This window comes from Rutidosis leptorrhynchoides, chromosome 11, assembly GCF_046630445.1.
Source record: "Rutidosis leptorrhynchoides isolate AG116_Rl617_1_P2 chromosome 11, CSIRO_AGI_Rlap_v1, whole genome shotgun sequence".
Lineage (NCBI taxonomy): Eukaryota > Viridiplantae > Streptophyta > Magnoliopsida > Asterales > Asteraceae > Rutidosis > Rutidosis leptorrhynchoides.
This window is the reverse complement of record NC_092343.1, coordinates 292,096,995-292,169,083: the sequence shown is the minus strand read 5'-3', so window position 1 is coordinate 292,169,083 and position 72,089 is coordinate 292,096,995.

Sequence of the window (72,089 nt, the reverse complement as noted above, 5' to 3'; positions counted from 1 at the left end):
CTTAATGGAGTTAGGAAGTCCCCACAAATATCTCTCCATACGCTTGAATTCCGGGGTGACCATGGTAGGACACATCATGGCTAGTTCCAAATATCTACGATTGTAACCATCGAGGTCATTTCCCACAACCTTCAACTGTATAAACTCAATCTCCATCTTCTGGATCTCGGTCCTAGGGCAATATTCCTCAATCAGGGCCCCTTTGAATTCCTCCCATGGGGTAGCAAACACCTCATCAATACCTTTTGCTTGAGCCAACGTGTTCAACCACGTTAGTGCGCCGTCAGACAGAGTGCATGAAGCAAACTTGGTTTTATTCGCTTCTGAGCAGTTACTAACTCGAAACACAGATTCTAATTTCTCAAACCATCTAGTGAGACCAACCGGCCCCTCCGTTCCACTGAAGTTGTGGGGTTTGCAGCTTTGGAACTCTTTGTACGTGCACCCATTACGAATGGGTTGAATAACCGGTGGTGGTGGAGGTGGAGCTTGGAGGTTCCTTTCTACTAAAGCTGCGGTGACTCGTTCATTGATCATATCCTTGATTTGGGCTGCGGTAGGTGTGGATCGTCCGTTGGCCATGGTGTTCTAAACAAAAATTTTGACTCAAGTCAAAATTCAGTATTCAAATAGTAATAATACAGTATATGGTAACCAACATGGAATCAACACATCACATGTTTATTAAGTAACTCATCTAGGTACAAATACTATAGAATCATACAGTAACGTAAATAGAACACCGTGTAAGAATTAAATAACGCAAAGTTCCATTCATTAATAATAAGTTGCATACATCTGTATAGGTTCGTACAATACATAAGTAATACATAAAACTACAACTAGATTACATAATGAAATCTACTACAAAAGCCCTACGGTGAAGGTGGGTGTAGGATGTCCAATACGTGGGACATCTGGTCCTCGAGCTCAGTTACCTGAGCACGGAGGATCTCCACCTCCCTCATCAGTTCCTCGACAGAGAGAGGGGGGGGGCAGGCGGTGCAGTCGGTACAGGTGGTGCTGGTGGAGCTGGTGGTGCAGTCGGTACAGAAGTAGAAGCTGCGAAGCGGTAAGGCTTACGGATGAAGGGATCAGCAGGATATGGCACAAGCCGCTTACAGGCGGTAACCCTACGACGCCGACCATATGCGTCAGTGAATACTCGACCTCCATTGATCCCTGGAATGATGGTACCATCGAAACGGTACCGCTTCTTCGGCGGGGTGGAGGGTGGCTATACAGGTGCATCAGCAGGGTCCTCCTCGTCGGAGTCATCTTCACTAGAGTCGTCTGTGGATGAGTCGTCGGATGACGGGTCATCTGAATTATGTGGAGGTGGCTGCACGGGTGGCTGTACTGGTTCTCCTCTGGCGGCCATCATCTGTCGGTATCTAAAAGGCAGAATCGGCACCAAATGTCCATCAGGAGCGCGTCGGCACCGATGACGATACTGATTACGGAATGGACCTTCCCCAAATTCCGCGGGAATCACAACACCACCGGGATGGTGTTGTGGCTCCTGAGGTACGGGGGCAAGTGGAGCTGGAATCTTCGGGAGGTCCTGGGCTCCGTCTGCAGTACCCACTGGGGCAGGCGCATGACTACTAGCTCCGAAGGATGAAGCGCCTGGGTCACTAGAGTGTGTCACCGACGGGATCGGGGAATCGGCAACAGCGGCAGGTGAAGTGGCTGAAGTGTCTGAATCGCTGCCGAAAATGATAGCAGGTGGAATATCTGACATCTGAACAAGGAAAAATAAATTTTCCATGTCAGTAAGTCATAAAACAAGCACGTATTAGGCCAAGTAACTACAACAGTCTAAATCATGTGTAACAGTAAGTAGCATGGCAATAACGACAAGTATCATGCAATCGAAAGAAGGTAATAGCATGCAGTAGTGAAATCATGTAATAACATACGGCATATAGCAGTAAAAGTAAGCAGTAGCATGCAGTAAGTTCAGCGGAAACAAGTAAACTAGCAAGTTGTAGATTAGTCCTATTAGTGAATCCTACTCGGGTCGGTCTTAGACTCACTAATGCAACCTAATTCCCTACAACCAATGCTCTGATACCAAATGTGATGTCCCGTACAAAACCATCGTGTACGAATCATCAACAACAGGATCATTACAAGGTCAAACACTATATGCGTTTTCAAAACAATTTTGCATTCATGATAAAAGCTGACGTCATAACCAACGTCAATTGTTTTACATCAAAGGTATGCCTCAATGAACAGAAGCAATTAGAAATAGTACGTGACCCTCAGGTCGTTACAAATCATAGTTCAAATGTATTAAAGTTTGAATGCAAGATAAAGTAGTTCATGCGGTGACATCTCTAGTAAAGCACATCGGAAGTCTATGAGGCATGACTAGTACACAGCGGAAGCAACCTTAAGCACCTGAGAAAAATATGCTTAAAAATGTCAATACAAAGGTTGGTGAGCTATAGTTTAAGTATAACAGTATGTAAGGTAGGCCACGAGATTTCAGTGCTACAAAGAGCGTTTCAAAACAGTATGATAAAGTATATGTATAACCGTGGGCACTTGGTAACTAACTTAACGTTTATAACCCCCTGAAAGTACACTTGGAAAGTGCGTATGTTTATGAAGTATTAAACACCCGTTAAATGCTAGCGCTACTAGCCCGAGTGGGGATGTCAAACCCTATGGATCCATATCTAAGATTCGCGTTCACCGGTTCAAAAACCAATGACTAAACGTTACCGAGCTAAAGGGAATGTTTATGCCGTTGTATAACCCACACATATATAAAGTTTAAGTACTCGTGCCTAGTATGTAAAATGTAAAATGCACATGTATTCTCAGTTCCCAAAATAGTTAAAGTAAAAAGGGATGCTATAACTCACAGTGGTAAAGTAGTGGTAAAGTCGAGTCGGGAAGTAAGCAAGTACGTAGGTCCGGAAAGTCCTCAACCTAAGTCAAATAGTACTAAGTTAGTAAATCGTCCCAATAGGTTTAAATGTATGAAAATTAGGTCTTAAAGGTCATCATCATTCATCATCAAACAAAAGGTGTAAAGTAAGTTTCGTTCATGAAAAGAGTTTAAAACAAAGGCTGATTTCGGTCAGTCACCACGGCCTCTATACCTACTGAAATAAGGTGAGACCAGTGGCCATGGCTCCTTATATGAGTCCTTTAGTTGTGGTGAAAATTTCAGAAGCAAGCTCATCTTCGTTTGACCGTGGCGACGGTCTAAGTGCGAGTAGGTCAGCATTTTCAGCACAACGTTAAAAGGACATAGTGACGATCGGAGGACCATAAATCCTAAGCCGTAACTCGGATTAAGACGAGTCTTAAATGAAAAGTTATCTAATCGAACAGAGCTAACTGAATATCAACATTACAGTAGCCCAGGTCATACTGATCAGACCCATAAACAGTAAACCAGTAGGTTCCGGTGGGTTCTTGGTGCTTGATGTTCATCACGGTTCTCATCCTTGATGCATATAGCTTCAAGTGTACAACTCGTTGATGGGTTTACATCATCTTTACCAAGTTTTAACTATCATAACACAAGTGCAAGTCTAAGATATGTAGCACAACTCACTTAGGTGTTGCAAGTGTTTTGATGAACCAAAGTTACATCAAAGTCTTAGATTTAACACATACATGAAATATAAAAGTAATATTGAACTACAAACTTGAAAGTAAACTAACTAATCAAAATCTTAAGTTGTAGAACATAGTTCTTAGTTAGATCTTGAAGATACAAGACCTAAAGGTCTAGATCTAAAGTTATTAAGTTAAATCCTAAGTAATAACACTTGAATCTTTACTTTAATGAAACCATAAGCTACAAAACTTAGCTTATCATCTTGTAAAGTGTATGTAAGCTCATAAGCTCTTGATTATGACAAAATTAGAAGACCATAAGCTATATAAACTTAGATCTTACATAAGTAAATGAAGTTATAACTAAAGAGTTACACTTCTATGTTCTTGAACTTTCAAGTTAACTTTTGTTCAAGAAAAATGAGATCAAAGTTAACTAGTAACACTTGACCAACAATAACCAAAATCATGAATTAAAGATGCTAGGAAGTGAAGAAATAAACTAATTTAAACAAGTAACAAGTCATGGTTGTTCATACTTTAAAGATTCAAGCCAAGGCTTGATCTTTAAGAATGTAAACTTTAAGTTCACAAACATGAATTACAAGTATGAGTTTAACAACACATGAACTTTCAATCTTTCAAACATTAAATGTAGAACATAAACTAGAAAGTTTAGTTCTTGTATGTTCTTGTTATGAACAAGATAAATGAAGAACAAACTAGAGAGTTTGATTCTTACATACTAGTAAGTAACAACTACAAGTAAGTAAACAACTAATCAAAGACAAGTAACAAAACAACAACAAAAGAATGATGATGAGAGGTGTTTGGTTCGGTTTTGCAAAGGAGAAAAGAAGAGAGAAAAAGCTCAAGTTACTTACAAGAAAGAGAGCAAAATGAGAGAAAAGATGAAAGCAAGTAAGTGTGTGTTTTTGGAATGAGAGAATGCAAGTGTGAAGTAATACAAAAAAAATGAAACAAATCCTCCCTTTTACTCTTGGAGGCTGACGGTTTACACATCAAAGGGGGGGAGGGAAATACTCACTAGTCACTTGCATGTAAAGGCTTAAAAAGATGATTATTAGAGGTGTTGTTATGGGAAAGATGTGTAACTAAGTAAGTAACCAGATTCCTTATAATAATCAAACTAGTTAAGCCTTAAGTAATACTTACATGTAAGTAATGGGCTAATAAGTCCATTAAGGTGTGTGGGGTGGGCTCTTAAGTCCATTAATCATGAGTCCATGTCCAATTAAATAATAATCCAAGTAAAAGTTCATTAACACTAATAAAGGCCCAAGTAATTAACTAGTAACCTTAGTTAATTAAAATGATTGATAAAATCAATCACGAATGTAAATAATATCTGAAAATATTATTCGTACGTGTGTCACAAAGACGTTTCGGGCATTCAAAGATAATCGCGGTAACAAGTAAATGTATGTAAACAATACATTCAATAAAACACAAGTATTAATAATAATTATTAATAAATAAACGTTGAAAAATCCAGGGTCGTTACATTACCCACCTGTTAAAGAAAATTTTGTCCCGAAATTTTAAGCTGAGGTAGATGGAGGAGTCGGGAAAAGGTGAGGATACTTCCGCATCATTTGATCCTCTCGTTCCCAAGTAAACTCAGGTCCTCATTTGGCATTCCATCGTACTCGGACGATCGGAATCTTGTTGTGTTTCAAAGTTTTAACCTCACGGTCCATAATTTCAACAGGCTCTTCCACGAAGTGGAGTTTGTCATCAATAGTAAGTTCTTCAAGTGGTATAATGAGTTCGGGTGCAGCAAGACACTTCTTCAAGTTTGACACGTAGAAGGTGGGATGAACTGAGCTCAATTGTGCTGGTAAATCCAAACGGTATGCAACGGGTCCAACACGTTCCAAGATTTCAAGAGGACCAATATATCGCGGGTTTAACTTTCCGCGCTTTCCAAAACGAATCACACCTTTCCAAGGTACAACCTTCAACATTACATGGTCACCCACATTGAATTCAAAGTCTTTACGTTTGAGGTCTGTATAACTCTTTTGACGATCACTGGCAGTCTTAAGTCTCGCTTGAATCTGAACAATCTTCTCCGTTGTTTCATGGACTACCTCGGGTCCGGTGATTTGCTTTTCGCCTACTTCAGCCCAACAAATAGGAGATCAGCACTTACGGCCATACAACACTTCAAAAGGTGCAGTATTAATACTCGAGTGATAACTGTTGTTGTACGAGAATTCGGCTAACGGCAAATGCCTTTCCCAGGACTTTCCGAAATCGATAACACATGCACGCAACATGTCTTCCAAGGTCTGAATTGTTTGTTCACTTTGCCCATCGGTCTATGGGTGATATGCAGTACTCATGTCGAGACGGGTTCCCATGGCTTCTTATAAAGAACGCCAAAATCTGGAAGCAAAACGGGGATCGCGATCTGAGATGATCGATAAAGGTACACCATGACGAGATACAACCTCTTTGATGTATAGTTGAGCAAGTCTCTCCGTCGTATCCGTTTCCTTCATAGCCAGAAAGTGTGCAGATTTGGTAAGACGATCAACGATAACCCAGATGGTATTGTATCCGCCCACCGTCTTTGGTAGCTTGGTGATGAAATCCATCGTTATCCTTTCCCACTTCCATTGTAGGATTTCCGGTTATTGAAATAACCCAGAAGGTCTTTGATGTTCGGCCTTAACTTTCGAACAAGTCAAACACTTTTCAACATAAGTTGCTACATCCTTCTTAAGATTCGGCCACCAGTACTGTTCTTTAAGATCGTGGTACATTTTGCCCGCTCTGAGGTGAATCGAATATCTCGACTTGTGTGCTTCATCAAGTATGGGGTTCCGTAGATCTCCATAACGAGGTACCCAAATTCTTATGGCATAACATCGGTGTCCAGACTCCCTAACCTCGAATCGAGAGACAAGAATGTTCAAATGTTCATGAGATATATTCTCCTCTTTGAGAGCCTCATCTTGGGCTGCTCGGATCTGGCTGTTGAGGTTCGAATGAATGGTGATGTTCAGAGCCCTAACACGAAGAGTTGCCGTCCTCTCCTTTCGGCTTAAAGTGTCAGCTACAACATTGGCCTTACCAGGGTGATAACGAAGTTCACAATCGTAGTCGTTTAGCGTCTTGATTCATCGACGTTGTCTCATGTTCAGTTGCTTCTGATCGAAGATGTGTTGGAGACTTTTGTGGTCGGTGAAGATAGTGCTCTTAGTTCCATAAAGATAGTGTCTCCACAATTTAAGCGCAAAGACAACGGCTCCAAGTTTGAGATCGTGGGTAGTGTCGTTCGTGAATCTTCAGTTGACGAGAAGCATAGGCAATAACCTTTGATCTTTGCATCAGTACACAACCAAAACCACTTTTCGAAGCATCGCAATAAATGACGAAATTGTCACTGCCTTCAGGAAGTTATAGGATAGGTGCGGTGGTCAACTTCTTCTTCAAGGTTTGAAATGCTGATTCGTGTGCGGGTTCCTAAATGAACTTATTCCCTTTGTGAGTCAACGCGGTCAACGGACGCGCAATTAGAGAGAAACCTTCAATAAATCTTCGGTAATAACCAGCGAGACCTAGAAATTGGCGAATGTGAGTCGGAGTAGTGGGGCTCTCCCACTTGCTGATAGCTTTAATCTTGGCAGGATCAACTTTGATACCCTGGTCACTCACAACATGACCCAGCAATTGGACCTCCTTCAACCAAAATTCACACTTGGAGAATTTGGCATAAAGTTGCTCTTGTCTCAAGAGTTCAAGTACTAGTCGGAGGTGTTGCTCATGCTCTTTTTCACTCTTGGATTAGATGAGGATATCATCTATAAAGACGATAACGAACTTATCCAGGTACGGCTTGCAGACACGATTCATGAGATCCATGACACGGCAGGTGCGTTGGTTAGACCGAATGGCATCACGAGAAACTCATAATGACCATAACGAGTTCTGAACACAGTTTTCATCACATCACTTTCCTTCACCCTCAACTGGTGATAACCGGATCGCAAATTGATCTTAGAGTAAACACTCGATCCTTGAAGTTGATCAAAAAGATCATCAATTCGGGGAAGAGGATACCGATTCTTGATCGTCAATTTGTTGAGTTCACGGTAGTCGATACACATACGGAAGGATCCATCCTTCTTCTTCACAAATAAAATAGGTGCGCCCCAAGGCGAGAAACTTGGTTGGATAAATCCTCGATCTAACAGCTCTTGTAGTTGGCTCTGCAACTCCTGCATCTCGGAAGGTGCAAGTCGATAAGGTTTGCAGCTACAGGTGCAGCTCCTGGCACTAAATCGATCTGAAACTCTACTGCCCTTGGTGGCGGTAATCCAGGCAATTCTTCGGGAAAGACATCGAAAAACTTGTTCACAATTCAAACATCGTTCACACTCTTCACCTTGGTTTCTAATGTTTTCACATGTGCTAGCACGACAAGACGTCCCTTCTTCATGATCTTTTGCACTTTCACGCAACTAATGAGGTTCAGCTTCGAGGTACATCTCTCTCCGTAAATGATCAGTGGCTCACCATCTCCTTGTGGTATACGGTGAAAGGACCCGTTCATATACATTATAAACGATTCACAATAGTTGATTACATTGCGAGGTATTTGACCTCTATATGGTACATTTTACAAACATTGCATTCGTTTTTAAAAGACAAACTTTCTTTACATCGAAAATTGACAGGCATGCATACCATTTCATAATATCCACTATCCAACTATAAATTGATTTAATAATAATCTTTGATGAACTCAATGACTCGAATTCAACGTTCTTCGAAATATGCTATGAAAGAGTCCATGTAATATCTTTAAAATGAGCAAATGCACAGCGGAAGATTTCTTTAACACCTGAGAATAAACATGCTTTAAAGTGTCAACCAAAAGGTTGGTGAGTTCATTAGTTTATCATAATCATTTATTTCCATCATTTTAATAGACCACAAGAATTTCATTTCCAGTTCTCATAAATATACGTCCCATGCATAGAGACAAAAATAATCATTCATATGGTGAACACCTGGTAACCGACATTAACTAGATATATATAAGAATATCCCCTATCATTCCGGGATCCTCCTTCGGACATGATATAAATTTCGAAGTACTAAAGCATCCGGTACTTTGGATGGGGCTTGTTGGGCCCGATAGATCTATCTTTAGGATTCGCGTCAATTAGGGTGTCTGTTCCCTAATTCTTAGATTACCAGACTTAATAAAAAGGGGCATATTCGACTTCGATAATTCAATCATAGAATGTAGTTTCGATTACTTGTGTCTATATCGTAAAACATTTATAAAAGCAGCGCATGTATTCTCAGTCCCAAAAATATATAGGGGAAAAAAGGCAAATGAAACTCACGCTTAGAAATATTGTAAAATAGTTATTAAAACATTGCATGTATTCTCAGCCCAAAAATATATATAAAAAGAGAATAATGAAACTCACCATACTGTATTTCGTAGTAAAAATACATATAACGTCATTGAACAAGTGCAAGGTTGGCATCGGATTCACGAACCTAAATTAATTATATATATTTATGTGTTGGTCAATATTTGTCTAACAAATTAGGTCAAGTCATAGTGTACCACAATCCTAATGCTCGAGACTAATATGCAAAAGTCAACAAAAGTAAATTTGACTCAAAATAATTTCCAAAAATCTATACATGATTAATATATAGTTTAAATATCGTCGTTTTATATTTTTAAATATTTTTTAAAAGATTTATTAGAGTAAATAATATAATTTATTTATTAATAAATAAAATTTTATATTAAATTTATATAATAAAATATACTTATATATATATTAAGTAATAAAATTTATAGGGTTCATTTAATATCATAAAGATAATATGATAGGTATTATTAAAGTAAGTTATTACACGTAGTAAAATATGTTTGTATCATATATTTATTTGATAAAATAATATCTATAATGATAGTAAGTAAAAGTTGTATTATTTTGTAATAATAATTATTATTATAAAAATATCAATATTTATAATCACTAAGATGACATCATGATAAAACGATAATTCTAATTATGATAACTTTAATATTTACGATAATTTTTAATATTATCTTTAAAATAATAATTCTATTTAAAATAATAATAATAATGATATTTTATAGTAACAATGACATTTCTATTAAAATGATAATTTTTGTTAAAATGATAGTTTTAATACTAACGATACTTTTAATAATAATAGTAATGATAAAAATAATAAGAACGATAATTTTATCTAAATCAATATCTTATAATATTTTAATTTCATCATGATACTCTTACTCATTATTTCCTAATCGTTTCGTTTAATAGCTTTTAATCGTCTTTTATATCGTGTTCATAATAATGATAATAATAGTAATCAAAATAATTAGGTGTTACAAATATTTGTTTTAATTACACTAATATTAATAATGATAGTTACTATAACATTATTAACGATAATACTAATAATTATCTTAATGATAATATAGTAATAATAATAATAACAATAACAATAATCATTTTTAAATAATGATATATATATTAATAATGATAATAATAATAATAATACTAATAATAATAATAATAATAATAATAATAATAATAATAATAATAATTGGATAATAATAATAATAATAATACTAATTATAACTTTAATGATAATAACGATAGTAATAATAAAAAAAAATAACAATTTTTAATGATAAATCCCTTTTATTGATAAAGATAATAATAATCATAATAATAAGATAAAACTAGAACGACGATAAAAACGACGATAATAATAATCATTTTTAATAAAAATATTGAAAATTCAATTGATTATAACTTCTAATCCGTTCATCGAAACCATTCGATATCTAAAGGAAAAGTTCTTAATTTTTCGCTAGCTTTCCAAGGACATGCATATCTTATACCTTATCTCAACCGCAAGTGTAACTAATTCAAGATTCAACCTAACCTGTCTAAGGGCAATATCAAAAGTACAAGCATGCATAATCCTAAATACTCGAGCACTAGTCAGGGATACACTATTAGTATGTAAAAGTTAAATTATGAGTACTCACGTATCAATATTGAGATTCAATATTGCAGGAAAGGTACGTAGACGCAACGGAAATGATAAACACTATATTGACCTCACGAGCATACCCATGAACCATACTCAATCACCTCCATAGCTATAACCCATAATTTCCTTAATCCTATCCTACTCGAAAAACAATTTCGAAACCACTCGAACAGCACTCCGTCGTAATATTTTATGTATACTAATAATATCTTGAAATAATACGGAGTAAATATATATATGTAAATCGATTGAGAGAGTTTAGAGAAAAATATTTTCAAGTTTCTATGAAATAATGAAACCTATTGAATTCTATTTATAATAGATTTTTAAATTATTAAAGTGAATTATTAAAGTATGAATTATTAAAGTGAATTATTAAAGTATGAATTATTAAAGTGAATTATTAAAGTATGAATTATTAAAGTTAAAGTAAAGTAAAAATAAAGTAAATGTAAAGTTTAAGTATAGTAAAAGTATAAAACTATGTACGTATAATACGCGTATAAATATATATAATATTAATTTAAATCGTTATATATATTTAATAAAATAAAATATAAATATCGTTATCTTTATCATACTAGTTAAGTAATGAGTTGTCAAAAGTGGTTCTAGATATTTATAAAAGTTATATACGTTTTAATAATAAAGTTCTTTTTAAACTGAAAACGTTTTTGTACGTTTGAAACTAAATAGATCAATCGAGTCTTTATGAGATTCAATCTTTCAATATCCTTTATCTAGTTCTCAATGATTGACAATTTGTTCTTATTTATAAATCACTTTACCATTTTTCGAATATTGTTAAAATGGAAAGATTTCTCAAATCAACGTGGGCCTTTCAACAGAGACTTGTAATCATATTTCAATATATCTGATAATTCAATCATTTGATCTTATCTTCTAATTCCATTGATAAATATTTTGAAATAGATACAATCATTTAATGTATTTAATCTAATATTTTGTTTACGTTTCAAGTTATAATATATATACACATATACATATATAATCATATTCGTTTAATGGTTTGTGAATCGTTAGAACTTGGTCGAGGTTGAATGAATGTATGAACATAGTTTAAAATTCTTGAAATTTAACTTAACAAATATTTCTTATCGTGTCGGAAACATATAAAGATTAAAGTTTAAATTTGGTTGGAAACTTCCGGGTTGTCACAGTACCTACCCGTTAAAGAAATTTCGTCTCGAAATTTGAGTGGAAAGTTCGTGAATGATAATAAGTATGTTTTCATGATGCATACGGGCTAAAAATTAGAGTTTTATCATCAGCGAATAATTTGGATAAACAATCCATTTATATGAAGAGTACGAATGAAGCTAACATAGAAGAGTGAAATGAGTAAGTATAGATTCATTTTATCATTTGACGTAGATATGATTGATTCCCAGATTTCAAGGGATTTGAAGAAAATCTTCTTAATAAGATTTGATTCTCCGGTGATCAAGGGAATTAGGATCCGCTTTAAATGCGATCGTCCATTTTAATTGTTCTGTCGGAGATTTTCTTATAAATTCACCTCCTTCGTTTCCTTACAACTCACACCTTCTGTTGATGCATTTTATGCAAGTCCCTAGACATCTACCCACGTCCATTGCAGGTACAACAGTTTACAGGCCACCATGATTGCTCGTTATTATCCTATCCGTGTTTGTATGTGGTTACAGGAACTGTAGGAATGAGATTTGGATGTTTGACTATGTTAGACTTAGTTAGACGTACGAGTGAAGCCTCACTAGTACGGCTGACAGGCTCATACGCACGGTTGATGCTGAGCTAAGTCACCATTACAACCTAAATGAGAAGACACGAGTGAGTGATCACCCGTACGGCTGATGAAGCCAACTCGTACATGTGATGGATGAATCGTACGGGTGAGTCAACAGCAGGGGTATATAAAGTCTAATATTCTTCATTTTTAGGTTAAGCCTCTCATTTGTTACACACACTCAGATCTGGTGAGCTCCTCTGATTCTCTCTCAGTCCAAATCACCCAGGTGGTGAATAATAGCTCTAGGTGTTGATCTAATCACATTTGATTTAGTTGTGGTTTGACTAAATTAATCAAAAAAAAAAAAAAAACTTAACCTATTCACTAGAGGGTTTGATTCACTTATTCCGCCATTGTGTGAGTTAAATCTGTTGATTTCTAAGTTCCTAGTCATGTTTCATCACCTTCTATTCTTTCCCCCTCAACTCATATTTTTAAGTATTCATCAATATGCTCCATCCAATTCTGATTCTCGATATACTTCTAACTTTCATATCGGTCATTCTTCTTTTTCATCTACCGCCGGAAGAATCTATTTACTTCTACTATACTCTTGGGTTTATAGTGTTTCTAGTTCTCCCGTGTCTTTATATTGCTATATGCATCGATATATATGGTTTATAATTTTTGGTTTGTCGTTGGGCTTTATATCTTCCCTTATATTTCAAAGTCTTTGCTTCTGTCTTCTATAATCATTATCATTCACAGTTAATGCTCTCTTTTATTTGCTGCAATTTATATCCCAATTTTTATTTCGGAGTTTTGTCCTTTTGTTTCTTCTTCTTGCGATTAAGCACCGCTTGTAATGGTTCAGAATTCACAGATATGAATTTCGGAATGAACATTGTTAATGTTCTAGGAAGGAAATTGTGATGGCACGATCTTGACTTGTCAAATTACTAGAATACCTTGGAAAAGGCCGAATCATCAAGAAATATTTTCTTGATATTTTAGAGGTTAAATAGAATACAAGAGTCGTATAACATGGAACATGATGATGTTATGATCTGTGAATCATCACGTTCCATTTAGAAACTCAGCATGACTTACTGTAATATAATCACATTGATCAAGTGTCATTATATTATACTAATTCATGCTTCAGTTCCCAACACTACTTCAAAATATTCCTATTTTAAACTTGAATGTTTCAGAATTTAGAAACTAAAATAGTTTCTTTTATGATGTAATACAGATAGCGCGAAGAGGTAAATGATTTCAAATAAGAAAAATTAAGAAAATATCTTCAGAAATATGGAGGATATTTATAATGAAAGATATGATGATATTTTAGAATTTCTAATATCAGAGGATGATGAAGAATATTGTCCGCAGGGGTTTAGAGTCAGGAGCAAGGTATTTGTTAATGATTTTAGCAGGTACTGAATCATTTGGATCCTTTGAAGTCAGGTTCAGTCTTTGTAATTTGTCCACAGCCTCCTTTCTACTTTGCTCAATCCGTTTTCCAGTTCCAAAACTTCTCTTTTTCTGCGCTTTGCCAGCACACTTCATCATTATCATCCAGCTTTTACCGTTTAAAGTCGTTTATAGTTTTTGCTGCTTCATCAGCATTTTTTTTTCGGAGAACCAATTCGTAGTTCGGAGTGTTTTTCAGAAACTTCACATTCAAATTAAGTCCAGAAGATAGACGTTATATATACACATATAACTGTTTGCGTAGACATGCTGCGAGATTTCAAAATATTGATTGCTAATTCTCAATGATTCGTATGGCAATTCTCATTATAAGATGCGAATGAGTAAATAATGGGGTTTCAATGAATAATTATAATGACTTTTTTGGAGAGGCTAAAGTCAAAGGGTAATGAAGTTGTTGGTACATCTGCTAATAATGTGGTGGAATGTAAAAGGTTCCCTGGTAACGATGGTGTATATCTCAAGGTTATAATAAGGTTAGTCTAACTAAAAAGTCGAAGTTGACTTGCTGGAGCTGTGACAAAACTGGCTACTTTGAATAGGAGTCGCAAAGTTATTTTTGCTAATAAATGCCAAAGAATCTGACGCGGATACGTTGTTTAAACTTTTACTTTGGTTTCAAGAGTTTTTTGGGTACATAACTGTGGGTAACATGTGGTTGGATCATCATCTCGATTGCTCATCATTCGAAGTGTCTTCAGAAATTTTCAAAGGGGTTGAACACAGATTGTAATCGTTAACATACATTTGATGTTCTAACACAGTTTTGAAGTCAAAATATAGCTTGTGAAAGATGTAAGGATCTAAGAGTGATGATTTTGGTCATATCTCAAGTTGAATTTTGAGATTTCAAAATCAGAATATGTAATTAAATTTTGAATGAGTATGGTTGTTTTGATTTCTATAAAAGAATGTATATTGTTGTGAAAGTAGAGAGTATAATGGACGATTTGCTGAATCAGATTCGAAGAATGTAACATATTAATTGTGAATTTATATATCTCTCGGGTATTACCTACCCGTTAAAAAAAATTTCACAATTAATATTTTGTACAAAAGAATTTTATTACAGTCTTTATGAAAATATATATATATGTATATTTTCTTCAGATGTAACATAGATTTAATGAGTTAATGTTAAATTAAACTCATTTGATTTACGGTTGAAACTAGAATTGAATAATCCCTAAAGGCTTTAAAAAGTACATAACTTTTACGCAGTATTTCTTTAATGACATTGAAATTATGAATCAATACTTCGTTATTTGTTGATGTATGATGTTCGGTTCGTGGAATTCTTGTGAATATCTCAAAGTACGAATGATGTTATCTGAAAAGTTTCGGGTACATCGATGATGAAAGTGTAAAATCAAATATATACTTGATTTATTATGAATTGGAATTTGTTGAATTGCGACAGAGATTGTAGTTAATGCTGGTTAAGTTGCTGCCGAAGGACGTACATTATTGCATATTTGTAATATGAATTAATCGAGTAGTTAAGATTCACACACAATATCTTAGCACGGAAAGATTTATTTCAATATATATATATATATATATATATATATATATATATAATATACATATAATTTCTTCAGAGGGAATGAGTTAATTCTTCATAACTCGTTGATACAATATACACGTTATTGATTCGTAATGATGTCCACAGTGATTCTTGAACTGACGGAGTTTGTGATGTTATCTGTGTTGTTGATTCGGATGTTGACTGTACTGACGATGCTGGTAACGCTGACGGTACTGTTGATGCTGTTGGTAAAGCAAGTTTAGCTTGTTACTCACACACCATTTTTGTCAGGGTTTCTACTCTTCCTTCTATCATTTTGGTTCGCTTAACTGATTTATAGTTAGGACTAGATTAGATAATCTCTAAGACTTTAGAGATTACATAATCACCGCGGAATGTTTCTCCAATGAAGTTATGAATTAATACTTCGTCAGTTATTGTTGTTGGTACTCCTTGGTATCTATGGTGCGTATGACGTTGATGCTCGTGGGACAGATTGTGAAGTTGAGGTTTATGACGCGGTTGTGGTTGGAGGTGGTAATGGTACTGTTGGCGTTGATGATGGTGGTACTGGTTATGCTGCTGCTGCTGCTGCTGCTGGTGTTTGTAATCTCTGCACCATATTCTCCAAAGCCACTACCCGAGCGCGAAGCTCGTTGACTTCTTCTATTACACCGGGGTGATTGTCGGTTCGGACGACCCATTAATGCAGACCTGGTTCGCTAAGACCACCGCTCTGATACCAACTGAAAGGACCCATTCATATACATTATAAACGATTCACAATAGTTGATTACATTGCGAGGTATTTGACCTCTATATGATACATTTTACAAACATTGCATTCGTTTTTAAAAGACAAACTTTCTTTACATCAAAAATTGACAGGCATGCATACCATTTCATAATATCCACTATCCAACTATAAATTGATTTAATAATAATCTTTGATGAACTCAATGACTCGAATGCAACGTTCTTCGAAATATGCTATGAAAGACTCCAAGTAATATCTTTAAAATGAGCAAATGCACAGCGGAAGATTTCTTTAACACCTGAGAATAAACATGCTTTAAAGTGTCAACCAAAAGGTTGGTGAGTTCATTAGTTTATCATAATCATTTATTTCCATCATTTTAATAGACCACAAGAATTTCATTTCCAGTTCTCATAAATATACGTCCCATGCATAGAGACAAAAATAATCATTCATATGGTGAACACCTGGTAACCGACATTAACTAGATACATATAAGAATATCCCCTATCATTCCGGGATCCTCCTTCGGACATGATATAAATTTCGAAGTACCAAAGCATCCGGTACTTTGGATGGGGCTTGTTGGGCCCGATAGATCTATCTTTAGGATTCGCGTCAATTAGGGTGTCTGTTCCCTAATTCTTAGATTACCAGACTTAATAAAAAGGGGCATATTCGACTTCGATAATTCAACCATAGAATTTAGTTTCGATTACTTGTGTCTATATCGTAAAACATTTATAAAAGCAGCGCATGTATTCTCAGTCCCAAAAATATATAGGGAAAAAAGGCAAATGAAACTCACGCTTATAAATATTGTAAAATAGTTATTAAAACATTGCATGTATTCTCAGCCCAAAAATATATATAAAAAGAGAATAATGAAACTCACCATACTGTATTTCGTAGTAAAAATACATATAACATCATTGAACAAGTGCAAGGTTGGCATCGGATTCACGAACCTAAATTAATTATATATATTTATGTGTTGGTCAATATTTGTCTAACAAATTAGGTCAAGTCATAGTGTACCACAATCCTAATGCTCGAGACTAATATGCAAAAGTCAACAAAAGTAAATTTGACTCAAAATAATTTCCAAAAATCTATACATGATTAATATATAGTTTAAATATCGTCGTTTTATATTTTTAAATATTTTTTAAAAGATTTATTAGAGTAAATAATATAATTTATTTATTAATAAATAAAATTTTATATTAAATTTATATAATAAAATATACTTTTATATATATTAAGTAATAAAATTTATAGGGTTCATTTAATATCATAAAGATAATATGATAGGTATTATTAAAGTAAGTTATTACACGTAGTAAAATATGTTTGTATCACATATTTATTTGATAAAATAATATCTATAATGATAGTAAGTAAAAGTTGTATTATTTTGTAATAATAATTATTATAAAAATATTAATATTTATAATCACTAAGATGACATTATGATAAAACGATAATTCTAATTATGATAACTTTAATATTTACGATAATTTTTAATATTATCTTTAAAATAATAATTCTATTTAAAATAATAATAATAATGATAATTTATAGTAACAATGACATTTCTATTAAAATGATAATTTTTGTTAAAATAATAGTTTTAATACTAACGATACTTTTAATAATAATAGTAATGATAAAAATAATAAGAACGATAATTTTATCTAAATCAATATCTTATAATATTTTAATTTCATCATGATACTCTTACTCATTATTTCCTAATCGTTTCGTTTAATAGCTTTTAATCATCTTTTATATCGTGTTCATAATAATGATAATAATAGTAATCAAAATAATTAGGTGTTACAAATATTTGTTTTAATTACACTAATATTAATAATGATAGTTACTATAACATTATTAACGATAATAATAATAATTATCTTAATGATAATATAGTAATAATAATAATAACAATAACAATAATCATTTTTAAATAATGATATATATATTAATAATGATAATAATAATAATAATAATAATAATAATAATAATAATAATAATAATAATAATAATAATAATAATAATTGGATAATAATAATAATACTAATTATTGAAATGTCCCGTTCTTATTGATTAAAAACGTTCCATATTAATTGATTTCGTTGCGAGGTTTTGACCTCTATATGAGACGTTTTTCAAAGACTGCATTCATTTTAAAACAAACCATAACCTTTATTTCATCAATAAAGGTTTAAAAAGCTTTACGTAGATTATCAAATAATGATAATCTAAAATATCCTGTTTACACACGACTATTACATAATGGTTTACAATACAAATATGTTACAACGAAATAAGTTTCTTGAATGCAGTTTTTACACAATATCATACAAGCATGGACTCCAAATCTTGTCCTTATTTAAGTATGCGACAGCGGAAGCTCTTAATAATCACCTGAGAATAAACATGCTTAAAACGTCAACACAAATGTTGGTGAGTTATAGGTTTAACCTTTATATATCAAATCGTAACAATAGACCACAAGATTTCATATTTTAATATACATCCCATACATAGAGATAAAAATCATTTATATGGTGAACACCTGGTAACCGACACTAACAAGATGCATATATAAGAATATCCCCATCATTCCGGGATACCCTTCGGATATGATATAAATTTCGAAGTACTAAAGCATCCGGTACTTTGGATGGGGTTTGTTAGGCCCAATAGATCTATCTTTAGGATTCGCGTCAATTAGGGTGTCTGTTCCCTAATTCTTAGATTATCAGACTTAATAAAAAGGGGCATATTCGATTTTGATAATTCAACCATAGAATGTAGTTTCACGTACTTGTGTCTATTTTGTAAATCATTTATAAAACCTGCATGTATTCTCATCCCAAAAATATTAGATTTTAAAAGTGGGACTATAACTCACATTTACAGATTTTTTTTACTTCGTCGGGAAGTAAGACTTGGCCACTGGTCGATTCACGAACCTATAACAAATATGTACATATATATCAAAGTATGTTCAAAATATATTTACAACACTTTTAATACATTTTGATGTTTTAAGTTTATTAAGTCAGCTGTCCTCGTTAGTAACCTACAACTAGTTGTCGACAGTTAGATGTACAGAAATAAATCGATAAATATTATCTTGAATCAATCCACGACCCAGTGTATACGTATCTCAGTATTGATCACAACTCAAACTATATATATATTTGGAATCAACCTCAACCCTGTATAGCTAACTCCAACATTCACATATAGAGTGTCTATGGTTGTTCCGAAATATATATAGATGTGTCGACATGATAGGTCAAAACATTGTATACGTGTCTATGGTATCTCAAGATTACATAATATACAATACAAGTTGATTAAGTTATAGTTGGAATAGATTTGTTACAAATTTTCACGTAGCTAAAATGAGAAAAATTATTCAATCTTGTTTTACCCATAACTTCTTCATTTTAAATCCGTTTTGAGTGAATCAAATTGCTATGGTTTCATATTGAACTCTATTTTATGAATCTTAGCAAAAAAAGTATAGGTTTATAGTCGGAAAAATAAGTTACAAGTCATTTTTGTAAAGGTAGTCATTTCAGTGGAATGAACGACGTCTAGATGACCATTTTAGAAAACATACTTCCACTTTGAGTTTAACCATAATTTTTGGATATAGTTTCATGTTCATAATAAAAATCATTTTCCCAGAATAACAACTTTTGAATCAAAGTTTATCATAGTTTTTAATTAACTAACCCAAAACAGCCCGCGGTGTTACTACGACGGCGTAAATCCGGTTTTACGGTGTTTTTCGTGTTTTCAGGTTTTAAATCATTAAGTTAGCATATCATATAGATATAGAACATGTGTTTAGTTGATTTTAAAAGTCAAGTTAGAAGGATTAACTTTTATTTGCGAACAAGTTTAGAATTAACTAAACTATGTTCTAGTGATTACAAGTTTAAACCTTCGAATAAGATAGCTTTATATGTATGAATCGAATGATGTTATGAACATAATTACTACCTCAAGTTCCTTGGATAAACCTACTGGAAATGAGAAAAATAGATCTAGCTTCAAAGGATCCTTGGATGGCTTGAAAGTTCTTGAAGCAGAATCATGACACGAAAACAATTTCAAGTAAGATTTCCACTCGAAATAAGATTGTTATAGTTATAGAAATTGAATTAAAGTTTGAATATGATTATTACCTTGTATTAGAAAGATAACCTACTGTAAGTAACAAAGGTTTCTTGATCTTGGATGATTACTTGGAATGGATTTAGAAAACTTGGAAGTAAACTTGCAATCTTGGAAGTATTCTTGATTTTATGAAACTAGAACTTTTGGAATTTATGAAGAACACTTAGAACTTGAAGATAGAACTTGAGAGAGATCAATTAGATGAAGAAAATTGAATAATTAAAGTTTTTGTAGGTGTTTTTGGTCGTTGGTGTATGGATTAGATATAAAGGATATGTAATTTTGTTTTCATGTAAATAATTCATGAATGATTACTCGTATTTTTGTAATTTTATGAGATATTTCATGCTAGTTGCCAAATGATGGTTCCCACATATGTTAGGTGACTCACATGGGCTGCTAAGATCTAATCATTGGAGTGTATATACCAATAGTACATACATATAAAAGCTGTGTATTGTACGAGTACGAATACGGGTGCATACGAATAGAATTGTTGATGAAACTGAACGAGGATGTAATTGTAAGAATTTTTGTTAATTAGAAGTATTTTGATAAGTGTATTGAAGTCTTCCAAAAGTGTATGAATACATATTAAAACACTACATGTATATACATTTTAACTGAGTCGTTAAGTCATCGTTAGTCGTTACATGTAAATGTTGTTTTAAAACCTTTAGGCTAACGATCTTGTTGAATGTTGTTAACTCATTGTTTATTATAAAAAATGAGATGTTAAATTGTTATATTATCATGATATTATGATATATAATATATCTTAGTATGATATATATACAGTTAAATGTCGTTACAACGATAATCGTTACATATATGTCTCGTTTCGAAATCATTAAGTTAGTAGTCTTATTTTTACATATGTATTTCATTGTTAATACACTTAATAATATATTTACTTATCATTTAACATAATTAACCAAGTGTATCAATATCTTAATATGATTCATATGTACCTAGTAAGACGTTGTTATAACGATAATCGTTATATATATATCGTTTTCGAGTTTCTTAAATTAATAGTCTCATTTTTGTGTATATAACTCATTGTTAAAATACCTAATGAGATACATACTTATAATAAAATCATGTTAACTATATATATAACCATATATATGTTATCATATAGTTTTTACAAGTTTTAACATTCGTGAATCACCGGTCAACTTGGGTGGTCAATTGTCTATATGAAACCTATTTCAATTAATCAAGTCTTAACAAGTTTGATTGCTTAACATGTTGGAAACACTTAATCATGTAAATAACAATTTCATTTAATATATATAAACATGGAAAAGTTCGGGTCACTATAGTACCTACCCGTTAAATAAATTTCGTCCCGAAATTTTAAGCAGTTGGAGGTGTTGACGTATCTTCTGGAAATAAATGCGGGTATTTCTTCTTCATCTGATCTTCATGCTCCCAGGTGAACTCGGGTCCTCTACGAGCATTCCATCGAACCTTAACAATCGGTATCTTGTTTTGTTTAAGTCTCTTAACCTCACGATCCATTATTCCGACGGGTTCTTCAATGAATTGAAGTTTTTCATTGATTTGGATTTCGTCCAACGGAATAGTGAGATCTTCTTTAGCAAAACATTTCTTCAAATTTGAGACGTGGAAAGTGTTATGTACAGCCGCGAGTTGTTGAGGTAGCTCAAGTTGGTAAGCTACTGGTCCGACACGATCTATAATCTTGAATGGTCCAATGTACCTTGGATTTAGTTTCCCCCGTTTACCAAATCGAACAACGCCTTTCCAAGGTGAAACCTTAAGCATGACCATTTCTCCAATTTCAAACTCTATATCTTTTCTTTTACTGTCCGCGTAGCTCTTTTGTCGACTCTGGGCGGTTTTCAATCTTTGTTGAATTTGGATAATTTTCTCGGTAGTTTCTTGTATTATCTCCGGACCCGTAATCTGTCTATCCCCCACTTCACTCCAACAAATCAGAGACCTGCACTTTCTACCATAAAGTGCTTCAAATGGCGCCATCTCAATGCTTGAATGGTAGCTGTTGTTGTAGGAAAATTCTGCTAATGGTAGATGTCGATCCCAACTGTTTCCGAAATCAATAACACAAGCTCGTAGCATGTCTTCAAGCGTTTGTATCGTCCTTTCGCTCTGCCCATCAGTTTGTGGATGATAGGCAGTACTCATGTCTAAACGAGTTCCCAATGCTTGCTGTAATGTCTATCAGAATATTGAAATAAATCTGCCATCCCTATCAGAGATAATAGAGATTGGTATTCCATGTCTGGAGACGACTTCCTTCAAATACAGTCGTGCTAACTTCTCCATCTTTTCATCTTCTCTTATTGGCAGGAAGTGTGCTGACTTGGTGAGACGATCAACTATTACCCAAATAGTATCATAACCACTTGCAGTCCTTGGCAATTTAGTAATGAAATCCATGGTAATGTTTTCCCATTTCCATTCCGGGATTTCAGGTTGTTGTAGTAGACCTGATGGTTTCTGATGTTTAGCTTTGACCTTAGAACATGTCAAACATTCTCCTACATATTTAGCAATATCGGCTTTCATACCTGACCACCAAAAATGTTTCTTAAGATCCTTGTACAGCTTCCCCGTTCCAGGATGTATTGAGTATCTGGTTTTATGAGCTTCTCTAAGTACCATTTCTCTCATATCTCCAAATTTTGGTATCCAAATTCTTTCAGCCCTATACTGGGTTTCGTCTTCCCGAATATTAAGATGCTTCTCCGATCCTTTGGGTATTTCATCCTTTAAATTTCCCTCTTTTAAAACTCCTTGTTGCGCCTCCTTTATTTGAGTAGTAAGGTTAGTGTGAATCATTATATTCATTGATTTTACTCGAATGGGTTCTCTGTCCTTCCTGCTCAAGGCTTCGGCTACCACATTTGCCTTCCCCGGGTGGTAACGAATCTCAAAGTCGTAATCATTCAACAATTCAATCCACCTACGCTGCCTCATATTCAGTTGTTTCTGATTAAATATGTGTTGAAGACTTTTATGGTCGGTATATATAATACTTTTGACCCCGTATAAGTAGTGTCTCCAAGTATTTAATGCAAAAACAACTATGCCTAATTCCAAATCATGCATCGTATAATTTTGTTCGTGAATCTTCAATTGTCTAGACGCATAAGCAATCACCTTCGTTCGTTGCATTAATACACAACCGAGACCTTGCTTTGATGTGTCACAATAAATCACAAAATCATCATTCCCTTCAGGCAATGACAATATAGGTGCCGTAGTTAGCTTTTTCTTCAATAACTGGAACGCTTTCTCTTGTTCATCCTTCCATTCAAATTTCTTCCCTTTATGCGTTAATGCAGTCAAGGGTTTTGCTATTCTGGAAAAGTCTTGGATGAACCTTCTGTAGTAACCAGCTAGTCCTAAAAACTGGCGTATGTGTTTCGGAGTTTTCGGGGTTTCTCACTTTTCAACAGTTTCTATCTTTGCCGGATCCACCTTAATACCTTCTTTGTTCACTATTTGACCGAGGAATTGAACTTCTTCCAACCAAAATGCACACTTTGAAAACTTAGCGTACAGTTTTTCTTTCCTCAATACTTCTAGCACTTTTCTCAAATGTTCTTCGTGCTCTTGATCATTCTTTGAGTAAATAAGTATGTCATCGATGAAAACAATGACAAACTTGTCAAGATATGGCCCACACACTCGGTTCATAAGGTCAATGAACACAGCTGGTGCGTTAGTCAATCCAAATGGCATAACCATAAACTCGTAATGACCATAACGCGTCCTAAAAGCAGTTTTTGGAATATCATCCTCCTTTACTCGCATTTGATGATATCCAGAACGTAAATCAATCTTCGAATAAACCGACGAGCCTTGTAGTTGATCAAATAAGTCGTCAATTCTCGGCAGTGGATAACGGTTTTTGATGGTAAGTTTGTTCAACTCTCTGTAGTCAATACACAACCTAAATGTACCATCCTTCTTCTTGACAAACAAAACAGGAGATCCCCATGGTGATGTGCTTGGTCGAATGAAACCACATTCTAATAGTTCTTGCAGTTGGCTTTGCAGTTCTTTCATCTTGCTGGGTGCGAGTCTATAAGGAGCACGAGCTATTGGTGCAGCTCCTGGTACAAGATCTATTTGAAATTCAACAGATCGATGTGGAGGTAGTCCCGGTAATTCTTTCAGAAATACATCGGGAAATTCTTTTGCGACGGGAACATCATTGATGCTCTTTTCTTCAGTTTGTACTTTCTCGACGTGTGCTAGAACAGCATAGCAACCTTTTCTTATTAGTTTTTGTGCCTTCAAATTACTAATAAGATGTAGCTTCATGTTGCCCTTTTCTCCGTACACCATTAAGGGTTCTCCTTCTTCTCGTACAATACGAATTGCATTTTTATAACATACGATCTCTGCTTTCACCTTCTTCAGCTAGTCCATGCCAACTATTACATCAAAACTCCCTAACTCTACTGGTATCAAATCAATCTTAAATATTTTGCTACCCAGTTTAATTTCTCGATTCCGGCATATATTATCTGCTGAAATTAATTTACCGTTTGCTAATTCGAGTAAAAATTTACTATCCAATGGCGTCAATGGACAACTTAATTTAGCACAAAAATCGCTACTCATATAGCTTCTATCCGCACCCGAATCAAATAAAACGTAAGCAGATTTATTGTCAATAAGAAACGTACCCGTAACAAGCTCCGGGTCTTCCTGTACCTCTGCCGCATTAATATTGAAAACTCTTCCGCGGCCTTGTCCATTCGTGTTCTCCTGGTTCGGGCAATTTCTAATAATGTGGCCCAGTTTTCCACATTTATAACAAACTACATTGGCATAACTTGCTCCGACACTACTTGCTCCGCCATTACTCATTCCGACACCATTTGTTCCTTTCGTTCTGTTAACCCCTGGTCCGTAGACCTCACACTTCGCCGCGTTATGACCATTTCTTTTACACTTGTTGCAAAATATGGTGCAGAACCCCGAGTAATACTTTTCACACCTTTGGCATAGCTGCTTCTGATTGTTGTTGTTGTTGTTGCGGTTGTTATTGTTGTTGGGATAATTGTTGTAGTTGCTGTTGTTGTTGTTGTTGTTGTTGTTGGGCCGTTTATTGTAGTTGCGATTGATGTTGCGATTGTTGGGATAATTGTTGCGATTATTATTGTAATTACTATTGTTGTTGTATTGGTGATTCTTATCACCGTTTTCCTCCCACTTTCTTTTGACTTGCTTCACATTGGCCTCTTCAGCCGTCTGTTCTTTAATTCTTTCCTCAATCTGGTTCACTAGTTTGTGAGCCATTCTACATGCCTGTTGTATGGAGGTGGGCTTGTGTGAACTTATATCTTCTTGGATTCTTTCCGGTAATCCTTTCAAAAATGCGTCAATCTTCTCTTCCTCATCTTCGAACGCTCCCGGACACAATAGGCACAATTCTGTTTATCGTCTTTCGTACGTGGTAATATCAAATCCTTGGGTTTGTAACCCTCTAAGTTCTGTCTTGAGCTTATTGACCTCGGTTCTGGGACGGTACTTCTCGTTCATCAAGTGCTTGAATGCTGACCACGGTAGTGCGTACGCATCATCTTGTCCCACTTGCTCTAGATAGGTATTCCACCATGTTAACGCAGAACCTGTGAAGGTATGCGTAGCGTACTTCACTTTGTCCTCTTCAGTACACTTACTTATGGAAAACACCGATTCGACCTTCTCGGTCCACCATTTCAATCCGATCGGTCCTTCGATTCCATCAAATTCCAAAGGTTTGCAGGCAGTGAATTCTTTGTAGGTGCATCCTACACGATTTCCTGTACTGCTAGATCCAAGGTTATTGTTGGTATGTAGCGCAGCCTGTACTGCGGCTATGTTTGAAGCTAGAAAAGTACGGAATTCCTCTTCATTCATATTCACGGTGTGTCGAGTAGTCGGTGCCATTTCCTTCAAAATAGTCAAATGGAACAAGTTAATCATACAGAATATTAAGAGTAGTTAATAGTATTTCGTAGCATAATATGAACTCATTTATAAAAGCTTTTTCTTCATATTAGCGTTTTATAAGTTTAAATTCGGGTAGTACCTACCCGTTAAGTTCATGCTTAGTAGCTAATATACAATTCAACTACTACAATTCTATATGAAAAACTGATTATAATAATATTTCGCGTTCAAACTTTTATACAATATTTTACAAACTTACAATACCGCTTATTTTACATAAAGCATGAAATATAGCACACAATAACTTTGATACAAGATAGTTGTGAAGATAATTCTAGCTAGTACACAAGTCGTTCAGCAAAGGCAATAAAGACACGTAATTCATACGTCCAGACACAAGTCATGCATTCTGGTTTTACTAGGACTACTTCCCATCCTTGGTCTTGTGGAACATAACCGTTATGGCCTTTGATAAGACAGCGTGTTGTAACGTCGTCAAAGGGACGAGGGTTACGTAATATCCAACAGTCCCTCAACAATCTAAAAACCTCATTTCTTACCCCAATTACCGACTCCGTCACTTGTGGGAACGTTTTGTTTAATAGTTGTAGCCCGATGTTCTTTTTCTCACTTTGGTGAGAAGCGAACATTACTAACCCGTAAGTATAGCATGCTTCTTTATGTTGCATGTTAGTCGCTTTTTCTAAATCATGAAGTCCTATATTCGGATACATTGAGTCAAAATAATTTCTTAACCCGTTGCGTAAAATAGCATTTAGGTTCCTCGCAATATATGCGTCAAAGTAAAGACATCGTAACTTATGGGTTTCCCAATGTGATATCCCCCATCTTTCAAACGAAAGTCTCTTATAAACTAAGACATTCTTGGAACGTTCTTCGAATGTCTTACAAACTGATTTCGCCGTAAATAGTTGTGCTGAAGAATTCTGACCGACTCTAGACAAGATTTCATCAATCATGTCTCCGGGTAGGTCTCTTAAAATATTGGGTTGTCTATCCATTTTGTGTTTTTATACTGTAAAATAGACAAGAGTTAGATTCATAAAAAAAAAATACTTATTAATACAAGCAATTTTTACATATATCATAAAGCATAAGCACACTATATTACATATATTACACCACACGAATACAACTATCTTATTCCAACTCGCTCGTTTCTTCTTCTTCGGTTTTGGTTCGTTTTGCCAAGTTTCTAGGGATATATGATGTTCCCCTAATACGAGCTGTCGTTTTCCACAACGGTTTAGAAAAACCTGGTGGTTTAGAGGTTCCTAGGTCATTGTTACAACTTAAGGGCTTCGGGGGTTGACGATACATATAAAGTTCATCGGGGTTGGAATTAGATTTCTCTATTTTTATGCCCTTTCCCTTATTATTTTCTTTTTTCCTTTTTAAATTCAGTTGGGGTAATTTCTATAACATCATCGAAATTCTCGTCGGAATCCGATTCATCGGAGAATTGGTAATCCTCCCAATATTTTGCTTCCTTGGCTGAAACACCATTGACCATAATTAACCTTGGTCGGTTGGTTGAGGATTTTCTTTTACTTAACCGTTTTATTATTTCCCCCACCGGTTCTATTTCCTCCTCCGGTTCCTCCTCTTCCGGTTCTGATTCTTCTTCCGGTTCTGATTCTTCTTCCGGTTCTTCTTCGGGAACTTGTGAATCAGTTTGATATATATTTGACTCTTCGTTATTATTAGGTGAGTCAATGGGATTTGTGCTAGAGGTAGACATCTATCACACAATATCAAACATGTTAAGAGATTAATATATCACATAATATATACATGTTAATAATATATAGTTTGCAACAAAAATGTTAAGCAATCGTTTTTAAAGAAAACAAGGTCGAAGTCCAGACTCACTAATGCATCCTAACAAACTCGATAAGATACACTAATGCAAATTTTCTGGTTCTCTAAGACCAACACTCAGATACCAACTGAAATGTCCCGTTCTTATTGATTAAAAACGTTCCATATTAATTGATTTCGTTACGAGGTTTTGACCTCTATATGAGACGTTTTTCAAAGATTGCATTCATTTTAAAACAAACTATAACCTTTATTTCATCAATAAAGGTTTAAAAAGCTTTACATAGATTATCAAATAATGATAATCTAAAATATCCTGTTTACACACGACTATTACATAATGGTTTACAATACAAATATGTTACAACGAAATAAGTTTCTTGAATGCAGTTTTTACACAATATCATACAAGCATGGACTCCAAATCTTGTCCTTATTTAAGTATGCGACAGCGGAAGCTCTTAATAATCACCTGAGAATAAACATGCTTAAAACGTCAACAAAAATGTTGGTGAGTTATAGGTTTAACCTATATATATCAAATCGTAACAATGGACCACAAGATTTCATATTTTAATATACATCCCATACATAGAGATAAAAATCATTTATATGGTGAACACCTGGTAACCGACATTAACAAGATGCATATATAAGAATATCCCCATCATTCAGGGACACCCTTCGGATATGATATAAATTTCGAAGTACTAAAGCATCCGGTACTTTGGATGGGGTTTGTTAGGCCCAATAGATCTATCTTTAGGATTCGCGTCAATTAGGGTGTCTGTTCCCTAATTCTTAGATTACCAGACTTAATAAAAAGGGGCATATTCGATTTTGATAATTCAACCATAGAATGTAGTTTCACGTACTTGTGTCTATTTTGTAAATCATTTATAAAACCTGCATGTATTCTCATCCCAAAAATATTAGATTTTAAAAGTGGGACTATAACTCACATTTACATATTTTTTTTTACTTCGTCGGGAAGTAAGACTTGGCCACTGGTCGATTCACGAACCTATAACAAATATGTACATATATATCAAAGTATGTTCAAAATATATTTACAACACTTTTAATACATTTTGATGTTTTAAGTTTATTAAGTCAGCTGTCCTCGTTAGTAACCTACAACTAGTTGTCCACAGTTAGATGTACAGAAATAAATTGATAAATATTATCTTGAATCAATCCACGACCCAGTGTATACGTATCTCAGTATTGATCACAACTCAAACTATATATATTTTGGAATCAACCTCAACCCTGTATAGCTAACTCCAACATTCACATATAGAGTGTCTATGGTTGTTCCGAAATATATATAGATGTGTCGACATGATAGGTCGAAACATTGTATACGTGTCTATGGTTTCTCAAGATTACATAATATACAATACAAGTTGATTAAGTTATAGTTGGAATAGATTTGTTACCAATTTTCACGTAGCTAAAATGAGAAAAATTATCCAATCTTGTTTTACCCATAACTTCTTCATTTTAAATCCGTTTTGATTGAATCAAATTGCTATGGTTTTATATTGAACTCTATTTTATGAATCTAAACATAAAAAGTATAGGTTTATAGTCGGAAAAATAAGTTACAAGTCATTTTTGTAAAGGTAGTCATTTCAGTCGAAAGAACGACGTCTAGATGACCATTTTAGAAAACATACTTCCACTTTGAGTTTAACCATAATTTTTGGATATAGTTTCATGTTCATAATAAAAATCATTTTCCCAGAATAACAACTTTTGAATCAAATTTTATTATAGTTTTTAATTAACTAACCCAAAACAGCCCGCGGTGTTACTACGACGGCGTAATCCGGTTTTACGGTGTTTTTCGTGTTTCCAGGTTTTAAATCATTAAGTTAGCATATCATATAGATATAGAACATGTGTTTAGTTGATTTTAAAAGTCAAGTTAGAAGGATTAACTTTTATTTGCGAACAAGTTTAGAATTAACTAAACTATGTTCTAGTGATTACAAGTTTAAACCTTCGAATAAGATAGCTTTATATGTATGAATCGAATGATGTTATGAACATCATTACTACCTCATGTTCCTTGGATAAACCTACTAGAAATGAGAAAAATAGATCTAGCTTCAAAGGATCCTTGGATGGCTTGAAAGTTCTTGAAGCAGAATCATGACACGAAAACAATTTCAAGTAAGATTTCCACTCGAAATAAGATTGTTATAGTTATAGAAATTGAATTAAAGTTTGAATATGATTATTACCTTGTATTAGAAAGATAACCTACTGTAAGTAACAAAGGTTTCTTGATCTTGGATGATTACTTGGAATGGATTTAGAAAACTTGGAAGTAAACTTGCAATCTTGGAAGTATTCTTGATTTTATGAAACTAGAACTTTTGGAATTTATGAAGAACACTTAGAACTTGAAGATAGAACTTAAGAGAGATTAATTATATGAAGAAAATTGAAGAATGAAAGTGTTTGTAGGTGTTTTTGGTCGTTGGTGTATGGATTAGATATAAAGGATATGTAATTTTGTTTTCATGTAAATAAGTCATGAATGATTACTCATATTTTTTTAATTTTATGAGATATTTCATGCTAGTTGCCAAATGATGGTTTCCACATGTGTTAGGTGACTCACATGGGCTAATAAGAGCTGATCATTGGAGTGTATATACTAATAGTACATACATCTAAAAGCTGTGTATTGTACGAGTACGAATACGGGTGCATACGAGTAGAATTGTTGATGAAACTGAACGAGGATGTAATTGTAAGCATTTTTGTTAATTAGAAGTATTTTGATAAGTGTATTGAAGTCTTTCAAAAGTGTATGAATACATATTAAAACACTACATGTATATACATTTTAACTGAGTCGTTAAGTCATCGTTAGTCGTTACATGTAAATGTTGTTTTGAAACCTTTAGGTTAACGATCATGTTGAATGTTGTTAACCCATTGTTTATTATAACAAATGAGATGTTAAATTGTTATATTATCATGATATTATGATATATAATATATCTTAGTATGATATATAAAGTTAAATGTCGTTACAACGATAATCGTTACATATATGTCTCGTTTCGAAATCATTAAGTTAGTAGTCTTATTTTTACATATGTATTTCATTGTTAATACTCTTAATTATATATTTACTTATCATTTAACATAATTAACCAAGTGTATCAATATCTTAATATGATTCATATGTACCTAGTAAGACGTTGTTATAACGATAATCGTTATATATATATCGTTTTCGAGTTTCTTAAATTAATAGTCTCATTTTTGTGTATATAACTCATTGTTAAAATACCTAATGAGATACATACTTATAATAAAATCATGTTAACTATATATATAACCATATATATGTCATCATATAGTTTTTACAAGTTTTAACATTCGTGAATCACCGGTCAACTTGGGTGGTCAATTGTCTATATGAAACCTATTTCAATTAATCAAGTCTTAACAAGTTTGATTGCTTAAAATGTTGGAAACACTTAATCATGTAAATAACAATTTCATTTAATATATATATAAACATGGAAAAGTTCGGGTCACTACAATTATAACTTTAATGATAATAACGATAGTAATAATAAAAAAAAATAACAATTTTTTATGATAAATCCCTTTTATTGATAAAGATAATAATAAGATAAAACTAGAACGACGATAAAAACGACGATAACAATAATCATTTTTAATAAAAATATCAAAAATTCAATTGATTATAACTTCTAATCCGTTCATCGAAACCATTCGATATCTAAAGGAAAAGTTCTTAATTTTTCGCTAGCTTTCCAAGGACATGCATATCTTATATCTTATCTCAACCACAAGTGTAACTAATTCAAGATTCAACTTAACCTGTCTAAGGTCAATATCAAAAGTACAAGCATGCATAATCCTAAATACTCGAGCACTAGTCAGGGATACACTATTAGTATGTAAAAGTTAAATTATGAGTACTCACGTATCAATATTGAGATTCAATATTGCAGGAAAGGTACGTAGACGCAACGGAAATGATAAATACTATATTGACCTCACGAGCATAAACATGAACCATACTCAATCACCTCCATAGCTATAACCCATAATTTTCTTAATCCTATCCTACTAGAAAAACAATTTCGAAACCACTCGGACAGCACTCCGTCGTAATATTTTATGTATACTAATAATATCTTGAAATAATACGGAGTAAATATATATATGTAAATCTATTGAGAGAGTTTAGAGAAAAATATTTTCAAGTTTCTATGAAATAATGAAACCTATTGAATTCTATTTATTATAGATTTTTAAATTATTAAAGTGAATTATTAAAGTATGAATTATTAAAGTAAATTATTAAAGTATGAATTATTAAAGTGAATTATTAAAGTATGAATTTTTAAAGTGAATTATTAAAGTTAAAGTAAAGTAAAAATAAAGTAAAGGTAAAGTTTAAGTATAGTAAAAGTATAAAACTATGTACGTATAATACGCGTATAAATATATATAATATTAATTTAAATCGTTATATATATTTAATAAAATAAAATATAAATATCGTTATCTTTATCATACTAGTTAAGTAATGAGTTGTCAAAAGTGGTTCTAGATATTTATAAAAGTTATATACGTTTTAATAATAAAGTTCTTTTTAAACTGAAAACGTTTTTGTACGTTTGAAACTAAATAGATCAATCGAGTCTTTATGAGATTCAAACTTCCACTATCCTTTGTCTAGTTCTTAATGATTGACAATTTATTCTTATTTATAAATCACTTTACCATTTTCCGAATATTGTTAAAATGGAAAGATTTATCAAATCAACGTGGGCCTTTCAACAGAGACTTGTAATCATAATTCAATATATCTGATAATTCAATCATTTGATCTTATCTTCTAATTCCATTGATAAACATTTTGAAACAGATACAATCATATAAAGTATTTAATCTAATATTTTGTTTACGTTTCAAGTTATAATATATATACACATATACATATATAATCATATTCGTTTAATGGTTCGTGAATCATTAGAACTTGGTCGAGGTTGAATGAATGTATGAACATAGTTTAAAATTCTTGAAATTTAACTTAACAAATATTGCTTATCGTGTCAGAAACATATAAAGATTAAAGTTTAAATTTGGTTGGAAATTTCCGGGTTGTCACATACGAAGAGCTTTATCTCCACATATAATGTCGGCCCTTATCTTGGTCAACCAATCCATACCGACGATCACGTCAAAACTTCCCAATTTGATGGGTATCAAATCAATTTCGAAATCTACACAAGCTATGCTGATAATAGCTCCTCGACTAATATGGTCAACTTTTTCAAGTTTTCCATTGGCGACCTCGAAAAGCATACTCTCTTTTAACGGGACTAACGACCAATTAATCTTATCGCAAAAGTGTCTACATACATAACTTCTATCGGCACCAATATCAAATAAGACAGAAGCTAATAGATTGTTGATAGTGAATATACCTGTCACCAAGTCGGGGTTCTCTCGGGCGTCCCTTGTATTAACATTGAAAGCTCTACCACGGGGGTGGTCCGCCGTCTTTTCGCTTGTTGGGACACGCATTTCTGAAGTGGCCCGTCTGCCCGCATTTGTAGCACTTTTTCGGTCCAGTGGGGTTCGGCTTCGCGTTCAAAGTGGTGACCTTGCAGTCCTTACCGATATGTCCAGTCCGTTGGCACTTTTCACAAACAACGTTACAATACCCAGTATGGTGCTTGTAGCACCTCTTGCATTGTGGTAAGGTTCCCTTGTAGTTGGGGTTGGAGTTCCCACCGTTGTTGTTTCCTCTGAAACCCTCATGTCGTTTCTCCGGGTTTTGATCATAGGTCCTTCCCCTGTTGTTATCCCATTTGCGCTTCTCACTACTACCCGCTTCAGACTTAGCCTTCTTCGGTTCATCGATGATGATTTGATTCATTAAAGTATGCGCCATGCGCATCACTTTCGGGACATTGGTTGGTTTGGACGAGGTGACGTTTCCCTTAATGGACTTAGGAAGTCCCCACAAATATCTCTCCATACACTTGAATTCCGGGGTGACCATGGTAGGACACATCATGGCTAGTTCCAAATATCTACGATTGTAACCATCGAGGTCGTTTCCCACAACCTTCAACTATATAAACTCAATCTCCATCTTCTGGATCTCGGTCTTAGGGCAATATTCCTCAATCAGGGCCCCTTTGAATTCCTCCCATGGGGTAGCAAACGCCTCATCAATACCTTTTGCTTGAGCTAACGTGTTCCACCACGTTAGTGCGCCGTCAGACAGAGTGCATGAAGTAAACTTGGTTTTATTCGCTTCTAAGTAGTTACTAACTCGAAACACAGATTCTAATTTCTCAAACCATCTAGTGAGACCAACCGGCCCCTCCGTTCCACTGAAGTTGTGGGGTTTGCAGCTTTGGAACTCTTTGTATGTGCACCCATTACGAATGGGTTGAATAACCGGTGGTGGTGGCGGTGGATCTTGGAGGTTCCTTTCTGCTAAAGCTGCGGTGACTCGTTCATTGATCATATCCTCGATTTAGGCTGCGATAGGTGTGGATCGTCCGTTGGCCATGGTGTTCTAAACAAAAATTTTGACTCAAGTCAAAATTCAGTATTCAAATAGTAATAATATAGTATATGGTAACCAACATGGAATCAACACATCACATGTTTATTAAGTAACGCATCTAGGTACAAATACTATAGAATCATACAGTAACGTAAATAGAACACCGTGCAAGAATTAAATAACGTAAAGTTCCATTCATTAATAATAAGTTGCATACATCTGTATAGGTTCGTACAATACATAAGTAATACATAAAACTACAACTAGATTACATAATGAAATCTACTACAAAAGCCCTACGGTGAAGGTGGGTGTAGGATGTCCAATACGTGGGACATCTGGTCCTCGAGCTCAGTTACCCGAGCACGGAAGATCTCCACCTCCCTCATCAATTACTCGACAGAGGGAGGGGGGGGCAGGCGGTGCAGTCGGTACAGGTGGTGCTGGTGGAGCTGGTGGTGCAGATGGTCCGGCTCCAGAAGTAGAAGCTGCGAAGCGGTAAGGCTTACGGATGAAGGGATCAGAAGGATATGGCACAAGCCGCTTACGGTCGGTAACCCTACGACGCCAACCATATGTGTTAGTGAATGCTCGACCTCCATTGATCCATGGAATGACGGTACCATCGAAACGGTACCGCTTCTTCGGCGGGGTGGAGGGTGGCTGTACAGGTGCATCAGCAGGGTCCTCCTCGTCAGAGTCATCGTTACTAGAGTCGTCTGTGGATGAGTCATCGGATGACGGGTCATCTAAATCATGTGGAGGTGGCTGCACGGGTGGCTGTACTGGTTCTCCTCGGGCGGCCATCATCTGTCGGTATCTAAAAGGCCGAATTGGCACCAAACGTCCATCAGGAGTGCGTCGGCACCAATGACGATACTGATTACGGAATGGACCTTCTCCAAATTCCACGGGAATCACAACACCACCGGGATGGTGTTGTGGCTCCTGAGGTACGGGGGCAAGTGGAGCTGGAATCTCCGGGAGGTCCTGGCTCCGTCTGCAGTACCCACTGGGGCAGGCGCATGACTACTAGCTTCAAAGGACGAAGCGCCTGGGTCACTAGAGTGTGTCGCCGACGGGATCGGGGGATCGGCAACAGCGGCAAGTGAAATGGCTGAAGTGTCTGAATCGCTGCCCAAAATGATAGCAGGTGGAATATCCGACATCTGAACAAGGAAAAATAAATTTTCCATGTCAGTAAGTCATAAATCAAGCACGTATTAGGCCAAGTAACTACAACAGTCTAAATCATGTGTAACAGTAAGTAGCATGGAAATAATGACAAGTATCATGCAATCGAAAGAAGGTAATAGCATGCAGTAGTGAAATCATGTAATAGCATACGGCATATAGCAGTAAAAGTAAGCAGCAGCATGCAGTAAGTTCAGCGAAAACAAGTAAACTAGCAAGTTGTAGATTAGTCCTATTAGTGAATCCTACTCGGGTCGGTCTTAGACTCACTAATGCAACCTAATTCCCTACAACCAATGCTCTGATACCAAATGTGATGCCCCGTATAAAACCATCGTGTACGAATCATCAACAACAGGATCATTACAAGGTCAAACACTATATGCGTTTTCAAAACAATTTTGCATTCATGATAAAAGCTGACGTCATAACCAACGTCAATTGTTTTACATCAAAGGTATGTATCAATGAACAGAAGCAATTAGAAATAGTACGTGACCCTCAGGTCGTTACAAATCATAGTTCAAATGTATTAAAGTTTGAATGCAAGATAAAGTAGTTCATGCGGTGACATCTCTAGTAAAGCACATCGGAAGTCTATGAGGAATGACTAGTACACAGCGGAAGCAACCTTAAGCACCTGAGAAAAACATGCTTAAAAATGTCAACACAAAGGTTGGTGAGCTATAGTTTAAGTATAAAAGTATGTAAGGTAGGCCACGAGATTTCAGTGCTACAAAGAGCGTTTCAAAACAGTATGATAAAGTATATGTTTAACCGTGGGCACTTGGTAACTAACTTAACGTTTATAACCCCCTGAAAGTACACTTGGAAAGTGCGTATGTTTACGAAGTATTAAACACCCATTAAATGCTAGCGCTACTAGCCCGAGTGGGGATGTCAAACCCTATGGATCCATATCTAATATTCGCGTTCACCGGTTCAAAAACCAATGACTAAACGTTACCGAGCTAAAGGGAATGTTTATGCCGTTGTATAACCCACACATATATAAAGTTTAAGTACTCGTGCCTAGTTTGTAAAACATAAAATGCGCATGTATTCTCAGTTCCCAAAATAGTTAAAGTAAAAAGGGATGCTATAACTCACAGTGGTAAAGTAGTGGTAAAGTCGAGTCGGGAAGTAAGCAAGTACGTAGGTCCGGAAAGTCCTCAACCTAAGTCAAATAGTACTAAGTCAGTAAATCATCCCAATAGGTTTAAATTTATGAAAATTAGGTCTTAAAGGTCATCATCATTCATCATCAAACAAAAGGTGTAAAGTAAATTTTGTTCATGAAAAGAGTTTAAAACAAAGGCTGACTTCAGTCAGTCACCACGGCCTCTATACCTACTGAAATAAGGTGAGACCAGTGGACATGGCTCCGTATATGAGTCCTTTAGTTGTGGTAAAAATTTCAGAAGCAAACTCGTCTTCGTTTGACCGTGGCGACGGTCTAAGTGCGAGTAGGTCAGAATTTTCAGCACAACGATAAAAGGACATAGTGACGATCGGAGGGCAATAAATCCTAAACCGTAACTCGGATTAAGACGAGTCTTAAATGAAAAGTTATATAATCGAATAGAGTTAACTGAATATCAACATTACAGTAGCCCAGGCCGTACTGATCAGACCCAGAAACAGTAAAACAGTAGGTTCCGGTGGGTTCTTGGTGCTTGATGTTCATCACGGTTCTCATCCTTGATGCATATAGCTTCAAGTGTACAACTCGTTGATGGGTTTACATCATCTTAACCAAGTTTTGACCATCATAACACAAGTGCAAGTCTAATATATGTAGCACAACTCACTTGAAAGTAAACTAACTAATCAAGATCTTAAGTTGTAGAACATAGTTCTTAGTTAGATCTTGAAGATCCAAGAACCAAAGGTCTAGATCTAAAGTTATTAAGTTAAATCCTAAGTAATAACACTTGAATCTTTACTTTAATGAAACCATAAGCTACAAAACTTAGATTATCATCTTGTAAAGTGTATGTAAGCTCATAAGCTCTTGATTATGACAAAATTAGAAGACCATAAGCTATATAAACTTAGATCTTACATAAGTATATGAAGTTATAACTAAAGAGTTACACTTCTATGTTCTTGAACTTTCAAGTTAACTTTTGTTCAAGAAAAATGAGATCAAAGTTAACTAGTAACACTTGACCAACAACAACCAAAATCATGAATTAAAGATGCTAGGAAGTGAAGAAATAAACTAATTTAAACAAGTAACAAGTCATGGTTGTTCATACTTTAAAGATTCAAGCCAAGGCTTGATCTTTAAGAATGTTAACTTTAAGTTCACAAACATGAATTACAAGTATGAGTTTAACAACACATGAACTTTCAATCTTTCAAACATTAAATGTAGAACATAAACTAGAAAGTTTAGCTCTTGTATGTTCTTGTTATGAACAAGATAAATGAAGAACAAAATTAGAGAGTTTGATTCTTACATACTAGTAAGTAACAACTACAAGTAAGTAAACAACTAATCAAAGACAAGTAACAAAACAACAACAAAAGAATGATGATCAGAGGTGTTTGGTTCGGTTTTGCAAAGGAGAAAAGAAGAGAGAAAAAGCTCAAGTTACTTACAAGAAAGAGAGCAAAATGAGAGAAAAGATGAAAGAAAGTAAGTGTGTGTTTTTGGAATGAGAGAATGCAAGTGTGAAGTAATACAAAAAAAATGAAACAAATACTCCCTTTTACTCTAGGAGGACGACGGTTTACACATCAAAGGGGGGAGGGAAATACTCACTAGTCACTTGCATGTAAAGGCTTAAAAAGATGGTTATTAGAGGTGTTGTTATGGGAAAGATGTGTAATTAAGTAAGTAACTAGATTCCTTATAATAATCAAACTAGTTAAGCCTTAAGTAATACTTACATGTAAGTAATGGGCTAATATGTCCATTAAGGTTTGTGGGGTGGGCTCTTAAGTCCATTAATCATGAGTCCATGTCCAATTAAATAATAATCCAAGTAAAAGTTCATTAACACTAATAAAGGCCCAAGTAATCAACTAGTAACCTTAGTTAATTAAAATGATTGATAAAATCAATCATGAATGTAAATAATATCTGAAAATATTATTCGTGTAATGTACGTGTGTCACAAAGACGTTTCGGGCATTCAAAGTTAATCGCGGTAACAAGTAAATGTATGTAAACAATACATTCAATAAAACACAAGTATTAATAATAATTATTAATAAATAAACGTTGAAAAATCCAGGGTCGTTACATTACCCACATGTTAAAGAAAATTTCGTCCCGAAATTTTAAGCTGAGATAGATGAAGGAGTCGGGAAAATGTGAGGATACTTCCGCATCATTAAACTCTTAGAGTAACGCATCTAGGTACAAATAGGTTACGTTAAGTAAATACACAGTAAACTCTTAGTAAAACGGTATGGTAGTCGGACGATCACGACTGTAAAACGCAACCTTGTCAAATAGGTTACCTTAAGTAAATACATAAGTCACACTATGTCAATCCATAGTGTACGTATAGTCCTAGTGCTCAGACAGACTCAACAAGGAAGCAAAAGTCAACTAGTCCAAACAAGTCAACAAAAGTCAACCAAGGTTAAACCAAAAGTCAAACTTGGTCAAAATGGTCAACTAAAGTCAACCATCTCAGTAGGTCATGCAATCTTGGTCAACATGTCAATCCTAAGTCAACTAACATGTTTTAGCTCATAGTTTGTCAAGTACGCGTTCAAAGTTTATCGTTTAGCATAAAATTCATGCACAAGTTGCAAACAACGCACATAATTCATAGCACATAAATCATGGTAACATGACAAAATCCAGATCACAACTAGACTCATAAATTTTTCCAAAAAGCCTAGCTAGGGCCTCATACGATGTCTATATGTTGGGTTTCAGAAAGGGTCTAGTTAAGGTTTACCAAATCAGTTTTTGCTAGCGCAACAGTAATAGAAAAATTCTCCTTTAATTTAGAAAATAGCTATTAATGAACAGTCAATTGGAAATGACTCTAGACACCCTTAATTTTCAGTGATAAAATAACCAAAAATTTTCATGTAGCCATTTCGTACAGTTTATTCATTAAAATCCGACCTTCAGTTTTTGGACAGCATTCAGACATGTCATTTGGTGATGCATATAACACATAGTAAACAACATTTTCAGAAGCTATCATGTAAATGAAATATGCTTAGGAACATCTAAATAACAATATCCCAGAAGATCAAAGCCTCATAAAATTTCTAGTTCATGTGAGGTCATTTAATGTGCATACGAAAACAATTTCAGCTCAACACGAGTCACCAATATTCGTTTAATCATATCAAGAGCTATACTTAACCATTTAACATAATTCTATAGTCCAACTTGAGTGATTTTTAACAAGAAATTCAGTAGATAACATTTCAATGACTCATTTACAAAGCATAAACACCAGAAAATTTGTATTGCATGCAAAACCCTAACAAAAACTTTTTTGAGATCTATCCATCTAGATACATTATATAATCAGTACATAAACTCATTTAATCAGATTCATAACCAATCAATTCGTGATTCACACAACATACAACAATCACGCCAAATAACGACCATCAACGACTATAATTGCAATCAATTGAGCACTAGACTCTTGTACACTATGTAATTGAATAAAAATCAGATCTCGAAAGATTAGGGTTAGTGATTATACCTCTAAACACAAATTAAATGGTACTAGCGTGTAGAGAACGATCAAAGGAACAATCTTTATGCACAAACGTTTAGCAGACAACAACTTTTGATGGTGGTTGTGGGGTGGTGAAGGGCGACGACCACAAAGGAGGGAGAGAGCAGAAAAAGTCGACTAGGTATTTTAGAATGAGGAGTTATAGTGTTAAATTTTCTATTTATAGTCTAGATTAGGGCCCTAAATAAGATAACTAGTGACATAACAAGCCAAATTAAGTCCAATTAAGGGAGAGGGGAGGAGGTTCGGCAGATGGCCCACTTAGGGGGGTCATTGGGCTCGTTTGGTCATTTACTTGTACGCGTGTGGTCCGTTTCGAGTGCCGTTAACGGTACCGGGTCCCCGGAACGTTAACCGGTCGTTGAAACGCAATCCACCGGGATTAACTTGTTAAATAAATAATAAATTAAATAAATTTTTTCATAAAGTTAATTATTATTAAAATAATTATTTTATCAATTTTTTGAGTTCCGTAAACTGAAAGGCTATCTATGCGATTATCGTAATCGTGTTGTTTTCTAAGTATTTTGTTATCCAAAAAAGTTCATCAATTAATATAAATATATTAATTCAAGTAATCCACTAGGATCATGTATGCATTTAAATCAATTAAACACACAAAGTTCTACGTAATCATCGTTAAATAATTAACGGACAAGTAACGATAGTAACGTAATCACCGTGAAATGACCAGTTTTCCCTCATCTATAACAAAGATTTGTACCAGCTTTACACTCCGCGGCCAAGTGTGCACTCTTCTTACACTTATCACATACCTTCATACAATTTCCCGGGTGATGCCTATTACATTTAGCACACAACGGAAACTTTTCCTTATATCCAGAGTTGGTATTTGGGGCAGCAGTGTTTCCCTTGATTGTATCCTGCTTCTTGTAAGGCTGCTGGTTGTAGTTCTTTCCAGAGGTGTTGTTATTCCACTTTCTCTTGTTGTCAAAAGTCTTAATCTCAGCTGATGCATAAGTCTTTCCTCACTGTTCAATTTGATCCATTAACTCATGAGCCATCTCAATGGCCTCTTGAACAGCCCTTGGCTTTAAAGTAGTCACACCTCCCTGGATGTTCTCAGTTAACCCTTTCACACACAAAGTGATCTTTCGGCGTTCAGGAGTAACCATGTTCGAACACATAAGAGCAAGTTCAAAGAATATCCTATTATAGCTGACTAAATCAGTACCAACTAATTTCAAGTTCTGGAGTTCCCACTCCATCTTAACAATCTCATTATAAGGACAATACTCTTCGATCATCCTCTTTTTCAAATCCTCCCATGTAGTTTCAAAAGCCTGATCCATACCTACAGACTTCGCATACGTATTCTACCATGTTAAAGCGCCATCTGACAACTTACACGATGCAAACTTGGTTCTATCAGCATCTCTACAGTCGCTGATACGAAAAACAAGCTCATGCTTCTCGAACCAACTGGTCAGGTCGAATAGGCCTTCAGTACCAGTGAATGAGTGTGGTTTGCAGCTCGTGAAAGTCTTATACGTGCATCCTCATTGATTAGTGTTGGTGTTGACATTGTTGGGTTGATGATTGTTGGTGTTGTTGGTAGTGATGGTGGTATCCTGGTTGTCCTGGTTCTGTTGGTTTCTGTTGGTTCCATTCTGGAGTTCAGCCACAGCTTCGGTTAGACCTTCGACAATCTAACGACGGACATCAGCTTGGGTAATCTTCTTTGGCGGAATTATCTTTCTGGTCAAGATAACACATCAGGTTAGCGTCAACGAAATCAGTACGTAAAATATACTAGCAACGGGTAGTGATGCATAGTAAATGCTATTAAATTGTAAAGATTCTAGTAGTGATAGTAGTAAGTAGTAGCAGTGGTACATAGTGCTTAGTAGTGATAGTAGTGATAATAAGCAATTCACAATAGTCATTAATAACTCATCATGCATCACAGAATAATAGTAAACCAACCACTTTAAGCAGCAAAACTATTCATTTATTAATCATGCATTAATAAGCAATAGAATATCCCAAAAGTTATAATGTAAAAACCATGAATAGTAGAAAAACCACTTTAAGCAATGTATGTGCGAATACCAAGTAATAAGTAATGACATGAAATAGTATCTAGAAAAGTGGAACAAGTTCAATAAAGCATTTTATTTTGGTTTCTGAAGTTCCTTCAACAGGTACTCGGCTATCTTCTCTAGGTTCTCAACTCTCAGAAGGTTATTGGTGTCATTGTTATTGGTAGCGGCATTGGAGGTGTTAGGTTTGGAAGTAGAAGCATCATAGGGATGGAAACGATGGCACTCTTGAAGTGTTCGGTTGTCATATGAAAAGATTTTCTAAAATGGATTCTTGCCTCGGGCGGGTCCCTTCGGTATCCACGGTGGCCTTTCGGTCCGTAGGGGTTATCATAATCTAGGTCCCTTAAAGGTGATTTGGTGGTAGTAGGTGAATCGAGTATTTCAGGTTCGGATTCAAATTCGGGTTTCGGGTCCTCCTCGGGTTCCTCTTCCGGTTCCTCTTCCTGTTCCTCCTCCAGTTCCTCTTCCAGTTCAGACTCCGTCTCAGGTTCAGACATAACATCATTCTCGATCTTAGGTACAGGGTTCTCCTGTGTTTGCACTGTCTCTTGGGATTCCGTGTCGGAGTCGGTAAGAATTATGGGATTAGAAGAAGTCATCTAGCGCTCAAGAAAAAACACAAGTTAGTACACTATCAATTATATCATTTAGGTTATATATAAATTAAGTAAAGTAGCAAGTAGTGTAACTATAGTCTATGTAGCTTAACTAGTCTACGGTTACAGTTTAGACTCAAAAGGTGTCCTAAAGTCTGACATCTAATTTAGCCTAATCCTAGGTAACCGTTAAGCTCTGATACCATACGTAATACCCCGTCAGAAATGACTAACGGCGCATTAACTCTGGTCCCACAGTTAACGGTCACGCCCTCTATTTGAGTTGTTTCAAGAACTTACATTCGCATTGAGAAAGATTTACTTTAAATAATGTTTTGAGATTATTTAAGTTGGTCATTTATGTCAAACTGTTTTTAGAATTATTTTACATTTAATGATTTTACCTCTTGAAATTTAATGCGAATGCTTTTCAAAAACGTATCATATAGAGGGTGTGACCATTAACTGTGGGACCAGAGTTAATACGCCGTTAGTCATTTCTGACGGGGTATTACAGCATAACCGATTAGCTCGTGTAGCGCATTAAACAGCATCACCGTATGAGCCATGCATGTTTCGCGCTGAAGGAAACAACGCTCAAGTAAAGGACCTGGCTCAAGTCCATACTAGCGCCAAGGTTGCATATGCATGACAAACGATGTTGTAGCTGGCAGAAGACATCTGGCAGACAAGAGTCAGGTCCGACATAACACTTTTTACTTTTGCCGAGTCAGCTCACACAAGGACGTACAATTGGCATGCCACGATATTTTTTCCTCTATTATGTTGCGATAGAAGAAAAAAAGGATTACCCTACAAATAATGGTAAAAACTACATTTACACTTATACTATTTTTGGTATTAAGGTAAAAAATAGCTGCACTATAGCGCGGCACTACCAGACATATATCACTCCACTAGACATACTCTTGATCTACAGGTAATGTTCTATGAACATAAATCCTTTATACCAGCGCGAGCCATCACCAACCGGGCGACCCGTCGATGGTGGGTACATGTTTAACCACCCCTGCTGTGATCCTCATCTTGTAAGGTATTATTCTGAAATGCCCCGTTTATATCGATTATAAACGTTACATAATAATTGATTTCATTGCGAGGTATTTGACCTCTACATGATACATTTTACAAACATTGCATTCGTTTTTGAAAGACAAACTTTCAATACATCGAAAGTTGACAGGCATGCATACCATTTCATAATATCCAAACTATAAATGACTTAAAAATAATCTTGATGAACTCAATGACTCGAATGCAGCGTCTTTTGAAATATGTCATGAATGACTCCAAGTAATATCTCTAAAATGAGCAAATGCACAGCAAAAGATTTCTTTCATACCTGAGAATAAACATGCTTTCAAGTGTCAACCAAAAGGTTGATGAGTTCATTAGTTTATCAAAAATAATCATTTCCATTTTAATAGACCACAGGATTTTCATTTCATTTCTCATAAATATCATGCATCTGCATAAAAATCATTCATATGGATTGAACACCTGATAATCGACCTTAACAAGATGCATATAGAATATCCCCATCATTCTGGGACAACTTCGGACATGATAAATTCGCCATCATTCCGGGACAACTTCGGACATAATAAATTCGCCATCATTCCGGGACAACTTCGGACATGATAAATTCGCCATCATTCCGGGACAACTTCGGACATGATAAATTCGCCATCATTCCGGGACAACTTCGGACATGATAAATTCGCCATCATTCCGGGACAACTTCGGACATGATAAAAAGGGCATATTCGATTTAGATAATTCAACCATAGAATGTAGTTTCGATTACTTGTGTCTATTTTGTAAAACAGTTATAAAAGCAGCGCATGTATTCTCAGTCCCAAAAATATATATTGCAAAAGCATTTAAAAAGGGAGTAAATGAAACTCACCATACTGTATTTTGTAGTAAAAATACATAGGACGACATTTAACAATGCAGGGTTGGCCTCGGATTCACGAACCTATATTAATTACATTTCTATTAAAACATATAATAGAAATATCAAAATTTCATTTATTAATATATATTATTTATATATATTTTTTGTTTATATAAGATTTATACTAGCTTTCATTTAAAAACATATAATTGATGTTATATCTTAATTTATATGTTTTATGTATTTATCTGGTATATGTATTTAAAGTGATTAATATAGTTATATTAATATCTATATATATTTGGGATTATATTAAAAAAATATCTAATTTGTTGTATGTAAGTTTTTATATAAGTAATGTTAATATGATTTATATATATAGTTATATGAAATATTAATATATTTGTAGTATATGTATTAAGTATGTTTTATGTACAAAAATATTTATTTGTTTAAAAATGATAGTTTTGATATATTAATGATTTACTAATAATAATAATAATAATAACTTTATTAAAAATGATAATATTAATAATAATAATGATATTGTTATTAATGATACTTTTGTTTAATAATAATAATAATACTAGTAATTACAAAAGTAATACTAATACTAATATTAATGAAAATAATGATAGTTCGTATTATTTTCATAATAACAATAATAATAATTCTAATCATAGTAATACTTATATTAATATTAGTAATACTAATAATAACGCTAATAACACTTAATACATTACTTAATAACAAAATGATAATAATATTAATCATAGTATTTATGTTAACGTAATAATAATAATGATAATACATCTAGCAGTAGTTAATAAATATGATAATAATAATAATAATAATAATAATAATAATAATAATAATAATAATAATAATGATAATAGTAATAACAATATTCCTAGTTATAATCATAATTATAATAATAAGAATGATGAATGATAATTAATACATATTAGTTATAATAATAATAATAATAATAACTATAAAAATTAGTGCTAGTAACAATATTTAACAATAACAATATTCATAATAACATTAATAATAATAATGATAATAATAATAATAATAATAATAATAATAATAATAATAATAATAATAATAATAATAATAATAATAATAATAATAATAATTTTTAAAAATAGAACTACCTTTAGATAAGCTTTACGAAAAAATGCCAGAAGCCGGGCTCGAACCCGAGACCTCTCGTTCCCACTCAACCACACCAACCAGTCGAGCTAATGTATCTTTATGTTTTAATTCCTTACACCATAACTATATAACTCGTATTTAAACTGTTTTCCTTTTTCTTCTTCATCATCTCATACACAAATCGACTAACAAGCTTTTTAATCATAACAATTGAATAAACAAAAACGTTTTAGGATTTATTATCAAGCAGAAATGATTTAGGTTAGTTTTTAAATCAATTGAAACAAACAAAAAATTGAAGAACAGACCATATATCACTCGTTTATAACAATAATGTTATTTACAATGATAATAATATTAATAATAATGTAATAATGTAATAAATTAAATTTGTTAATTTCATGTATATATATACTTACATTTATATATATGTATATATATATATATATATATATATATATATATATATATATATATATATATATATATATATATATATATATATATTTAATTACATATTTATTTACAAATAAATTGTTCGTGAATCGTCGGGAATGGCCAAAGGTTATTTGAATGTATAACAACAGTTCAAAATTTTGAGATTCGATTAAATAGACTTTGCTTATCGTGTCAGAATCTTATAAAGATAAAGTTTAAATTTGGTCGGAAATTTTCGGGTCGTCACAGTACCTACCCGTTAAAGAAATTTCGTTCCGAAATTTGATTGGGATGGTAATGGCTAACAATAAATATGTTTTCGCGACGCATACGAGCTAATAAATAGAGTTTTATTATTATTGATTAATATAGATAAAAAGATTTGATTATGTGAAGCGTACGAGTGAAGCTATCACAAAAGAGTGAAATGAGTAAATGTTGATTTATCTTAACCGGTGACGTAGTCACGGTTGATTTCCGGAATTCAAGGAATTTGGAGAAAATCTTCGTAATAAGATTTGATTCTTCGGTAATTAAGGAAATTAAGATCTTCTTTGGTTAAATACGATAATCTGTTTTGATTGCTCTGCCGGATATTTCACTATAAATCCATTCCTTTCGTTTCATTTATATTTTAGAGTTCCATACTTTTGTTTTCTTTTCCCGACCTTAATTCAAGAGAGTAATGGTCCAGAATGTAGTGACCCGAACTTTTCTATGTTTATATATATTAAATGAAATTGATATTTACATGATTAAGTGTCTTCAACATGTTAAGCAATCAAACTTGTTAAGACTTGATTAATTGAAATAGGTTTCATATAGACATTTGACTACCCAAGTTGACCGGCGATTCACGAACGTTAAAACTTGTAAAAACTATATGATGACATATATATATATATATATATATATATATATATATATATATATATATATATATATATATATATATATATATATATATATATATATATATGATAAGTAAGTATCTCACTAGGTATATTAACAATGAGTGAAATACATAAAAATGAGTTTATTGAATTAAGAAACTCGAAACGATATATATAACGATTATCGTTATAACAACGTCTTACTAAATACCTATGAATCATATTAATATATTGATACACTATGATAAACATGATAAATGATAAGTAAACATATCATTAAGTGTATTAACAATGAACTTCATATGTAAAAACAAGACTACTAACTTAAGGATTTCGAAACGAGACATATATGTGACGATTATCGTTGTAACAACATTTAAATGTATATATATCATATTAAGATATATTAATACATCATAATATCATGATAATGTAATAATTTAACATCTCATTAGATATAATAAACAATGTGTTAACAACATTTAACAAGATCGTTAACTTAAAGGTTTCAAAACAACACTTACATGTAACGACTAACGATGACTTAACGACTCAGTTAAAATGTATATACATGTAGTGTTTTAATATGTATTCATACACTTTTGAAAGACTTCAAGATACTTATAAAAGTACTTCTACTTAACAAAAATGCTTACAATTATATCCTCGTTCATTTTCATCAACAATTCTACTCGTATGCACCCGTATTCATACTCGTACAATACCCAGCTTCTAAATGTATTTACTATTGGTATATACACTCCAATGATCAGCTCTTAGCAGCCCTTGTGAGTCAGATAATACATGTGGGAACCATTATTTGGCAACTAGCATGAAATATCTAACAAAACAACAAAGTAATGGATCCTATATTTGACTCCATATTCATGCCTCATTACACCTACCACAAACACACTTTGATTTCCATTTTATGCATAAAATTACTCTCTCTTAATTACTCTCTTAGTTTTCTAAGTGTTATTCATCATTTCCTTCATAATCTAGCTCAATCTAGGTAACCTAGATCAACATACAAAACAACTACTCAAGAACACACCAACAACACTTTCAAGTTTGCTAGCTTACTTTCAATCTTGCAAATCCATTTCAAGTGATCATCCAATCTCAAGAAATCTTTCTTATTTATAGTAAGATATCTTTCTAATTCAAGATAATACTCATACTCAAACTTTGATTCAATTTCTATAACTATAACAATCTTATTTCGAGTGGAAATCTTACTTGAACTTGTTTTTATGTCATGATTTTGCTTCAAGAACTCTCAAGCCATCCAAGGATCCTTTGAAGCTAGATCTATTTTTTTCATTTTCAGTAGGTTTATCCACAAAACTTGAGGTAGTAATGATGTTCATAACATCATTCGAATCATATATATAAAACTATCTTATTCGAAGGTTTAAACTTGTAATCACTAGAACATAGTTTAGTTAATTCTAAATTTGTTCGCAAACAAAAGTTAATCCTTCTAACTTGACTTTTAAAATCAACTAGACACATGTTCTATATCTATATTATATGCTAACTTAATGATTTAAAACCTGAAAACACGAAAAACACTGTAAAACCAGATATACGCCGTCGTAGTAACACTGCGGGCTGTTTTGGGTTAGTTAATTAAAAACTATGATAAACTTTGATTTAAAAGTTGTTCTTCTGGGAAAATGATTTTTCTTATGAACATGAAACTATATCCAAAAATCATGGTTAAACTCAAAGTGAAAGTATGTTTTTCAAAATGGTCATCAAGACGTCGTTCTTTCGACTGAAATGACTACCTCTTATAATATTGAATTGTAACCTGTATTTTTGACTATAAACTTATACTTTTTCTATTTATATTCATAAACTTAAGTTCAATATGAAACCATAGCAACTTGAATAACTCAAAACGGATTTAAAACGAAGAAGTTATGGGTAAAATAAGATTGAATAATTTTGCTTGTTGTAGCTACGTGAAAATTGGTAACAAATCTATATTAATCATATCCTAACTAACTTATATTGTATAATACATGTATTCTAATATATTTTGTAATCTTGAGATACCATTGGCACGTATACGAATGTTTTGACATATCATATCGACCAATGTATATATATTATTTGGAACAACCATAGACACTCTATATGCAGTAATGTTTGAGTTAGCTATACAGGGTTGAGGTTGATTCTAAAAATGTATATACTTTGAGTTGTGATCTACCCTGAGACGTGTATCCACCGGGTCGTGGATTGATTCAAGATAATTTATATCAATTTATTTCTGTACATCTAACTGTGGACAACTAGTTGTAGGTTACTAACGAGGACAGCTGACTTAATAAACTCAAATCATTAAAACATATTAAAAATGTTATAAATATATTTTGAACATACTTTGATATATATGTACATATTTGTTATAGGTTCGTGAATCGACCAGTGGTCAAGTCTTACTTCCCGACGAAGTAAAAATCTGTGAAAGTGAGTTATAGTCCCACTTTTAAAATATAATATTTTTGGGATGAGAATACATGCAATTTTATAAATGTTTTACGAAATAGACACAAGTAATTGAAACTACATTATATGGGTGAATGATCGAAGCCGAATATGCCCCTTTTGCTTGGTAGCCTAAGAATTAGTAAACTGATCTACTAATTGACGCGAATCCTAAAGATAGATCTATTGGGCCTAACGAACCCCATCCAAAGTACCGGATGCTTTAGTACTTCGAATTCGTTTTTATCATGTTCGAAGGATTTCCCGGAATGATAGGGGATATTCTTATATGCATCTTGTTAGTGTCGGTTACCAGGTGTTCACCATATGAATGATTTTTATCTCTATGTATGGGATGTATATTGAAATATGAAATCTTGTGGTCTATTATTACGATTTGATAAATATATAGGTTAAACCTATAACTCACCAACATTTTTGTTGATGTTTAAAGCATGTTCATTCTCAGGTGATTATTAAGAGCTTCCGCTGTTGCATGCTAAAATATGGACAAGATTTGGTGTCAGCATGCTTGTATAATATTATTTAAAACTGCATTCGAGATTTACTTTGTTGTAACATATTAATATTGTAAACCAATATGTATTGGTAGTGTGTAAGTGTGATATTTTTAGATTATCATTTCTGGATAATCTAGGTGGTGTCCTTTTAACCTTGTCGATAAAATAAAGGTTATGATTTGTTTTAAAAACGAATGCAGTCTTTGAAAAACGTCTCATATAGAGGTCAAAACCTCGCATCGAAATTAATTAATATGGAACGTTTATAATTAATATGAACGAAAATTTCACAGAATTCGTAGGTATGAAGTTTCGAATGAACATAACTAATGTTCTAAGAAAGAAATTGTAATAGCATGACCTTGATTGGTTAAATTACTAGAATTCAAGAGAAAAGATAGAACTATCGGAAAGATATGTTCTTGATATGTTTGGAGTTTAAGTAAAATGTAAGAGTCTTGTAAAATGACACATGATGACGGTATAGCCTGTGAATCATCATGTTTCATTAGAAACTCAGCATGACTTACTGTAATATAATCACGTTGATCAAGTGTCATTATATTATACTAACTCATGCTTCAGTTCCCAACACTACTTCAATAACATTCATATTTTAAGTTCGAACTTTTTAGAATTTAGAAACTAAAACAGTTTCCTTTCTGATGTAACACAGATAGCGCGAAGAGGTAAATGATTTCAGATAACAATAGTTATGAAGATATCTTCAGAGGATATTTATAATGAAAGATACAATAATATCTTAGAATTTCTAATATCGATGGATGATGAAGAATATTTGTCCGTAAAAGTGTGGAATCAGAAGCAAGGTATTCGTTAAAGATTTCATCAGAACAGAATCATTAGGATTCTTTATGTACAAGTTTAGTCCTTGTGATTTGTTCATAGTCTCCTTCATGGTTTGCTCAATTCATTTTTCAGTATCATAATCTTTGAGCTTTTTCAACACTTCATTCTTTATCATCAACTTTTGACTGTTAAGGCAGTCTTCAGTTTTCACTGCTTCAACAGCTTTTTCAAAACTCAGAAACCTGATTCATAGGCTAATGCGCTTTTCAGAAATTTTCAGAATGCAAGATCATAATTCTAAGAGATAAATGTTATATGTATACTGATGTTATGCGAGGTGTATAAGAAATAGCTTTATTTTTACTAGGAAATACTATTAAATACGATACAATTTTACACAAGATATTTATTTATTTATAGAATGGATATACCTAAACCTTGATACAACACTTATAGGCAGTGTACCTAATCGTAAAGTAGTGTAGTTTTTAGTAAGTCCGGTTCGTTCCACAGGGAATCTTTTAAACAAAGCTTAACGCTATATTAGTTTTAATTTATAAAAATACAAATATATAAAGTAATATTATTATTATAAAGGGGGGTTTTTACCGTTTAATGACCGGTTTGTCGATTTTAAAACTTTAGTTGCAGTTAAAACCTAATGTAAAATATTAAATAAATAAAAGACTTAATTTAAAGCGTAAAATAAATAACGATAATGAAATTGCAATAAATAAAAGTGCGATGAAATAAAATTGCGATAATTAAAAAGTGCGAAAATTAAAAGTGCAATTAAATACAATGACAATAAATAAAAGTGCAATTAAATACAATAACAATAAATAAAAGTGCAATAATTAGAAGTGCAATTAAATATGAAAATAAAGGAATTATGCTTATTTAAACTTCCGTAATCATGATGTTTGACGTGTTGATTTTTAGTTTTATGCCCATGGGTTAATTGTCCTTTGTCATGGATTATTTAATATGTACGTCTGGTTTTTGTCCATAACAGTCCATCAGTCATAAATATAAAGTGCGAGTGTCCTCGTCAAATTATCCTTATACCCGAAGTCAAATATTCCAACTAATTGGAGACTTGAACTCTAACAAGGTCTTAATACTTTGTTTAATAATTACACTAGGATATCGACTGCGTGTAACCCAAGGTTTTAATAATTTGTTATCAATTATGCCAAGTGTCCTTGTACATAATTTCACCCCTGTTTTAATAATTCCATAGACTATTAATCCATTCCCGTATCCGGTTAAATGAACGATTATTCGTACATATAAATATCCCTCCCATCGTGTCCGATCGAGTGTATATGGTTATTTATAGGGACGTCCAATTGTAAATCTTTATATTAAAATTAACAAACTATCATTTAGTTAAACAAATATAAAGCCCATTAATAGCCCATAGTCTAATTTCCACAAGTGTCGTTCTTTTGTCCAAACCCCAATTATGGTACAAAGTCCAATTCCCCAATTTTAGTATTTAGCCCAACACCATGATTACTTCGAATTAAATAAGCATAATTATAACTTAGCTACGAGAAATTAAATTAAAAAGGATGAACATAACTTACAATGATTAAAAATAGCGTAGCGTTACACGGACAGAATTTCGACTTACACCCTTACAACATTCGCTAACATACCCTTATTATTAGGATTTAAAATTAAAATTAAAATTAAAATATATATATATATATATATATATATATATATATATGTATATATATATATATATATATATATATATATATATATATATATATATATATATATATATATATATATATATATATATATATATATATATATATATATATATATATATATATATATATATTTTACGTATGATGAATGAGAAAAATATGTGTTTTTGAGTCCAAAACTCGCGAACTTTATAGGACAGGCCTGGAAAAAGGGCTCATGCGATCGCATGGAGTTTCTTCCTCCAGGCCATGCGATCGCATGACCGTCGGTGACAGCTCAAAGTTCCTCGTTTTCTTGTTTGTCGACGTTTTAATTAAATAAATATAATATATAAATAATTATAAGAATTATTTAAATATTATATTATATTTATGTGCATAGTTGACTTGTAATTTTTAGTCCGTTGCGTCGAGCGTTGAGAGTTGACTCTGGTCCCGGTTTCGAATTTTCGAACGTCCTTGCATATAATTTAATATCTTGTACTTTGTGTTTCGCGTCTTGTACTCTTGTAATTTTGAGACATTTCTTATCATTAATTGGAACCTCTTTGATTGTATTTTGTACTTATGAGCTTTTTGGTCATTTGCATCTTCAATTAGTCGAATTTGTCTTTTGTCTTCACCTTTTATTATTTAAACGAATATTACTTGTAAATAGAACAATTGTAACTAAAAGCTTGTCTTTCTTGAGGGATAATGCTATGAAATATATGTTCGTTTTTAGCATTATCAAATATTCCCACACTTGAGTGTTGCTTGTCCTCAAGCAATATAGTCTAGAAATATACTAGATTCACTTCTTTATTCTTCACACTTTGTACATCAGTGATTTCTATATGGCGGTATAAACAATGGTAGTAACGATGTGGTTTAAAGTCCCACATGACTATAAAATTTAGATCCTTTAAGGAAATTGGATCTTTATGAAAACATTTGATCTTTTTAAAATTAAATCTAGCTTTTACCCTAGATAAGTTTTCCGGATTAACCCTTCACCGGTGTTTGCAAATTATTTTTGTGGGTTTGGTGGGTTTCAGATTTGAAAATTTTAGCTCAAAACTTGCGGTTTTGTGTCACCCACTTGCTAACCTTGTATTGGGAAAGCAACACACCTAGTATACTTGCTCCGTATATTACCTTTCGGTAAACTACCGTCCGGTTGTAAAGGAAAGCGTTGAACAAGCAACTATTAAGGCAATGTCCCCTGACATGCTTTTAATTATGGTCTATAACGTGTCGGACGCAATTACTATCCTTTGTAGGAGCAATAGTAAAGCTCACCCTTATAATTTTCCGGTCTGGCACAAGGTCCTGTCTTCGACCATGCTATGCAACCACCGTTCTTACGGTTGACACCCAATTTGGTTCAGGTGACCTAATGAATTCTAGGTGAATTCCTAGGATTTTACGTTCAATGGTAATGAACGCATTGAAAATAGGTTTTCAGAAAACAAATCGGTTTGTAATTTTGATCAAAATATTTTCTCGTTCAAGCTCGAGTTTAGATATCATCGAATTCCATGAGTTTGTAATTCTCAATCTTTAAGGTCAATCTCTAGGATTGAGTAATATCAGTCTTAAAAGCTGATTTTTGATCTTTAAAGGAGATTATCCTTTCTGGGTGTCTGATTCATTAGTCTTATCAAGCTAATTTACACGGCGTCCTCCCCATTTTACAAGACAGATCCTCTCATGGTTAGGATAAGTCTGACCACTTGGCGACCCTGTTTGATTCTGAGGTCCGTGGATTTCCTGCTGATTTTAGAGATGACTTTTCTAGATTTTTCGTCAACCTACAGCTGGTCTGGACGACAACTTCATGACCTAAATCAAGAAGCGCGTTTCTTTTTCGGAAGACTTTACTTCCTTTTAATGATGGAATTGATTCATCGTGTAGATCCATCTTTCTTTCAAATATATTACAGTAAATCGGGTAAAACTGATTAAAATCGTCCAAAACAAAAGTATCTTCAGTTATTTGTTACAAAAATATGTGACTTATGTTTTAAATAACTTGGTAAATTTTTCCACACTTGGCTTTTATTTTCTTTTATTTGCCTTTTTATTGTCCTCTATTCCATTTAAAATGAATTCTAACATTTTGGGTTGTTTCTCAATTTATGTCCTTTCCGAGGTAACAATAATTTCGGTGTTAACACCTAGTTTTATCGTTCATAAATATGTATAAACATGATTTTGAATTCATTTAATTGAAAATTTTGAAAATTTTTACTAGAATTGGGTAGTCAGTATATAAGACTAGGGCTGTTCTTTATTATCAGAGAGCACTAGATTCAAAAACAACTACTGCGTTACTAGTATTTTTAATGGTAACCAAGTGTATAAGTTAAAAATTTTAAAAATTCGAAAGAATTTAACCTCTTCTCACACTTAAGATCTTGCAATGCCCTCATTTACAAGAAATCAGTAACAATTTAAATTATTGAGGGTGATTAGCGTAGAAAAAATAATTAAATTTTACCAAAGTTTCCAAACATATTGGCGTTTGTTTGCTGAATGATAAATGGTGCACATCATTTGTTCATTCCGTCTTGTTGTTTCATCACATTTATTTTTCGTTTTGTCGTCAAAATTACTAGCTTTTGCTGAACTTAATGCCTGTCTTTGAAAATGCGTTGTTTTACCCTGTTTTGTACAATCGACAATATACATACATACAAATATAAACATGCATGTCAATTTGAAATGGGGCTTAATATCCCACTTTCAAATCCTAAATGTGAAATATTAGTACACACTAATAATAAAAATGATAAAAATTACATAAATATATCCAATAACATAAGTTTAAACATGAAAAAGTAAAAAGATAAAAACATAAAAATCATAAAAATAACCAATTGAACTAAATCAGTCTGGATAGGGGTTCCAGTTCATCTCGTCAGGTGGGTTCCATTGTTGGTTATAGGTGTCCTGATAGGCTTGGTTATAGTCATACCGGTTAAAGGGTGGTCGGATGTCGGGGTTGTGTGGCGGAAAATGAGCAGGTCGAGTAGGTACGTAATTATTTGGTACCCGATATGATAGCTGGCTCATGATTTGGTGCTGATGAACTAACCAGCTATCGTGTTGACGTCACCTATAATCCTCGTATACTCGCTCGGAGTTCCACTGCTCGTACATACTATGTCTTGCCGCGCTCGTTATTGATTCCTCATCTATACGAACGTGGACGTCAAGAATAGCATCTCGAAATACATCACTAATGTCTTCCGCTTCCTCCATTTCCTCGTCTGAGCCTCTCTCTACCTGAGGATGATTACCTTCATAGGGCAATGCCTGGTTGCGTCTACTTTTCAATACCTTAGCACCCACATAAACCCACAATCCTATGGTCTCATCCTTTTCTCTACAAACCTGTAATGGACCCCCTTGGTTCCTATCAACAGTTAAATACTCTCCAATGAGAGTAACAAAAATACCTCCTCCTATTATACTCCCGTCCTGCATTCCTTCTACCATTTTAGATAAATAAAAACCAACACAGTAAGGGATATTAACAAAGCTTCTCGAGTCTCGAATACACTTTAGGTAAAATAAATCATGTAAGGTCATTTTCTCCTTATTGTGACCTCTCTGTGTAATCGAGTTAGCCAAAAATCTATGAATCACACGAAGCTCGGCTTTGTTAATATGTAAGTAGGAGTGTTTTCCGCCCAGTGTAAAAACATTATAGTTTGACATACGCCTCCAAACGGCGTCAGCGTCAAAGTTCCTATCTACCCTTTCACCACGATAAATCAAACTAATACAATCGGGTAGTAGCAATTCACTAGGAGTGTAAATCTGTAATGCCATGGCCATGTCCATCATGGACATTCTGTACATCCTACCGCCAAGGATAAATCTAAGAAAACTTCTATCATCTAACCTATCTACATCTACATTTAACGCTATAGTACTCATCAACTCAACACACCATTCCTTATATACAGGTCTACGAATGGTGAAAAGACGTTCCCAATCTGTAAAAGAAGAACTGCCATACCTCTTAATCATTTGCTGTCTAACACGGTCAGCTAGATGGACCGTTTCCAAAGGATTCCAATCAATTACCCTCGGCACCTCTACCTCTTTTGTTACCAATTTAAATTTATTAATTTGATATGATGGGTAATCTCTCCATCGTCTATCGAATCTCAAATTAGGATGCAACGTGTGTTCAGGAATCATTGGGTATTCTACAGGTGGATGTGGTGGAAAGACTATGAATTCATTAGGTAACTGTAGCAGATCATAATAAGGTACGTGCTGATCAGGCTGTTGTTGTGGTTCCTGTTGTGGTTGTTGTTCAGGTTCATATTGCATTTCTGGTTCTGGTTCTAGAGCTGGAGCAGGCTGTCTAGATGATGATGATCCTGAACCTCCAGTATCGGCTTTCTGCAAAACACATTAAACACAAAATTTGTGCATCCAAATATGCATTAGTGTTAGCAAAATAACAATTTAAAATAATCACAATAACATGTTAAATCAAAATTAAACTTATACACATTTTCAAAATTTTTCACAATTCTACGCTTTTTCAAATAAGCACATATGAAAATGTATACAAAGTTCATAAGCATTTAACTCAAATAACATGTCAAAATAGTCATTACTAATAATTAAACAAGTCTCAAATGGCAAATATATCAAATTAATCAAGTTCATGAATTTTGTACCTAAAAAGTCCACTTTAATCTTTAAAAATCATGTTTAGGATCAATGTTTGGATCATTTAACTACCTAAACATGTTATACTACTCAATTTAGCAATAATTCATGACAAAAATCGGCCATAACCTGTTTATATCAAAAAGCCCCAAATTGCTCAAGAACACAAACCCTAGATTTCTAAAAATTTTGAAGTTTTTGGCTTCAAATCATGTTAAATAGCATCAATCTAGGTTATACATGCATAAAATACTAACAATTTAACACTAATTACACTAGAAATTAACAAAATTGCATTAGGTAAAATATTGCTAATTATCACAAAAACTAGAAAATTTATGAGTTTAGGGGTGTAATTTTTACCTTTTTGCTGAAGAATGCGAATCTAGGCATGATTAGAGCGAAAAATTTGACGAATTACGGTGAATTTTGGAGAATTTTAGAGGTGATTTGGGAGTTGGTTCGTATATGTGTGTGTGTTTATGGACAGAACAGCGAGCTGTTCTTTTTATCAAACTGGTGTGTAATGTAGTGACCCGAACTTTTCCATGTTTATATATATTAATTGAGATTGATATTTACATGATTAAATGTTTCCAACATGTTAAGCAATCAAACTTGTTAAGACTTGATTAATTGAAATATGTTTCATATAGACAATTGACCACCCAAGTTGATCGGTGATTCACGAACGTTAAAACTTGTAAAAACTATATGATGACATATATATGGATATATATATATAGTTAACATGATACTATGATAAGAAAACATATCATAAAGTATATTAACAATGAACTACATATGTAAAAACAAGACTACTAACTTAATGATTTTTAAACGAGACATATATGTAACGATTATCGTTGTAAAGACATTTAATGTATATATATCATATTAAGAGATATTCATACATGATAATATCATGATAATATAATAATTTAAAATCTCATTTGATATTATAAACATTGGGTTAACAACATTTAACAAGATCGTTAACCTAAAGGTTTCAAAACAACACTTACATGTAACGACTAACGATGACTTAACGACTCAGTTAAAATGTATATACATGTAGTGTTTTAATATGTATTTATACACTTTTGAAAGACTTCAATACACTTATCAAAATACTTCTACTTAACAAAAATGCTTACAATTACATCCTCGTACAGTTTCATCAACAATTCTACTCGTATGCACCCGTATTCGTACTCGTACAATACACAGCTTTTAGATGTATGTACTATTGGTATATACACTCCAATGATCAGCTCTTAGCAGCCCATGTGAGTCACCTAACACATGTGGGAACCATCATTTGGCAACTAGCATGAAATATCTCATAAAATTACAAAAATATGAGTAATCATTCATGACTTATTTACATGAAAACAAAATTACATATCCTTTATATCTAATCCATACACCAACGACCAAAAACACCTACAAACACTTTCATTCTTCAATTTTCTTCATCTAATTGATCTCTCTCAAGTTCTATCTTCAAGTTCTAAGTGTTCTTCATAAATTCCAAAAGTTCTAGTTTCATAAAATCAAGAATACTTTCAAGTTTGCTAGCTCACTTCCAATCTTGTAAGGTGATCATCCAACCTCAACAAATCTTTGTTTCTTACAGTAGGTTATCATTCTAATACAAGGTAATAATCATATTCAAACTTTGGTTCAATTTCTATAACTATAACAATCTTATTTCAAGTGATGATCTTACTTGAACTTGTTTTCGTGTCATGATTCTGCTTCAAGAACTTCGAGCCATCCAAGGATCCATTGAAGCTAGATCCATTTTTCTCTTTTCCAGTAGGTTTATCCAAGGAAATTAAGGTAGTAATGATGTTCATAACATCATTCGATTCATACATATAAAGCTATCTTATTCGAAGGTTTAAACTTGTAATCACTAGAACATAGTTTAGTTAATTCTAAACTTGTTCGCAAATAAAAGTTAATCCTTCTAACTTGACTTTTAAAATCAACTAAACACATGTTCTATATCTATATGATATGCTAACTTAATGATTTAAAACCTGGAAACACGAAAAACACCGTAAAATCGGATTTACGCCGTCGTAGTAACACCGCGGGCTGTTTTGGGTTAGTTAATTAAAAACTATGATAAACTTTGATTTAAAAGTTGTTATTCTGAGAAAATGATTTTTATTATGAACATGAAACTATATCCAAAAATTATGGTTAAACTCAAAGTGGAAGTATGTTTTCTAAAATGGTCATCTAGACGTCGTTCTTTCGACTGAAATGACTACCTTTACAAAAATGACTTGTAACTTATTTTTCCGACTATAAACCTATACTTTTTCTGTTTATATTCATAAAATAGAGTTCAATATGAAACCATAGCAATTTGATTCACTCAAAACGGATTTAAAATGAAGAAGTTATGGGTAAAACAAGATTGGATAATTTTTCTCATTTTAGCTACGTGAAAATTGGTAACAAATCTATTCCAACCATAACTTAATCAACTTGTATTGTATATTATGTAATCTTGAGATACCATAGACACGTATACAACGTTTCGACCTATCATGTCGACACATCTATATATATTTCGGAACAACCATAGACACTCTATATGTGAATGTTGGAGTTAGCTATACAGGGTTGAGGTTGATTCCAAAATATATATAGTTTGAGTTGTGATCAATACTGAGATACGTATACACTGGGTCGTGAATTGATTCAAGATAATATTTATCGATTTATTTCTGTACATCTAACTGTGGACAACTAGTTGTAGGTTACTAACGAGGACAGCTGACTTAATAAACTTAAAACATTAAAATATATTAAAAGTGTTGTAAATATATTTTAAACATACTTTGATATATATGTATATATTGTTATAGGTTCGTGAATCAACCAGTGGCCAAGTCTTACTTCCCGACGAAGTAAAAATCTGTGAAAGTGAGTTATAGTCCCACTTTTAAAATCTAATATTTTTGGGATGAGAATACATGCAGGTTTTATAAATGATTTACAAAATAGACACAAGTACGTGAAACTACATTCTATGGTTGAATTATCGAAATCGAATATGCCCCTTTTTATTAAGTCTGGTAATCTAAGAATTAGGGAACAGACACCCTAATTGATGCGAATCTTAAAGATAGATCTATTGGGCCTAACAAACCCCATCCAAAGTACCGGATGCTTTAGTACTTCGAAATTTATATCATATCCGAAGGGTGTCCCGGAATGATGGGGATATTCTTATATATGCATCTTGTAAATGTCGGTTACCAGGTGTTCACCATATGAATGATTTTTATCTCTATGTATGGGATGTGTATTGAAATATGAAATCTTGTGGTCTATTATTATGATTTGATATATATAGGTTAAACCTATAACTCACCAACATTTTTGTTGACGTTTAAAGCATGTTTATTCTCAGGTGAATATTAAGAGCTTCCGCTGTTGCATACTAAAATAAGGACAAGATTTGGAGTCCATGTTTGTATGATATTGTGTAAAAACTGCATTCAAGAAACTGATTTCGATGTAACATATTTGTATTGTAAACCATTATGTAATGGTCGTGTGTAAACAAGATATTTTAGATTATCATTATTTGATAATCTACGTAAAGCTTTTTAAACCTTTATTTATGAAATAAAGGTTATGGTTTGTTTTAAAAATGAATGCAGTCTTTGAAAAACGTCTCATATAGAGGTCAAAACCTCGCAACGAAATCAATTAATATGGAACGTTTTTAATCAATAAGAACGGGACATTTCAGTTGGTATCCGAGCGTTGGTCTTAGAGAACCAGAAAATTTGCATTAGTGTGTCTTATCGAGTTTGTTAGGATGCATTAGTGAGTCTGGACTTCGACTGTGTTTTCTTTAAAAATGATTGCTTAACATTTTTGTTGGAAACTATATATTTTTAACATATGAATATTATGTGATATATTAATCTCTTAACGTGTTTGATATTATGTGATAGATGTCTACCTCTAGAACAAGTCCCATTGACTCACCTAATAATAATGAAGAGTCAAATGTAAATTGGAATGATTTGTGGACTGATTCACAAGTTCCCGAAGAGGAACCGGAAGAAGAGTCGGAACCGGAAGAAGAATCGGAACCGGAAGAAGAATCGGAACCGGTGGGGGAAATAATAAAACGGTTAAGTAAAAGAGAATCCTCAACCAACCGACCAAGGTTAATTATGGTCAATGGTGTTTCCACCAAGGAAGCAAAATATTGGGAGGATTACCAATTCTCCGATGAATCGGATTCCGACGAGAATTCCGATGATGTTATAGAAATTACCCCAACTGAATTTAAAAAGGCAAAAGAAAATAATAAGGGAAAGGGCATAAAAATAGAGAAATCTAATTCCAACCCCGATGAACTTTATATGTATCGTCAACCCCCGAAGTTCTTAAGTTGTAACAATGACCCGGGAACCTCTAAACCACCAGGTTTTTCTAAACCAATGTGGACAACGACGGCTCGTATTAGGGGAATATCATATATCCCTAGAAACTTGGCAAAACGAACCAAAACTGAAGAAGAAGAAACGAGCGAGTCGGAATAAGATAGTTGTATTCGTGTGGTGTAATATATGTAATATAGTGTTCTTATGCTTTATGATATATGTAAAAATTGCTTGTATTAATAAGTATTTTTTTATGAATCTAACTCTTGTCTATTTTACAGTTTAAAAACACAAAATGGATAGACAACCCAATATTTTAAGAGACCTACCCGGAGACATGATTGATGAAATCTTGTCTAGAGTCGGCCAGAATTCCTCGGCACAACTATTTAAGGCGAGATCAGTTTGTAAGACATTCGAAGAACGTTCCAAGAATGTCTTGGTTTATAAGAGACTTTCGTTTGAAAGATGGGGGATATCACATTGGGAAACCCATAAGTTACGATGTGTTTACTTTGACGCATATATTGCGGGGAACCCAAATGCTATTTTACGCAACGGGTTAAGAAATTATTTTGACTCAATATATCCGAATATTGGACTTCGTGATTTAGAAAAAGCGGCTAGCATGCAACATAAAGAAGCATGTTATGCTTACGGATTAGTAATGTTCGCTTCTCACCAAAGTGAGAACAAGAACATCGGGCTAAAACTATTAAACAAAACGTTTCCACAAGTGACGGAGTCGGTAATTGGGGTAAGAAATGAGGTTTTTAGATTATTACGGGACTGTTGGACATTACGTAACCCTCGTCCCTTTGATGACGTTACAACACGCTGTCTTATCAACGGCCATAACGGTTATGTTGCACAAGACCAAGGATGGGAAGTAGTCCTAGTAAAACCAGAATGCATGACTTGTTTCTGGACGTATGAATTACGTGTCTTTATTGCCTTTGCCGAACGACTTGTGTACTAGCTAGAATTGTCTTCACAACTATCTTGTATCAAAGTTATTGTGTGCTATATTTCATGCTTTATGTAAAATAAGCGGTATTGTAAGTTTGTAAAATATTGTATAAAAGTTTGAACGCGAAATATTATTACAATCAGTTTTTCATATAGAATTGTAGTAGTTGAATTGTATATTAGCTACTAAGTATGAACTTAACGGGTAGGTACTACCCGAATTTAAACTTATAAAACGCTAATATGAAGAAAAAGCTTTTATAAATGAGTTCATATTATGCTACGAAATACTATTAACTACTCTTAATATTCTGTATGATTAACTTGTTCCATTTGACTATTTTGAAGGAAATGGCACCGACTACTCGACACACCGTGAATATGAATGAAGAGGAATTCCGTACTTTTCTAGCTTCAAACATAGCCGCGGTGCAGGCTGCGCTACATACCAACAATAACCTTGGATCTGGTAGTACAGGAAATCGTGTAGGATGCACCTACAAAGAATTCACTGCCTGCAAACCTTTGGAATTTGATGGAACCGAAGGACCGATCGGATTGAAACGGTGGACCGAGAAGGTCGAATCGGTGTTTGCCATAAGTAAGTGTACTGAAGAGGACAAAGTGAAGTACGCTACGCATACCTTCACAGGTTCTGCATTAACATGGTGGAATACCTATCTAGAGCAAGTGGGACAAGACGATGCGTACGCACTACCGTGGTCAGCATTCAAGCACTTGATGAACGAGAAGTACCGTCCCAGAACCGAGGTCAATAAGCTCAAGACAGAACTTAGAGGGTTACGAACCCAAGGATTTGATATTAGCACGTACGAAAGACGATTCACAGAATTGTGCCTATTGTGTCCGGGAGCATTCGAAGATGAGGAAGAGAAGATCGACGCGTTTGTGAAAGGATTACCGGAAAGAATCCAAGAAGATATAAGTTCACACGAGCCCGCCTCCATACAACAGGCATGTAGAATGGCTCACAAACTAGTGAACCAGATTGAAGAAAGAATTAAAGAACAGACTGCTGAAGAGGCCAATGTGAAGCAAGTCAAAAGAAAGTGGGAGGAAAACGGTGATAAGAATCACCAATACAACAACAACAGCAATTACAACAATAATCGCAACAATTATCCCAACAATCGCAACATCAATCGCAACTACAACAAACGGCCCAACAACAACAACAACAACAACAACAACTACAACAATCATCCCAACAACAATAATAACCGCAACAACAACAACAATCAGAAGCAGCTATGCCAAAGGTGTGAAAAGAATCACTCGGGGTTCTGCACCAAATTTTGCAACAAGTGTAAAAGAAATGGTCATAGCGCGGCGAAGTGTGAGGTCTACGGACCAGGGGTTAATAGAACGAAAGGAACAAATGGTGTCGGAACGAGTAATGGCGGAGCAAGTAGTGTCGGAGCAAGTTATGCCAATGTAGTTTGTTATAAATGTGGAAAACCAGGCCACATTATTAGAAATTGCCCGAACCAGGAGAACACGAATGGACAAGGCCGTGGAAGAGTTTTCAATATTAATGCGGTAGAGGCACAGGAAGACCCGGAGCTTGTTACGGGTACGTTTCTTATTGACAATAAATCTGCTTACGTTTTATTTGATTCGGGTGCGGATAGAAGCTATATGAGTAGAGATTTTTGTGCTAAATTAAGTTGTCCATTGACGCCTTTGGATAGTAAATTTTTACTCGAATTAGCAAATGGTAAATTAATTTCAGCAGATAATATATGTCGGAATCGAGAAATTAAACTGGTTAGCGAAACATTTAAGATTGATTTGATACCAGTAGAGTTAGGGAGTTTTGATGTGATAATCGGTATGGACTGGTTGAAAGAAGTGAAAGCGGAGATCGTTTGTTACAAAAATGCAATTCGCATTATACGAGAAAAAGGAAAACCCTTAATGGTGTACGGAGAAAAGGGCAACACGAAGCTACATCTTATTAGTAATTTGAAGGCACAAAAACTAATAAGAAAAGGTTGCTATGCTGTTCTAGCACACATCGAGAAAGTACAAACTGAAGAAAAGAGCATCAATGATGTTCCCATTGCAAAAGAATTTCCCGATGTATTTCCGAAAGAATTACCGGGATTACCCCCACATCGATCCGTTGAATTTCAAATAGATCTTGTACCAGGAGCTGCACCAATAGCTCGTGCTCCTTACAGACTCGCACCCAGCGAGATGAAAGAACTGCAAAGCCAATTACAAGAACTTTTAGAGCGTGGTTTCATTCGACCAAGCACATCACCATGGGGAGCTCCTGTTTTGTTTGTCAAGAAGAAAGATGGTACATTCAGGTTGTGTATCGACTACCGAGAGTTGAACAAACTTACCATCAAGAACCGCTACCCACTACTGAGAATCGATGACTTATTTGATCAACTACAAGGCTCGTCTGTTTATTCAAAGATTGACTTACGTTCCGGGTATCATCAAATGCGGGTGAAAGAAGATGATATTCCAAAGACTGCTTTCAGAACACGTTACGGTCATTACGAGTTTATGGTCATGCCGTTTGGTTTAACTAATGCACCAGCTGTGTTCATGGACCTTATGAACCGAGTGTGTGGACCATACCTTGACAAGTTTGTCATTGTTTTCATTGATGACATACTTATTTACTCAAAGAATGACCAAGAACACGGTGAACATTTGAGAAAGGTGTTAGAAGTATTGAGGAAGGAAGAATTGTACGCTAAGTTTTCAAAGTGTGCATTTTGGTTGGAAGAAGTTCAATTCCTCGGTCACATAGTGAACAAAGAAGGTATTAAGGTGGATCCGACAAAGATAGAAACTGTTGAAAAGTGGGAAACCCCGAAAACTCCGAAACACATACGCCAGTTTTTAGGACTAGCTGGTTACTATTGAAGGTTCATCCAAGACTTTTCCAGAATAGCAAAACCCTTGACTGCATTAACGCATAAAGGGAAGAAATTTGAATGGAATGATGAACAAGAGAAAGTGTTTCAGTTATTGAAGAAAAAGCTAACTACGGCACCTATATTGTCATTGCCTGAAGGGAATGATGATTTTGTGATTTATTGTGACGCATCAAAGCAAGGTCTCGGTTGTGTATTAATGCAACGAACGAAGGTGATTGCTTATGCGTCTAGACAATTGAAGATTCACGAACAAAATTATACGACGCATGATTTGGAATTAGGCGCGGTTGTTTTTGCATTAAAGACTTGGAGGCACTACTTATATGGGGTCAAAAGTATTATATATACCGACCACAAAAGTCTTCAACACATATTTAATCAGAAACAACTGAATATGAGGCAGCGTAGGTGGATTGAATTATTGAATGATTACGACTTTGAGATTCGTTACCACCCGGGGAAGGCAAATGTAGTAGCCGATGCCTTGAGCAGGAAGGACAGAGAACCCATTCGAGTAAAATCTATGAATATAATGATTCATAATAACATTACTACTCAAATAAAGGAGGCGCAACAAGGAGTTTTAAAAGAGGGAAATTTAAAGGATGAAATACCCAAAGGATCGGAGAAGCATCTTAATATTCGGGAAGATGGAACCCGGTATAGGGCTGAAAGGATTTGGGTACCAAAATTTGGAGATATGAGAGAAATGGTACTTAGAGAAGCTCATAAAACCAGATACTCAATACATCCTAGAACGGGGAAGATGTACAAGGATCTCAAGAAACATTTTTGGTGGCCGGGTATGAAAGCCGATGTTGCTAAATACGTAGGAGAATGTTTGACGTGTTCTAAGGTCAAAGCTGAGCATCAGAAACCATCAGGTCTACTTCAACAACCCGAAATCCCGGAATGGAAATGGGAAAACATTACCATGGATTTCATCACTAAATTGCCAAGGACTGCAAGTGATTTTGATACTATTTGGGTAATAGTTGATCGTCTCACCAAATCAGCACACTTCCTACCAATAAGAGAAGATGACAAGATGGAGAAGTTAGCACGACTGTATTTGAAGGAAGTTGTCTCCAGACATGGAATACCAATCTCTATTATCTCTGATAGGGATGGCAGATTTATTTCAAGATTCTGGCAGACATTACAGCAAGCATTAGGAACTCGTCTAGACATGAGTACTGCCTATCATCCACAAACTGATGGGCAGAGCGAAAGGACGATACAAATGCTTGAAGACATGCTACGAGCATGTGTTATTGATTTCGGAAACAGTTGGGATCGACATCTACCGTTAGCAGAATTTTCCTACAACAACAGCTACCATTCAAGCATTGAGATGGCGCCGTTTGAAGCACTTTATGGTAGAAAGTGCAGGTCTCCGATTTGCTGGAGTGAAGTGGGGGATAGACAGATTACGGGTCCAGAGATTATACAAGAAACTACCGAGAAGATCATCCAAATTCAACAACGGTTGAAAACCGCCCAAAGTCGACAAAAGAGCTACGCTGACATTAAAAGAAAAGATATAGAATTTGAAATTGGAGAGATGGTCATGCTTAAAGTTGCACCTTGGAAAGGCGTTGTTCGATTTGGTAAACGAGGGAAATTAAATCCAAGGTATATTGGACCATTCAAGATTATTGATCGTGTCGGACCAGTAGCTTACCGACTTGAGTTACCTCAAAAACTCGCGGCTGTACATAACACTTTCCACGTCTCGAATTTGAAGAAATGTTTTGCTAAAGAAGATCTCACTATTCCGTTAGATGAAATCCAAATCAACGAAAAACTTCAATTCATCGAAGAACCCGTCGAAATAATGGATCGTGAGGTTAAAAGACTTAAGCAAAACAAGATACCAATTGTTAAGGTTCGATGGAATGCTCGTAGAGGACCCGAGTTCACCTGGGAGCGTGAAGATCAGATGAAGAAGAAATACCCGCATCTATTTCCAGAAGATTAGTCAACACCTTCAACAGCTTAAAATTTCGGGACGAAATTTATTTAACGGGTAGGTACTGTAGTGACCCGAACTTTTCCATGTTTATATATATTAATTGAGATTGATATTTACATGATTAAATGTTTCCAACATGTTAAGCAATCAAACTTGTTAAGACTTGATTAATTGAAATATGTTTCATATAGACAATTGACCACCCAAGTTGATCGGTGATTCACGAACGTTAAAACTTGTAAAAACTATATGATGACATATATATGGATATATATATATATATATAGTTAACATGATACTATGATAAGAAAACATATCATAAAGTATATTAACAATGAACTACATATGTAAAAACAAGACTACTAACTTAATGATTTTTAAACGAGACATATATGTAACGATTATCGTTGTAAAGACATTTAATGTATATATATCATATTAAGAGATATTCATACATGATAATATCATGATAATATAATAATTTAAAATCTCATTTGATATTATAAACATTGGGTTAACAACATTTAACAAGATCGTTAACCTAAAGGTTTCAAAACAACACTTACATGTAACGACTAACGATGACTTAACGACTCAGTTAAAATGTATATACATGTAGTGTTTTAATATGTATTTATACACTTTTGAAAGACTTCAATACACTTATCAAAATACTTCTACTTAACAAAAATGCTTACAATTACATCCTCGTTCAGTTTCATCAACAATTCTACTCGTATGCACCCGTATTCGTACTCGTACAATACACAGCTTTTAGATGTATGTACTATTGGTATATACACTCCAATGATCAGCTCTTAGCAGCCCATGTGAGTCACCTAACACATGTGGGAACCATCATTTGGCAACTAGCATGAAATATCTCATAAAATTACAAAAATATGAGTAATCATTCATGACTTATTTACATAAAAACAAAATTACATATCCTTTATATCTAATCCATACACCAACGACCAAAAACACCTACAAACACTTTCATTCTTCAATTTTCTTCATCTAATTGATCTCTCTCAAGTTCTATCTTCAAGTTCTAAGTGTTCTTCATAAATTCCAAAAGTTCTAGTTTCATAAAATCAAGAATACTTTCAAGTTTGCTAGCTCACTTCCAATCTTGTAAGGTGATCATCCAACCTCAACAAATCTTTGTTTCTTACAGTAGGTTATCATTCTAATACAAGGTAATAATCATATTCAAACTTTGGTTCAATTTCTATAACTATAACAATCTTATTTCAAGTGATGATCTTACTTGAACTTGTTTTCGTGTCATGATTCTGCTTCAAGAACTTCGAGCCATCCAAGGATCCATTGAAGCTAGATCCATTTTTCTATTTTCCAGTAGGTTTATCCAAGGAAATTAAGGTAGTAATGATGTTCATAACATCATTCGATTCATACATATAAAGCTATCTTATTCGAAGGTTTAAACTTGTAATCACTAGAACATAGTTTAGTTAATTCTAAACTTGTTCGCAAATAAAAGTTAATCCTTCTAACTTGACTTTTAAAATCAACTAAACACATGTTCTATATCTATATGATATGCTAACTTAATGATTTAAAACCTGGAAACACGAAAAACACCGTAAAACCGGATTTACGCCGTCGTAGTAACACCGCGGGCTGTTTTGGGTTAGTTAATTAAAAACTATGATAAACTTTGATTTAAAAGTTGTTATTCTGAGAAAATGATTTTTATTATGAACATGAAACTATATCCAAAAATTATGGTTAAACTCAAAGTGGAAGTATGTTTTCTAAAATGGTCATCTAGACGTCGTTCTTTCGACTGAAATGACTACCTTTACAAAAACGACTTGTAACTTATTTTTCCGACTATAAACCTATACTTTTTCTGTTTAGATTCATAAAATAGAGTTCAATATGAAACCATAGCAATTTGATTCACTCAAAACGGATTTAAAATGAAGAAGTTATGGGTAAAACAAGATTGGATAATTTTTCTCATTTTAGCTACGTGAAAATTGGTAACAAATCTATTCCACCCATAACTTAATCAACTTGTATTGTATATTATGTAATCTTGAGATACCATAGACACGTATACAACGTTTCGACCTATCATGTCGACACATCTATATATATTTCGGAACAACCATAGACACTCTATATGTGAATGTTGGAGTTAGCTATACAGGGTTGAGGTTGATTCCAAAATATATATAGTTTGAGTTGTGATCAATACTGAGATACGTATACACTGGGTCGTGGATTGATTCAAGATAATATTTATCGATTTATTTCTGTACATCTAACTGTGGACAACTAGTTGTAGGTTACTAACGAGGACAGCTGACTTAACAAACTTAAAACATCAAAATATATTAAAAGTGTTGTAAATATATTTTAAACATACTTTGATATATATGTATATATTGTTATAGGTTCGTGAATCAACCAGTGGCCAAGTCTTACTTCCCGACGAAGTAAAAATCTATGAAAGTGAGTTATAGTCCCACTTTTAAAATCTAATATTTTTTGGGATGAGAATACATGCAGGTTTTATAAATGATTTACAAAATAGACACAAGTACGTGAAACTACATTCTATGGTTGAATTATCGAAATCGAATATGCCCCTTTTTATTAAGTCTGGTAATCTAAGAATTAGGGAACAGACACCCTAATTGACGCGAATCCTAAAGATAGATCTATTGGGCCTAACAAACCCCATCCAAAGTACCGGATGCTTTAGTACTTCGAAATTTATATCATATCCGAAGGGTGTCCCGGAATGATGGGGATATTCTTATATATGCATCTTGTTAATGTCGGTTACCAGGTGTTCACCATATGAATGATTTTTATCTCTATGTATGGGATGTGTATTGAAATATGAAATCTTGTGGTCTATTATTATGATTTGATATATATAGGTTAAACCTATAACTCACCAACATTTTTGTTGACGTTTAAAGCATGTTTATTCTCAGGTGAATATTAAGAGCTTCCGCTGTTGCATACTAAAATAAGGACAAGATTTGGAGTCCATGTTTGTATGATATTGTGTAAAAACTGCATTCAAGAAACTGATTTTGATGTAACATATTTGTATTGTAAACCATTATGTAATGGTCGTGTGTAAACAGGATATTTTAGATTATCATTATTTGATAATCTACGTAAAGCTTTTTAAACCTTTATTTATGAAATAAAGGTTATGGTTTGTTTTAAAAATGAATGCAGTCTTTGAAAAACGTCTCATATAGAGGTCAAAACCTCGCAACGAAATCAATTAATATGGAACGTTTTTAATCAATAAGAACGGGACATTTCATGTAAACCCCATGCGATCGCATGGGGTGCCGGCTACAGTGTTTTCAGCTCTTTTTTTTAATATAAAACCTTATACCTTATATATATATAATAAAAATTTAAAAATTTATTTCTTTTTAGGATGAGGGCGTTTCGGATCGTTGTCCTAGTCCGTCCCTCGACAAAAATTTTAAAATTTCTCATTTTTAAGTGCGGTTTTAAAAGCAAAGATTTTTGGGTTTTTTAATATTTTTGGCATACTTTAATTCAATAAGATTAAAAATAATGATAATAATAGTTCTCGTCCCTCCCTTGGGTAGAGCAATTTCGATTCAAAGACCTAGTCTTCAACTCACGACGAATTTTAAAAATCATATTTTTAACTTAGCGAAATAAAGTAAAAATTTTTTTGTTTTTAAATTCACACCAAACTTAAATTTAAAATGCATAAAATTAAAAATTCATATTAAAAATTCACACC